The sequence below is a fragment of the Halichoeres trimaculatus genome, unplaced genomic scaffold (assembly GCF_033239565.1).
Source record: "Halichoeres trimaculatus isolate MK-OKI-2021-1 unplaced genomic scaffold, fHalTri1.1 fHalTri1_scaffold_6, whole genome shotgun sequence".
Lineage (NCBI taxonomy): Eukaryota > Metazoa > Chordata > Actinopteri > Labriformes > Labridae > Halichoeres > Halichoeres trimaculatus.
Genome location: NW_027437184.1, coordinates 33,668,652 through 33,739,954, shown reverse-complemented (window position 1 = coordinate 33,739,954; position 71,303 = coordinate 33,668,652). Strand labels below are relative to the sequence as shown.

The 71,303-nt window shown below is 39.2% G+C and overlaps 5 protein-coding genes across 5 annotated transcripts in view; 2 read left to right on the top strand and 3 right to left on the bottom strand.

Moving 5' to 3' along the window:
• The window catches only part of myo19 (myosin XIX), a 20,357-nt gene extending 13,067 nt beyond the window's left edge, over nt 1-7,290 (top strand). The window contains exons 20-24 of the mRNA XM_074672937.1: nt 2,424-2,587; nt 2,739-2,868; nt 3,132-3,217; nt 5,217-5,540; nt 5,641-7,290. Coding sequence (XP_074529038.1) covers nt 2,424-2,587; nt 2,739-2,868; nt 3,132-3,217; nt 5,217-5,540; nt 5,641-5,754 — 818 coding nt within the window. The 3' untranslated portion in view covers nt 5,755-7,290. The remainder of the gene's footprint in view (nt 1-2,423; nt 2,588-2,738; nt 2,869-3,131; nt 3,218-5,216; nt 5,541-5,640) is intronic.
• An 84-nt stretch (nt 7,291-7,374) lies between these two features.
• On the bottom strand, nt 7,375-9,903 carry znhit3 (zinc finger, HIT-type containing 3). Its single transcript, XM_074671498.1, has 5 exons — nt 9,731-9,903; nt 8,473-8,504; nt 8,318-8,383; nt 7,835-7,912; nt 7,375-7,693 (listed from the first exon to the last, which is right to left on the bottom strand). Exons 1-5 carry the CDS (start codon nt 9,796-9,798, stop codon nt 7,494-7,496), a joined length of 444 nt encoding a protein of 147 aa, XP_074527599.1. The 5' UTR covers nt 9,799-9,903; the 3' UTR covers nt 7,375-7,493.
• A 3,078-nt stretch (nt 9,904-12,981) lies between these two features.
• vkorc1l1 (vitamin K epoxide reductase complex, subunit 1-like 1) lies at nt 12,982-25,447 on the top strand. The gene is made up of 3 exons (XM_074672304.1): nt 12,982-13,248; nt 18,624-18,733; nt 24,335-25,447. Exons 1-3 carry the CDS (start codon nt 13,058-13,060, stop codon nt 24,559-24,561), a joined length of 528 nt encoding a protein of 175 aa, XP_074528405.1. The 5' UTR covers nt 12,982-13,057; the 3' UTR covers nt 24,562-25,447.
• Nucleotides 25,448-36,604: 11,157 nt separating this feature from the next.
• Nucleotides 36,605-63,387, bottom strand: gusb (glucuronidase, beta). The gene is made up of 12 exons (XM_074673071.1): nt 63,099-63,387; nt 61,832-62,017; nt 61,537-61,718; nt 59,320-59,462; nt 55,159-55,346; nt 54,592-54,744; nt 50,045-50,223; nt 47,068-47,214; nt 42,245-42,329; nt 41,483-41,659; nt 41,213-41,348; nt 36,605-37,325 (listed from the first exon to the last, which is right to left on the bottom strand). The coding sequence occupies exons 1-12, from the start codon at nt 63,312-63,314 to the stop codon at nt 37,174-37,176; spliced, it is 1,944 nt and encodes a 647-aa protein (XP_074529172.1). The 5' UTR covers nt 63,315-63,387; the 3' UTR covers nt 36,605-37,173.
• A 3,238-nt stretch (nt 63,388-66,625) lies between these two features.
• Nucleotides 66,626-69,031, bottom strand: atp2b4 (ATPase plasma membrane Ca2+ transporting 4). The gene is given in 6 exon segments (XM_074671524.1): nt 66,626-66,783; nt 67,084-67,209; nt 67,662-67,919; nt 68,317-68,470; nt 68,473-68,516; nt 68,839-69,031. Coding segments are annotated over 6 exon segments (933 nt in total).
• Nucleotides 69,032-71,303: the final 2,272 nt, after the last annotated feature.

The window sequence follows — 71,303 nt, the reverse complement described above, 5'->3', positions numbered from 1 at the left end:
CAGAGAAAACAAAGTTGGGGGGTCGTACTGTTCTTAGCTGAAAATATCGAATTCAGAGTGTTGAAGGGAATATCTGTAGTAATTGACAACATATTAGAATGCATTACAGTTGAAATCCATACAAAGAAGAATTGTAATATTATTATTTGTTATATTTACAGAGCACCAAGTTCAAATCTGAACAGCTTCATCACATATGCTGGAGATCTTTTCTCAGAAATTGGGCAGAAAAAAGGTTTAATCTGTGGTATTACTAACATTGACTTACTAAACCCAAATAAACACAAGCTACAAGGAGAAACCAGGTGCAGCGGACCCATGAACATATTTAAGAAAAAAAAAAAATGTCAAAATGACCTTTAACGGATATGAAAATGATAACAGCTAAGTGTGTATCATCCAAAATTGTCAAGACTGAAGAATGCTGAAATGTAAATATGTGGGTTTGTTTGGTCTGTAAGACAGCAGGAAGGACAAAATGTTCCAAAACAATGACTGTGAATGAAGTGATGTTGTAAGACAAGTGATGGACATTAACGATCAAATATGGACACTAAAAGACAATCAAGAATTATGTCATACATCTGTAAATGGAATCAAAATTCATAATAATCTGATGATATGTGAAAAAGAGGAGACTAAATATTGAGGAAATGGGGACGTGACTAGATAAGCTCTGCTTCTCCCGTCTTCCCTTTCGGACATGTACAATGTGATCATCTATTGAAAATGTGTGATATTGTATAAGTGTGCTGACATGTCTAAAATAAATCAAAATCAAATCAAATAATCACAACTTTACTGACATTGACAGTTTCTACCAGCCTAACACAAGATATGCAAAAAGTATTTTTTTTAAGAAAATTAATAAAGAGGCCCCAGATGTCCTCAAATAAGCGGTTTGTCTTGTTGTAGATACAGTATCTCACAAAAGTGAGTACACCCTTCACATTTCTGCAGGTATTTAGTTATAACTTTTCATGGGTCAACACTGGAGAAATGACACTTTGACACAGTGAAAATTAGTCAATGTACAGCTTTTTATTGCTCCCTCGAAAAAACTCAAGACACGGCCTTTAAAGTGATACTCCAGGATGGAACAAGTTGGGTCCTATCACAAGGTTTAGGGCAGAAATTACCCCTACAGCAGTGATTTTGTGCAGCAGAAGCCCAGGGCGCACACACCAATCACCCCCTCCCTGCTTGTCAGACGGTTTCCTCTGCACTCAGAAGGGGCCATATTTTTTTTTTTATTTGTGTTTTGGGTCGAGTGAAATATGGCCCCGTCTGAGTGCAGAGGAAACCGGCAGAGGAGCAGGGAGGGGGTGTTTGGTGCGAGCGCTCTGGGCTTCTGCTGCACAAAAACACTGCTGTAGGGGTAATTTCTGCCCTAAACCTTGTGATAGGACCCAACTTGTTCCATCCCAGAATATCACTTTAATGTCTTAATCACTGGCAACATAAGTGAGTACACCCCTTGGTGAAAATACCCAAAGTGTCAATATTTTGTGTGGCCACCATTATTTTCCAGCACTGCCTTGATTCTCTTGTGCATGGAGTTCACCAGAGCTTCACAGGTTGCCACTAGAATCCTCTTCCAAGCCTCCATCCCGGAGCTGGCGCATATTCGAGACCTTACGCTCCTCCACCTTCTGTTTGACGATGCCCCAGAGATGTTGGGGGCAGGTAGTCTATGAGAGGGTAGTCTATGAGAGGTAGTCTATGAGAGGGTGTGAGAGCTGAAATACCAAATTTAACACACCTGTTCCCTATTCACACCTGAGACCCTATAACACTAATGAGTCACATGACACTGGGAAGAAAATGACTAACTGCTCAATTTGGGCATTTTTACTTAGGGGTGTACTCACTTTTTGTTGCCAGTGATTTAGACATTAACGGCTGTATCTTGGGTTGTTTGAAGGAGCAATAAAAAGCTGTACATTGACTAATTTCCATTGTGTCAAAGTGTCATTTCTCCAGTGTTGACCCATGAAAAGATAGAATTAAATATCTGCAGAAATGTGAGGGGTGTACTCACTTTTGAGATCCTGTATGTTATTTTTCCAAGCCAAGCAGAGACATTTTATTAAACCACCGTGTAATACTCAGTGTACCACAGCTTTTCCATGTTAATGCTATTGTTCTTTTAGCCTGCAACATACAGAGATCTAAAAAAGTCTGTTCTCTGAAGGTCACATTACGTCCTTTATGGTAGATACCATAAACTTAGCTTCTTTCTGACTTCATTCCAAAATTGTACAATTTTTTTGACATTTCTGTGTTTGAAGGTTTTGTTACATCACTGTGTGACATAACATCGACCGAGCTCTACTTGTCAAACCTCAGAGAGCTGAAGTCCTGCTCTACTCTCACTCATCCCTGCCATGTGTCTCTCTAATTGTATTTCCTCTTTGTCTTAGGTGTGGAGGCTGACAGCAACGCCATGCTCCGACAAGAGGTGGAGAAGCTCATACACGCAGTGTTACGACACAAAGTGCCCGAGCCCTCGCACGAGGATGAGAGTGAAAACCACACTTCATGGGTTCACTGTGGAAGGACAAAGGTTTTTCTCACCCAGATGATGGTCAGTCGATCATTCATGATAACGTTTGTCATATTTGTTAAAAAAAATATTCACACACAGTTTAGAGTGAGTGCAGAGCTCAGGGCGTAGTTTGCACACAGTGCCTGGAGTTTGATTTGATGCGTGCTCAGCGCTCGTTGTTTTCTTACAGCTCGATATTCTGGAGGCTCAGAGGAAGAAGATCATGTCCAAAAGTGCCTTCTCCATTCAGTGCTGCTGGCTGCGGTACCAGCGCCACAAAAGGCGTGCACGTCAACTGTCTGCTATTCTTATCCAAGCAGGTAAACTCTTAATTCCCTGGCATTGTTCTGATGAATGGAAACAGTAGAGACCATTGGCTTGAGTGTGTGTCTTCCCGTTGTGACCCGGCTGTCCTGTCAACAGGAAACAGCTCGTACTGTCAGGGCAGTGTCGCTCACACAGAAGCTCATCATTGAATTAAGTGTTGATGACGGATTGTCTTTGAATGAGATCTGCAGATTAAAGCTGCAGAGTGAATGATCTGGTTAGGTGTTGAAGGTTGAATGTGTTGTACCCCCTGCAGCGGTGCGGTCCTGGCTGGTGAGGAAACAGGTCAAGAGGTGGAACAGGGCAGCGGCCGTCATCCAGAGAGCCTGGAGGAGGAGGAGGGTGAGTTTGAGAGGAACATCCGGTGCAGAAAGTCTTCTAATTCACTACAGGAACTCTACAAGTAACCTGGAAAACATCAAGATTATTAATCTTCTGCTGTCATTTTAATGCCTCTACTGTGTCTGTGCTTTTTAAGGCCCTCCTTTGCAGGCATTTAGTGTCTGTTAACACAGAAAAGTACTGGTATCGAAGAATTCCCACTTAAAGCTATGGTTGTAGAGGTTACTGCTGGAAACCTGCTAAAGTTAACATGTAGACAAGACAACAAGCTGGAGAGGTGTAGTTTTGGTCACACATCTGTAGTCTGCTCCTTATCTCTGCTCTAAGCTTCGTTAGCTGCCATTTGAAGTTCAAGTAGCATCATGGCTAATGCAGATTGAGTTTCAACATGAAGGAGGAAATCTGTGGTTTTCACAACATCCATCATATTCAAAGTGTTATTTTGATTCTTTCCAGGGAACAGAGGTTAGAAATAGAGCTCAGCTTGACTCTTGTGAATTGTTTGTTCCCTGAGTTTTTTGTGTTTTGAGGTAAACATATGCTGTAACAAAAAAGGATAAACACTCAGTAAAGAGACAACCCCCATTATATTTTTCTAAAGAAATGAATCCACCACTGATAAGCTGCATGTCCTACTACATTGCATCTAATGCCCCCCTCAACAAGAGCCAGTACATCACAACGGTTATCAAGTGGGCACCTCCCTTTACTGGTGTGAAAGGAGGAGGCTCAGCAGTTAGCTCCAGTGATCAGGAACCACCCTGTCCATGTTAGCTTACACCCTCCAGCATATCCACACAACAACAGAGAAAAGAAAAACAGAGGAAAAGACAGGGGTCTGTCGAGAAGAGACAGAAAGAGGACAGAGACTGCAGGGCCAGGGTGAAAGCCTGTGGGAAACCAGCGTAGGATAAGGTTCATGCTTGAGCTATAAAACGTGTATACCTGGGCCAATCACTGCATCGGCCTGGTACAGCTGAACACAGTCATTATTTAGAAAACAAGCCCCTAAAAGTTCACGGTGCAGCTGCTGGCCTTGGCCACTTACATTAATAATGTTAATAATAATAATAATAATAATAATAAGAAGAAGAAGAAGAAGAAGAAGAACTTCATAGAGCACCTTAAAAAGCAGAAGTTTACAAAGTGCTTTGACAACAAAAAAAACATGCAGATAACAATGCACAGGAAAACAAAAAGCAGGACACAAGGCATAAAAGACCCCAGCAAAAGCAAAGGTCATAAGAACCCAGACAATACAAAAACCATGCAACATATAATGAGACCAATAAAAGCTAAAAACATATACTCTGTAAAAAAAAAAAAAGGTAATATAAGACAGTTAAAAAAAAGCAGGACAGCCAATATGAGAAGATGAAATTATAATGATGATAAAATAATGATATAATTGTAAAAATATTGATGCAAAGAGAAAATTAGAGTAACACACACTGACAAAAGATAAAACAATAAAAGGCTTGAAAGGCTACAATGAAAGGATTAAAAGCAAAATCAAGGTCAGTCATAGATTAGATAAAACTTGAATAAAATGAAGTAACTACATTAATGTTTTAACATAACAGAAGTAAAGAAAAAAGGATGGACTTAAAAGTGGTGGGAGATAAAAGATAAGAGAAATACTAGAAAGACAGAAAAGCCAAAATAAGATATAGATAGAAATGAAAGAGAGGGACACATTACCTTAAAAAGGACCCTGTGCTGCAGATTGCACCAGAGCAACAGAGGTGGAGAGAAATTGAGGTGTTTTGTGTTAAAGCCTGAAAAATGACATTAGAGTCAGAAAACCTCATGTCTGAAAAGAAATCACCCCAGCAGTCAACATTACATAAGTCTTACCACTGACTTATAACTTTCTTTAAATCATCAAGATAAGATAAGTGTCAGCTCTTGAAGAATCTGCAGTCAGACTCCAGCCTTTGTTTTGATGAAGGAGAAGAGGAAATCTGAGGGTTACGATAACTGTTTCCTCTTGTTGCAGGCTTTATTGAAGTCCCTGGCTGATGCCGAGCTGGACGATGCAGAGGACCTTGCAGAAGAGGAAGAGCAGATTTTGAACCCTGTTGTGGTGGAGAAAGGATCTGTGCAGTTCTCCCAAAGCACCAAACCCGTCACAGTGAGAGGATGGCCCCTGGGTCTGGCTTTGGCCTCGGCCCCGTCCGTCACTGTGTCTTTGACGGCCAGAGGCTTCCAGAAGATCATGTATGTGATGGCCTGCCTCAACCTGGGCTCCAGGAGAGGGGAGTATAAGGTGGAGACCAACCAGTACACTCAGGAGCTGGCCTCCATACGGGCTCAGCCAAGGGTGAGGCACCAGCCACAAACTCCTTCATAGACTCCTTCAGACCTCCATGAAGGTCTTTATGTGTGGGTATTTGAGTTTCTTTGTTTCTGCTTTCTCTCAGGGATCCATAAAGCTCCACTGCAAGAGATCTCCACTCCTCTACGCTGACAGGCAGCCAGACATGAAGAGTTACGTGACGGGGTTCAACGAGATCCTGCTGGAAAAGTCTTTGTGAGAGGTCCTCGTCTGCAGAACACAAACTGATGTTAAACTGATCTTATGAACACAGATGAGGGACGAGCCGGCTCAGAGGGGCCGTTTGTCACCTGTAACTCAACGCAGAGGGAACAAACAAGCTTTAACTGTAAAGAAAAACAGAAATGTATATTTCTCTGGGTGAAGAGTGGTGCAAAGTGTTGTACCCACGTATAATAGCACACTAACCAAACAGGACGTCAGGTAAGATGATGCAGTTTTGTGTTGAACCAAAAGTAATCCGTTGTGGCCTACATGCCAGAGATACTCAGGAAAATCCTCTAATTAAAAACGAGGCGGTAGACTTCCCAGATATACTGACCTGCCAGCTCTGAGATTAGGCAGATTAGATTGTCTAGCATCTGTAGAATATGTGCCATGTCTGGCACTCATCCAAAGTCAACAAGGAGTGGGTGGTGATACCTTTGGTGGCAGTGCAGGACCAGACAAACATAGGGTTCATGTCGCTCTTTGTCTTTAAGGTTTTAGTGACATGGCACAGCTTCTGCTTTCAGGTTTTCTCATTTTTGACAATCTGCATCCTCTGATTGTTGATCTGAGTCCTGAGCCTTGAACACGGTGCCTTCAAATCTACACTCAAATCACAACTAGGCTGATAGCATGTGTATTTATTATAGGGTGATTATTTAAAAAGGATTTCATAGATTTATTTACTGTGTGTATAAAAAAAGATGATTCAGGCATTAAGGTGACACCCAAAGATCACACCAGCTTCTTTTTGTACATTTGTTGTCGGGTGGGGGAATTACGTAAGTATTGCACATGTAAAGCACGTATTGCACATTAAAACCAAACACCTGCTCACTCACAAACACTCAGGACCTTTCTCCAACCAGACCCTCCTGAATCATGACCAAAGATTAGTCAAGTCCTGAAAATGATTTAACTGTAGAATTATGTTTAGAAACAAATGTCACTGATTAATGAAAAACTTAAGAACTTATCTTCCATTAATACCAAATCCATATTAATGAATTCTGTCAGTGTGATAACTGCAGTGTTCAGTGACGAATAATCATCACATCTCATGTTATCTGCTGAAAAGATGAACCCAGGTGTTTTCTTTCTGCTGCTCTTTGTTTGTTAAAAAGGGTCGATATAATGTATGAACTAATGTTTGACTGAACCACTATGTTGGGTAAAATCTGCTGCTCTCCAAAGCATCAATGCAAGTCTGTACCAAATGTGTCAGAACAAAGACTCTGACGTGTCAGAAAACAAGCATGCTGTCATAATCATCGGGTCATTTTATAGGTAAGTTATTCACGTGTCAAAACCCATACAAACATCTTCATACAAACATCCTCTGCCTGCTTTTATCTGCTCTTTAGATCCTTCTTTAACTTTTTACTGCTTTAGTTTCACTAACACGTCATTATGAAAGGTTAATGTATCAAACCTGTTAACGTTGTTTTTGTGGTACCAAGGGATCAAAGTAAAGAAACTTGAATTATGTTGATATTTAAATCACTGTTTTGTTAAAATAAATATCTTTTTACTGCAGTGGTTTGGTTTCACTCAGAAAGGTACACAGTGTGAAAAAACTCAACATTTATTAAAACACTTCAAACATTGTGTGGCATAACAAGGTGCAGAAAAGGAACAAGTTCTCAAAAAATGTCATTATATACACAGACTACCTGGGTTAGCTCAGTCCAAATGTTTGGCTGCAAAGGTTAAATGTTCTGAAACATCATCTTATAAGTCAAACGTGTCACTGCAGGAGACTGATGCCTCATCATCTACAATTTTTAAACACTGATCTGAAAACTCAACAAACAGAGGCTCCTGCATGGCGGCCTTCATAGCATCAGGTTTGCTGTCTGCGCTGTCGATGGAGCGTAACAACTGTCTCAGGTGAGGGTTGCAAAGAAGATCTCTGAGTTCTTTGGACTGGCCTGTGGAGGAACAAAATGACTCTGAGTTACGGTTTTCCAAAGGGGCTTGGTAAATCTAGTTGTTACATTAAAGTGTAAGTTGAGAACACATTTGAAAGTAATGCCAAATAAGTACTGACACAGAAGAGGTTGTAACGTTACCTAATTGCTGGAGTCTCTGCAAAGGCACTTTGTCAATGATGTCGTCTTCATGCAGGAGATCCTCGACAGTCCACGGCTCTACAGAGACAGGGATGCACAAAAGGCTTTTAAAAACAGGGCATCATGGTTTAAGGTTGGTATTATTTCATTCAGGCGCCTATTTCATTAACCATGACTCAACGTGGTCACAGCACAACTACATAAAAAACATTTTCACATTTATACTTCTTCAAAAATTTCTGACTATTTTTTAAGTTAAGCTTAAATCAGACAGTTAAATGTAATGATTGGAGAAGATGTCTGGATTTACATGTTACAGTAATAGTATATTGTATGAGACTAGCATACAATATTTCTAACAGTTATCTCCGTTGATGAATACAGTGAGGTTATGGTACTTTTAATTTCAGCTCTTGTTGGCTGATGTAGACACACTTAAAATAATACAATACATAAATGTGTAACATTCATAAAATGAAATACCTGTGTTTAAGACGGCCTTAGCTTCAGGAGTAACAGGTGCTGGCTTCTCAGCAGGAAGACAGGTGTCTAAAACATGAATAACACAGATCTATGATGTGATTGCTGACTGTTTAAAGGGGAAGAGAGCATTTCCACTGTGCAACCAATGTATTTACCTTTATGCCTCTTGTAACAGTCAAGAGAACAGCTGTAAGAACAAAAAGACATCAGGTTAAAAGGTGAATTATCTGACATACATAAAAAACAAGATGTGCTCACTGGCTCATACAACAGGTGTAAGAAAAAAACTGATTTGAATTTTAATTACTCATTGTCATGAACTTGTCTGGAGTGTTGTCTTGTGTTTTGTTTACAATGACACACACACTCTAGCATTGATCACTGCTTTGGCTCTCATGGGTTTCCATCCCAAGTGGTGTTTGTGTTGTTTATGTGTTGCTTTAAGAGTGTGAATGAAGATAATGGCATGATTTCACATAAGTTAACAACCCTTTGTGATGAACGGAACAGACTTACATCCAACAAAATACATAACGTTATAAATGATCAATTATAACAAAAAAACACAAGATGTTAGCTGGTAAACCCAATGACACAGTGAGGCTTAAAAGTGTGAATAAACTCCCTGTCAGAGCAGTGGTTCCTGTGGAGCTGTTTTCTGACTTCCAAAGAGTGTCCAAATGTCCTCATGTGACGAGAATGAAACAGCCCAACATCTGCTTGTTGACAGCTTGGTTTAAAAATCATAACCAATGAGAAATGGGTCATATATGGACTCTTTCAGGAAACATTTGCAGACACAAAATGAAGCTTTGTTCTTATCACGAATGTAAAGAACACAAACATCTGAAAAACCAACGGTCTGTGATCACAAGTTTAAAATATATATATATTCACAATGAACCAAGGAGGAGGAAAACTTTGACTTTAGTTAAGTCCTCTGTCCTCGGGGATTTTAAACCTCTAATTTATTCATATCTCACTGTGCTGTTTGTTCATCTGTGTTTTGATAAATTTACAGTGCTGTTGTAAAGTAGTATTGTTTTTATGACCCGAAGTGTTCAATTATTACGTTTGGGGGGCAAAAATAAACATTTAATTTCAAAATTCGGTGAAATTAATAGCATTTGGTCTCATAATTTATGAAAATTCTGGCATTTCTAGCTTAATGTCACATAGCTGCATTGAAAGGTATTTTGGACTGGCCGTTATTTAAACCCGTTTTTAAAGGGAAAGTGATACAAACTCAGTACAACGCAAAATTTTCACCTCAAAAAATTCTAAAAAATAATTACAAATGGTTAATAACGTTATTATTCTGAGGAGGGAAAATAAATCTTAGCCAAACATCTTAAAAGCTAACTATGTAGCCAGAGCTTTCAAGCATTCAGACCGTAGGATAAAGGGACTTACTATCTTATCTTACAGGCTGGACATCTGTACTTTGGTGTCTGCTCACTGCAAACACTGCAAATCTGCATCTTTACAGGTAGAAACCTGAACCACAAAACCGAAAAGTTCTCTCAGTTCGCTAACAGCTCACACATGTGGAGACACCATGGGAGGAAAGAAAACAATGACGTCAGTTCCTCCTTCTTCTTCGCTATTGTTTATTAATTTTGAGTGATTGGCGCAATACTACCACCTACTGGGCGGGGCTGTGAAGCGAAAGATAAGGCAGTAAAGAAACATTACATGTATAATTATTATAAATAAAGATAAATTACTGCATAAAGAAGACAACTATGACAAAAATAAGACATGTCCCACTGCTTCTTAATGTTTACAGTAAGAGCGTTTTATGTTTGGGTCCTTGCCTTCTCAAACAGGTCATACAGCTCTCACTGCACAATACAAGTGATGACATGTTCCGTCTCTGCTTTATTCAGACTGATAATGACACTGACATATATTTTATGTTATCAAATCAAAACAAGTTGCACAACCTAACATAGGAGAGTAATAGAAAGTTCCCTGTGTAACTTCAGTGCAAAATGTTTTTTTGGGGGGGTTTTGTTTAATCAAGTAACTTTGTTCAATTAACTGAACTTAAGCTGTAAGAGCAGAGTCTTTTTGACTTGCCACTGCTTTGTGATTTAGATTTAATTAGTTTATTAATCAAAGAGGACCCAGAAAACTTAAAGTAAATCTAAGATGCCAAAAAAAGAAGTGTACACATGACATTCTTGATGTTTGTGTGAATTGCCAATTGAAAGCCAACTGTAATGGGTCATTCTGCTTACAGAAACCAAGATTGCTTGCCAGATTACCAAATAAAATGCCAAACACTGTGTTTATGATCATCTTCATGCATTAGGTAGAAAACAATCCAGGATATTTCAGATAAAACCATTTTTATTGAGTCAATATACAATACAATATATAGCACCCACAGACTTAACTACATAGTCATTTTTATATTTTTAAAGCATACACCACTGACCTAAAAAGCTCAGCACTAATTATATCTGCACAGCTGTAATTTAAGAGTGTCAGGTCTTGTTACAGGGTGGAGATTGGAATGAAGAGCCGCTCGTGATGCTCGTGACATATTACTGGACAGGTTCCTGCTGTCACAGCACTCGATTCACTAGGTCAGGGAAGGCAGAGACACATGGCCACAGTCAACACCGGGAATTCCACTTAAAAACAAATCTGTGGAGAAATAAGGAGAAAGAGTTAATCCAAAAATGAAAACATCAACACCCTACTCAGCTTTGTGCTTACTCTTAAAAGAATCGCCATTTTAAAGAAAAATTTGTCTAATTTCATTTGAGGCCCATGCTGACACATTCTTGCTGGTTGTCAGACCAAATCAATCAAAGAAAAAAACATAAACTTTGCAGTGTCACAAAATTAGGGCAAAGAAAGAAATGCTGATATTTCAAAGAAAAACACAAAAGTACACCAACTGAGAAAAATATTTTTAAATAGTCACAAATGTTATATTCTTTTGCTTAAATTGTGTAACTATAAGTAAATAATTTGTCCCCCAAAAACATCTACGTTTTTTGCGTGTGCAGGTGCATAAGGGTATAGTGTCATCATTTATATATTTATTTAAAGCTGAGAACAGGCAGTCTGGGACGCCTTGAACGAGAACTGCTTGTTCCACTCAGCTCTTTCCATCACGGTTACCTCATAGGTGGGAAAAGCACACAAGGAATTTCAGGCTTTGATTTCACTGATCCTGTCAAAAGCAGGCGTTGTTCTCTTCACATATTTGGATTTTAGTGTTTAACTTGTCTGCATGACTTATACATGCAAATCTTCAAGCAGGGGGGTTCTGTTTTTCTATCCCTAAAGGCAACTTTTTTTTTATAAAAACTGGTTTTTCATCGCAGACACAACACCATATACGCTTTGAAGACACGTCGTTACCTGTAAACATTGAGTTAAGCCATCATGAAGACGAGCTCTTGGTTCTTCTGCGTTTCATTTCGCTGTTGTGAAATTTTTCTGCTATCTTCCTCTCATGTCCAGCAGGGCAATGGCGGTTTGTGTTCAGCTCGATCTCTTTCTTGCTTCTCCCTTTACCGCAGGCATGACACGAGTATTCACGTAGATTGTAGTAGTCATATTGATCGTAATATGCCTCCTCGAAGGAAAAAAATCTTTCCATGTCTGTCGCCATTGAGACGGAGGAAGATAAGATGCAGATGCAGATAGTTCTATCAACAAGACGAGTGCTGGAGCAAGTAAACAGATGATGTCACCCTCTGCTGATTTATACCCGGAGTCACGTGACTGTGCTCTGCTGCTCGGATTTAAGTGTTTAAATATTTTTCACCGAATGCTTTATTTGGAAATAGCACTCTGTTATTTAGTTGAATTACAGTTGAGATTGAGTCTTCAGTAATTCAAATTTAATCAAAAAATATTTTGTTTTCGTATGTTGTAAATTTGTGTTTTGGGCTCGAGTCACAAAAAACAAGCCTAAATATCAAATAAAACTCGAGGATTGAAATCTACAAAGAAACTGATGATCTGCTTAATCTAACATGCATGCATGTTATATATATATAAAATGCATGCATTTTATATATATATATATATATATATATATATATATATATATATATATATATATATATATATATATATATATATACACACACACACACACACACACACACACACACACACACATATATATATATATATATATAATGCATGCATATTTTAATTGCCTGAACTCATTCCACTTTTATCTTTTGGTTTTATGGTGCACTCTGTTCACTGCGTTATTGATAACGGGTGCAATTTTTTTTTTTTATTTACCTCTTATTTTTGTTAGACATACCCTGAATGTATTATTATTATTGTTGTTGTAATAATAATGAATAATAATAATAATCTTAATAACAGTGAAGTCAAGGTTGAAAGTTGCACCAAAATAGCTAGCGACTCAAAATGACTTGTGAGTGAAGAATAATGTCCATCCACAATCTCTGAATTACTAAACAATTTACATAAAACGTCAAAGTAAATAATGTCTGCGGAAGTATATCAGGGTAGGGTGAGTAAAAACACTTGTTGATTTATTTTATAAGGGAATAAGTCGTAGTGAATCGATTAAACGTTTGAATTTTGGTCCTTGGTTTTGTTTTGTTCCTGGGTACAAAGCGTTCCGCCCCTGAAGATAACTGACGTCATGACGCAGTCTCCACGTCGCAGTGGGTCTCTCCGTTGAGTTCGCTGCGCGGAGTGAATGCGTGTCTCCAGCTAGGCCAGAGAGTGATGGCGGCGCCCGTCCTGAGAGTGTCCACCCCTCGGTGGGAAAGAATAGCTCGGCTCCTCGTCTGCCTGTTGGGCATACTGCTGTCTCTATACGCCTTTCATGTGGAGAGGGAAAAGGCCCGGGACCCGGGTTATAAGGCTATATGCGACGTCAGCAGCTCCATCAGCTGTTCCAGAGTGTTCAGCTCAAGGTAATTTGAATTCAGCAAAGAGCGCTCAATGAAGCTGCTGCCGCTGCCGCTGCCGCTGCTGCTGCTATTGTGACAATCTGGGAAGGGCTGCGCGCTTCAAACTGTCAAATACACCCAGCCAATGTATGCCGGCTACCGTCTCCTGCTAATGCTAACTGCTAGCTGTTAATGCTGGTGTGGTGTGGGCTAGCTTTGTGTTAGCTGTGTGAAATAAGTTAACTTCATGTTTATCTCTAAAGAAGAAAAACATTAGCTCATTGATGCTAGCAGAGCTAACCGTGAGCTAACGCAGCCTGCTTGTTTCTCTCATACTTCTGTTAGCTCTCTGTAGACAGTATCCTGCATGGTTAAATCATCAGCCGATCAGTTTGACTTTCTGCTCATGCTTGGAAGTGTTTAACATATGTTAGACCAACTTCTGCTCCAAAGTTGTGCTTAGCTCGCTATCATACGTTACTGTTGCATGTGTGGTTGCTACATGACTCCATTCATTCAGAACTATGATTTTCTTTGTAAACTGGCTCACTGTTGATCATTTTGGATATCCTGACACCTTAAGCTGCTACCCAGTGCTCATTGTTAGCTGTCACACTCCTGTCATTAGCTGTCATGCTAATGTCACCAGGCAGTCCAGCTGGCTAAAGGCAAGCTACCAAAAGGGACAGAGCGCACAGCTGCTCCAGAGGTCAGTGTGGGGGACTGGAACACTGTAGGCCACCTGAAAGATTCAATGCTGTCACAGTCACACATTGTTAGCAGAGAGATCTCTTCTATAGCTGCTGTCAGGGGGTTTTCTTAGCTTCATGTACACTTTGAAACATACTTGTGCTTCCAGAAGAGCGCTGGGTGCAGAACTCACCCCACAACTACCTGTACTACCCAGTGCCTCAAGTCTTAAAACTCCAAAAGCCTAAAGATGGATGAGCAACTAGAGCTGGAATATTACAGGAGTTATCTTGTAGGTACCTCCTGTCACCAGTGATTGGTTAAGTAAGGCCCATGACACCTGAAAGAGGCTTGACATTCAGCTCCGGCCATCCATCATATTCATCAGCAGAAACCCCAATTAACTTGACCAAGTCAGTATTGTTACGTTTAACTACCCAGGCCTCTCTACATGCAAGCTCCAGGTAGTGACACTGCCTACACTACCCTCAGCCACTCCTAACCTTTCAAACCCAGCAACAACAGGAAGAGTCAGCAGTAAGATGTCAGAACGAAGACATGGAAGGCAGAGCCAGGCTGTGCTCTGCAAATGTGAAAACAGCAGTCTGAAACAGCAACATCTTACATTTCACAGTTCTTTATAAAACCAACAAGTTGTCATACCAGATTACTTAGGTAATCGAGCTACTAAGAGGTCAACCCCACCTATTGAATCTGGCTGAATGAGACTCTTTGTAGGTCCTGAACAAACATCCACAGCATATCTGGAATGCAACCTGTCTGTGGGTTAGTACATGTTTGTAAGATGAGTGGATGAATTCTCAGAGTTAGTGACGGTTAAGCTTTTGTCAGTTAATAGAAGCACAGAAACAGTTAATGATCTGCGGATTCTGTTGTAATCTTAGAGTAATGTTTGTTTCCAGCTGTCAGATCTTTATTACCGTGGAGATGATGGAGAAATATGAGGATGCAGAGTGTTTTTGTTTCATATGCTTTTCTTTTGCTGCACATATTTCACCTTAAGTTATTTCTGTCGTACAGTGGTTCTCGATTAACATATTTTCCTGATCCTGGTCTCTTTCTATCAGCATGTGATAACACAGAGTTTTCAGGTGGACTGTGGTCCCCTTCAGTTCTCAGCAAAGGTCCTTCAGGCCACAATCGGTCATGTGGTTGTGGTGACTAAGAAGAAATAAAAGACTTATTGAACAAGCCTCTTATTGCCATACTGCTGCAGTGAAGCCTCAAGTGAGCCATACAAATGTGGAAATGATGACAGAGTTAATCTTATTCTAACTAAGAAAAGAAACAAATGAAAGAAAAATAAAGTAACCCTGCCTCTGCCATTGTGCTGGATAACTTTCCTTTCAAGGGAATTTGTGTGCACGTCTACTATCTAATCTTTCTGAGAGATGAATTCTCTGAAATCTATTAAGACAGGAGAAAACAGGAGTCAGATGATCCTCAGTTAGAATCCAAACACATTTTACAGCAAGACCAATACAAAAAACTGAAGGAAGACCTGATGCTGGAGCTCAGTTTGAAAAAGAGCTGCAGCTAGGCATGTCACAATAATCAATAAATCGATTAACTGAACAATAAATAAAAACTTCCTCGGTAAGTTTGCCAGCCTCGATCAACTGACACGTGCATGCATGTTTGTTTTCCTCCTCTCTTTTGACCAAAGAGGTTGAATGAGAAGATGGCTCACTACGTCTATCTTCCCTAACATCGGGGTGCATAGGTTCTATCGCGGATTTAGCGGATTTATAGCGGAGTGAGCATCTGTCAAAAATGCGATCTTTGGGGTGAAGATGGGGCTGCTCGCGCGTACACACGGAGAGAGCTGAAGCGAGCGTCCTGAGGGGTAAGGAGGAAACACACGCTAATATGAGTGATGGCACAAAAGATACGCTTCATAAGCCGCCTGCCACAGTCCCAGTGTGGGAATATTTTGTTTTTTATCAGAATGAACAAAGTGTGAGCTCATGAACACCAACGAGCTGATATGTCGCATTTGTTTGAAAACAGTGGCGACGAAGAAGAAGGGGAGGTGCAGCGGAGCCTTGTTCTTTGACAATCCGCTCTTACTGAGGCTTTTGGTCGGCAAAGTAAATAGAAATAAAAGCGCCAAATGGTGGGCGCTCAAAGACAGCTACATTGCCAAAGAAATGCAGCCCTTCAATACGGGTGAAAGCCAGAAATGTTCAAAATGTTTGACAGACAGTACGGATTGACTGGGAAAAAGTACATGTTACAAACATTCAGGAACTGTATAAACTCCCTTTCATTTAGGCTATAGTTTTTATTGTTGTTATTTTTTTGGAGTTTCGTTTTTTCTTTAGAGACAGGGTCTATGTTTTGTTTTTTTTTAATAGTATTTATTATTTTAATTGACATGTATTTTTTTCTAAAAGAGAGTCCATTTCATTTTCATTGTATTTTTTCTCTTTCTTGTTTGTTAAATTTATTATTTTTTTTTGTTTAATTTATTTTATTTAAAAGATCCTGACCTTTTAATTACAATTAAATACTCTTAAGAAATTGAAGTTTCTTGATTTGATATGGTGTACTCACTTGATTATCCCATTTATCATCAATGAAAAAAATGGAAAAAAAATCAAAATGATATTGACAATAATATTTTGGAAAATTATCGTCTAGCAAAATTTGTTATCGTGACAGGCCTAGCTGCAGCTACTTTGTCAGATCCAGTAGATTGTTGTACAAAGCTGAATGACACCATGTCTGCATGTACGTTTGCATTCTTCATCAAAGTTAGGAGGTCTCTTAAAGGTGCTGGGTCACTGAGAATATGTTCACACCGACCTTGAGGAAACCACCTGAACCCCCCGTCAAAGTTTGTCCAGTCTGAAGCTGCCAGGTGTATTTTCTTGAAACTAAAACTTCCACATGACACTTAAATTTAACAAAATAACTGCAGCTCAAAACAACTAGAAAAAAAAAGCGTTAGAGAGTTTGACACTGCTCAAAATGTTTCATACCTTTTTACTTGGTGTTAAAAAAAATATAAAGTTGGGATGAGAGAATATTTGACGTCCTCCAGCTCTTAAGGAGCACTTCTAACCTGACAAACTCACTAGAGGAGTTGCCTGTCGACTGTAACAAACATTGAACTACTCAGTTTTTTTTCAGTGCGATTGCCAACACAGTGAGATACAGAAATGCTTTGTTCTGCAGGATTTGTTTTCTCCTCCTTTAAACCCAGATTAGCTGAATCAATGAATTGATCAGGTGGAAAAAAACTTCATTTATGACTCAGACATTATCAAAGGTCACTCGTACTTTTTCTTGCTGCTTTGTGACATTTTTGGACTAAATTGCTGATTCAGTAAATAATGGTAATAACCACTATTATTTATTAATATTTCTTTAAGGTTTGCTGCAGGTAGGGCTGAACAATTTATCCAGTTGAAACTGAAATTGCAGTGTTATAGCATCCAGTTTTCAAATCTTTAAGACTGCAATAAAAAAAATTTTAAGAAAAAATGAATAAAAAGTTTCATGTCCACAAACCTGGAGCGAATAGAGTAACTTGTATTTGTTCTTCCTTAAAACCAGCAGAAGTCAACATGCTGGTTTTTCTTGCAAAAATATTACGTCTACAAGACTTGAAGTTAAATCGCTCAGTAGATATTCTGCTGTAATTGTAATAGTTAAATAAAGATATGCTCTTTGTATCAATTCATGCATCAGTTTAGGACTGCAGCTATCAAATATTTTAGTATTTGAGTATTCTACTGAAAATCCCATCGATTAATCGAGTAATCGGATAAAATACATTTTTGTTTAGTTAAAGAGCAGTTATTTTTCAAATGAAAATTTTTTCTCTTTAAGAAATAGAATTTTCTGATACAGCATGTCAATAAGAGCACTTGCTTTGGTAGCTCCAAAATTTGTAAACACACTTAGATACATTTTTTGTGCCTTGTACATCTCATTAAATGATACCTGCTGCGTAGAATGACCAATTAGTCTCCAAACTCCAGAAAAGAAGCTATATTTGTTGCTAGTTGCTATTTTGTATAAGAGTTAGCTTGAGGGGTCTGAAAACTCTCTTAATATGGCCTCAGCTCTATTTGAAATACCACTCTTTGATCTTTTTTAAAATTAAACGATTCCTCAAGGCGGAGAAAATTACTCGAGTATTTTTGTTGTAATCGAGTACCTCGAATCATTCGAGGAATCGTTTCAGCTCTACATCAGTTCATCTCATTTCATCATAACATGCAGGCCTGGCCTATAGGAAAGAGTTGTTTATATGTTGACAGTATCCTTTGTCGAGTTGGTCATACTATAGAATGATTTATTGCTTGTGTTTGGTGAATAATCTGGAAGATAAACGTCTCCCGAATTGCAGGCTAAATTGCATCGCAATATTGCTCCTAAAAAATCACAAATAGCTTTTCCAGAAATGTTCAGCCCTAGTTGCAGGTGCAGTTCACTGAGTGGTTAAACTAACTGTCAACGATCTGCTTCCTTTAAGCTCAGTTTAGCAAAACAAACTGGAAGTAGCTGGTCCTTCAGGTTCTTTGCTGGCAAATACAAAGTAGATCTGTTTTTATTTCTGTGCAGTTATTAGTCAGACTAAGTTTTCTCTTTTTTGGCCTCTGGCTGTGATCCAGTCTGATTTATTTCTGTTGCTAATGAGCTGAAGTTTCCTCTCTGCTGGTGTTTCTGTGCTCCAGGTGGGGTCGAGGGTTCGGACTCCTGGGCTCGATTTTTGGAAATGACAGCGCGCTGAACCAACCCAACAGTGTCTACGGGATTGTCTTTTATGCCTTTCAGCTCCTACTGGGTAAGAAGCTTCATTTTTAATTCTCAGTCATCTTCCAGCGTTGAATATTCAGGTGACCCTCTCCTCAGACTGGTAACCAGTGCTGACTCAGCACTTTGTCATCACAGCTGTATTCATAAAGCTGACTCACACGACACAGATATCGTGTTTAGGAGCCGTTTATAATCATGACGTTAAAAAGAGACAGGGTTTAAAAGCTCATCTTACTGAACTACAATCAATATGTGTGGTTGTTGTACCTGTCCATTGATTTTCTGCTCAGACTGATGAGATAAACATGTCGGAGTTGTAACTGAGAAAACCATCATCACATGTGTTTGACAGAGGGAGGCGTCACTCCTATTAAAACTGTGTCTAATTCAGTCTTCATAAAGAGGTTAAATGGTTCTCCATCTGTGTGACTTGTTTTAACTTGAAGCCTTTTCTCCCCTCCGGCTCCTCGTCACTCTCTGCTCCTTCCAGCGCGTTGCTGGTGTTGCTGACTCAGTCATGCTGGTTTGACATGTTTTCCTGCAGAGTGGCCCACAGGCCTGCTTGGCCACCTGGCGCTGTCACAGAACAAGAGGTCCTTTTAGGCACAGCAGTTACCACTCATTTGACTAACACAATAGCTGCCCAGTTAAGCCAAACTGCTACAGCGGGTCAAGATTTCCATATTAAAGGCAACGCCACTCAGCGCCAGAACTTTTATTATTCTCACAGCGCTTGACAGTCTGATATTTGTGAGTGGGCAGAGGTCCAGAATTTGCATAGCAAAGGCTTTGGTCTGTAATTAGTGTCAGTGTTCAGCATGAGACTACTGTCAGAAACACCACAGCATCAGAAGGTTCTGGAAACACCAAAACTTCAGCTCTGCTTCTGTTTAATGACAAGGATGCAGCAAGTCTCCGCTCGACGCAGCATCCACACTCCAGCACAAGCTTCTGATTGCATAATTTCTGGTCTGTGTTTAACAAGCTTCCATATATTACTGTGTGGACTGGCTCTGTTTGTGAGTCCACACACACTTAGAGTAAATATCCAATCACTTTGTGTTTAAATTGGAGGAAGCTGGCAGTACTGGTGTCATATTTCACAAATTACTTTATCATGGCGAGCGATGAGGTGAGGCAGCAATATGAGGGCGCACTCCTGTCTCTAAATTTTTACAAGCGTTGCTCCTTAAATGGAAACACTTCCAACATTACCGCACATCTGCAGCGCCATCAGATTTCCCCGTCTGAGAGCAGGAGAACAGAGCAGGTAACACCAACATCCACAGGGCAGCAGCCCCTCTGTGGTTCCTCCCATCACACTGACCTCACAGGTTCAGAGACACATAATCACAACAGAGCAGAGAGGGTGATCAGGGCACAGGATTTACTGCTGTTTACAGTGATAGGAGATGTGGATTTTCCTCACCCTTTGAAAACTCTGCAAAGTACTGTCTTGCACATTTTTCGGCACAGAGGTAATTTTTGACCTGATATGAAACAACACATAGAAGTATTTAAAACAAATGGACTAAAGCACAGAGCCTTGATCTCAATACAGGACAACAGAGAGTGACCTCACTGTGACAGTTCACCAAGTGTCAGATCAGAGAATAAAGAACGCTGATCTTACAAGAAGTCATACAAGCACTTGTTTGGCTGAATGGACAAATGTAGTTAACACCTTTACGTAAGAAAGGCAAAACATGACATGTCAGTTTGTTTCACATAATACAAAAGACCAGGAATATGTTTTAACGAAGGGTTTTTTGCTTAAAAGTAAAAAAGAGAAAGTAGGAATGCACAGATTCAAACCTGATCTCTGGTATCAGTTCCCGTTTACATGACAACGTTTCATCTGAAAACGCTAAAACACAGTGAAAAAAACTGCATTTACACTGAAACGCAGAGGGACTGATAACACTGTAGTAAGCATGCCAGGCCTGTAGTTGGCGCTATAACTGTCTTGTCCAGAGGCCGCTTCAGGGAGATCTCCACTGAAGTAGAGTTGAGCCGATCTTCTGGTGTATTGGTGAATACTAAGAGCAGAAGTGGAGCAACAGATGCTCATTTTGTATAAAGACAGTCAGCAGATTCAACTGATTGAGCAGCACAAGCACAACATGGTAGTTCGCGCTGTTGTATACGCTCACGCAAAGCGGAGTGTGATGTCAGCGTTTCCACTGAAAATGCTGGCTTACTGTTCACACGGCAACGGTGTTTCCGAAAAATCCCACTCTGGAGGCCGTTTTCAAAAGTTTGCGTTTTAAGTCGGCTTAAACGCCGTTTCTGTGTAAACGCGAGGCTGAAACACAACAAAACTTTTGCATTTCACCCTAAAACTGTTGTCGTGTAAACTTGCCCTCAGTCTGATACAGATTTAAAGAGTTCGATCAGATATCAGTAAAAATAGGGATAGGTACCTTTCACATATGAAACGATACGGTACCAATGCCCGGTACCTTGCAATCGGTACCGGCACTCAACGTTACCAATTTTTGGTACTTTTTTTGTGATTATTTGGTAAAAAATATATGTTTGTTTGATAGTATTTTTTTTTTTCAATTAGACATATTTATTCTTTAATATATAACCTTGTAATGCTGTTTTCATGTCTAGCATGGAAAATTGTCTACTCTTCCACTCCCTCATACTCACAAAGATACATTTGGGTACTAGATATGGTACCTTTTGATTTTTCGTGTATCGGTACCCGGTACTTTTGACAGATTTCGGTCGATACCTATAAAAGTACCTAATTCTGTACCCATCCCTAGTACTCAATGGTACCAATTTTTGGTACTTTTGTGTGTTAATGTGATAATAAGTGATTAAATGATTATTATCATGATTTATGATAATAAATTTTCCTCTGTTCAATAAAAGCTCAAAGGTTTTTAATTGGACATATTTATTTCTCAATATGTAAAAACCCTCACAGTCACAAGGATGTGTTTAGGTACCTAAACATGGTACCTTTTGATTTTATGTGAATCTTTACTCAGTACTACAGGCGGAATTCAGTCTGTACCTGTAAAAGCACCATACCTGGTGACAAAGCCCTAATCCACTGGGTAAATCTCTTCGACTCAGTTCTTTACTCTGTGCTCATCAGCATCAGTTGGTCTGAAGTTATTTTTCTTGTTTCACCAACATCTTTGTAGACAGTTTGAACTAGTTTACTTCATTTATCCTCTGCTGAGGTTTACAGTTTAACTCTAATTCATGTTAGTGTTGGAGATTACTCACCACACATTTATAATCCCATAAACTGCCACTTATCGGCCAGGCATGGCATTGCAGGCTTCAGAGGCAATCGTTTTCAGTTTGGCCTCTTCGTATGGACAGAGATATTTCTGTGGTGTGGACGGAGATTTTCTTTTTAAACGAGGACAAAGATATCCGATCAAAAAAATATCCATATACGTGCGGTTCAGGCCTAAAACTATTTGTGTGAGGGATGCACCAATATGACTTTTTGAAACCCGATACCAAAACTGATACCTGGCAGGTTAGCAAAATGTGAAAACCATAGGAGAAGAACGTTATGAGCATGTGCGGTCAAACACAGTGACTTGTTGGTAGGCGCTTGATGTCATCGCGTCAACACCAGCTCCGTTTAACACCGCTACACGGATCCACTCAACCGGATATTTTTTTTATTTCTTCACTTTTTTTATCAGTTTTTAAAAATCTCCGTTTATGTGGGTGAAATCGCCGCGTTTGTGTGGTTGAGAGGCCCAATAGGACAGAAAATGTGCATTTAGGAATATATCCATATATGTGTGGTTCAGGCCTTAGTTTCACACCTTAACAGCTCATGTCAAAACTATGTCCAATAAAAAAAAGTAAATCTTGAACTATGGGCTGGCTTTGTTGCATCCCTGATAACGACCAGTTTCATTAAAAAACAAACACCAGGGTGGATTATGTAGTTATCAAAGTATCATAGTAGCTCTAATGATAAATGTGTTCAGCGTGTGACAGGTTGGGTAAAAATGTGGATAAAGTGTTCAGTAAAGAAGATTTCACAGCGATCACTCTGAGCCGTCACAGCCCTCAGACACTCTGCTTCTCTCTGCATGCCTGAAGAGTCATCAATCTGTGCGACTCAAAAATGTGCTGACAACAGAAACTGGCAGCAGGAATTCTCTCTTTCTGAAGGGCTGATGGTGCCGAGAAAACTTTTATAATCAGGCCTGAGAGCTGTCCATAAATGAAACTGTTGTTCAGAGAAAGTGTGCAGAGAGTTAAACAGACTTTAGGACACTTTTTTCCTTAACTGCTGGTCGACTGTAAACTGGATGTGGAAATGTGGGCTACACCAAGGTTATAATAGTTTGGGATTTGTCATTATAGTTTAGTATTAGTTAGTTTTGACATTGTTTTTCCCATTACAATTTAGTTTTAATTAGTTTTAGAGCAGGCATTCTAGTTTTTATTTAGTTTTGATTTTTGCAACAAGGCTTAGTTTTAGTTTAGTTTTAGTTTTTTCATACCCTATTAACCAGGTGCAGGTTTCTAAAAGGTCAGAGTAAATATTTTGTAATAGTGTTTATTTTCAAGTTCAACATAGTGCTCACTGCTCAGTCAATGCTGATACTGAACTGTTGGCTGCTGCCTTCAACACAAGAAAATGATATAAACTTAATGTAAAAAAAATAAACATAAACTATATAGAAATAATTTTAACATAAATTACATAAAGTAATATAAACATAAGTAATATAAACCAATATAATATGACCTTTAATAATTAGAAACTTGGACTCTGTAACCATAAAGTCAGACTCACATGAAATTAAACTATTACAGATGCTCTGATTCATTGCTCCACTATGTTTCGTCGCAGCACAGCGCACAGCCAGTCAGTGCAGTAAACAAGCACGGCCCAGTATGTCGCTATGATGGTGCTGTACGGCACTGACAACTGACGAAAACTGTCTAAAATTGGTTGGGAAAATGTGTCGGATTAATTTAAATCCTAAAGGCTATTAATATTGTCAAAAACTTTAACTAAGGGAATTTTGTCTATAATTTTAGTTAGTTTCAGTTAGTTTTGTGAACACAAGATACAGTTTTAGTTTACTTATCGTTTTTGTTTTCTTTTCTAGTTTTTATTAGTTTGACTTAACTGCAATGTATTTAAAATTTTAATTTTTGTTTTAGTTTTGTTTTAGTTTACAATTATAACCTTGGGCTACACCAGAGTCCCTGAAAAGTTAGCTGTGCTGATTAAAATGCTGTTACCCCCTTAGATATTTCAATACTCCCACTGTCGTTTGAAACAAAAATATAAATTTTCTTCCTCTGTGAAAAACTTCTTGTGAACTCTCCCCTCACACAGACACGTAGATCTCAGAAATCACACACAGGTTTGTCTTCCTGAGCTCATTAAGGGTAAATAAATGTCATAAGCAGAAAAATAAGCAAACAAAGTCTTGAACCGTGTGACCACACCTCATGTGACAACAGCGCTGTCATCACAGGGAGGCTGGGAACACAAATGCAGAACTGTGCGAGCGTTAAAGAGTTGACTCATCAGGTTGTTGCTGTGTCAAAGTTGTTTGTCTTCTGCTCTCTCTGGTGTTTGCTCTGAGTTTCAGTAAGTTTCTGTTTCTCGCCGTAGGGATGACTGTCAGTGCAATGGCCGCCCTCATTCTCATGACGACATCCATCTTGTCGGTGGTGGGCTCGCTCTACCTGGGCTACATCCTCTACTTTGTCCTCAAGGACTTCTGCATCATCTGCATCACCACATACGCTCTGAACTTCATTCTCTTTATCCTCAACTACAAGCGACTGGTTTACTTGAACGAGGCCTGGAAGCAGCAGCTGCAGGCCAAGCAGGACTAAGCTGTCGGAGAGCGGCAAGAAAATACGATTAATAAACAACAACAACGACGACAACAACAAGTAAAAAAAAGAAATGTGACCTCTGAACATTTGACTTGCCACCAGGAGACCTTGCTTCCAAAACAATGTTTATTCTGCTGTGTGTTCAAAAAATGAAGAAATTTAACTTAAATGTTGGGCCTGACATCTCAATGTTGCAAAACACGGAAGGATTCGTAAGTGAAAGATTTTCTTTTTATTTCTTTTTCCTTGTTTAACATTGTACTCACTTTAGGAGGGTGTGTGTGTGTGATCCTGTGTGTGAATGTGAGTGCGCATGTGTGTGTGTGTGTGTGTGTTTGGGGGAAACGCATTAAAACGAGCAAGCAGAGGCAGAATCTACAATCCAGAGCGATGGAGGACAGCTCTGTTTTGAACAAAAGGATCGCAGAACGGATGAAAAGCGAGACTTTAAAGGGGTTTACTTGAAATGGTTAGAGAGGTCCTATTACTGCACAGCGGATCTGCACTAAAACAGACGAATAAGGGTCCGAAATTTGGATAAACACTCATTAGGTCATCGTATGCTTTGCAGATGAGGGTCTTTGGCGAGGGCGGGCAGCGGGCGGGTTGGGAGCAAAGGATTAACATTTATACAGGATAGTTTCTTTCATGTTTACACTTTGTAGTTTTTTTTTGTTTTGTTTTGAAGAGGACCACTAAGAGTAAACACACGACAATGTGAGATATTGTGCGTAGATCAGTCCAATTTTTGTTTTGCAATTCTGTAAATAGCTGCTGAGCAATATTCCAGGCTAGATTGTGACTTAGTGTTGACACAAACAAAACCTTAAAAGGAAAAAACAAACAAAAAAATCAACAAGCGCCCGTAACACAGGAGAAAACATGAGGCGAATCTGGAGCAAAACGTGATCAAGGTCTTGGTTGGGTGGACGAGTCCGACGCAGAGCTCGTCCGGTACACCTGGTCAGGCATGCGGTTCAGAGTCATGTGGATTTCTTTGTTGTAAGTGGTTACTGTTTCATCTGAAGCCACCGACACGAGTCTTTTCAGCAGAACGACAAGTTCTCCTCACGAGTTAGCATCAAGGCACCCTCACTCTCCTTTCTTTTCTTGTTATTGTGTGAAAAGCATTCCTGACCACCTCTGAAGTGGGATCCATACAGACTTATGTGCCTAAAGGAGTGTTAAGGTGAATTACCTTTCTGTTTCCTTTCTTTTTTTTTTTACCGTAGGGGGTAACGTCATGTTAACACCACTTTCTGCTCGTTGTTTTATTGTCACAGGTCCGAGGCTTTATTTTTATGATCACAGTTTTGTAAATTAAGATACCAGTGAAGTGTTTTCTCCCTCCCTTATCGAGTCTCTTGAGGTAGCAAAGGCTGCTACACTGTGATTGTCTGCTAAAGGGTAGAGCGGCCTGGTGGCAGAAGCATCTCTTCTCTGGCTGTTTCAGTTGCTCTTCATGTTTCTGTTCACTGTGCAGCCTGTATACATTTGATGTCAATTGAACAGTAACGGTGATCTTGTAAAGCTGAGTTGCTGTTCATTTGCAGGACGTGAACAAAACGTAGAGAATGTTTTACTTTGTTAACAGACGCCTGACAAAGTGTGAGAAGATACAACAGTATGCAAAGCCATATGTGGGGTCTGTGGGGTTTGAACCCTGAGCGTCACGGGCTTTTCATCCAGCACGCTGTGGTTTGTAAACAGACGCGGTGCTGAGAAATCCACCGTGATCCGCTTCAGTCCAGCACCAGATGACAAAGTAGACCCATTGTGTCTTTTCCACCCTGAGTCCACAGTTTGAAGTGTCCTGGTGGACGCTCGGTACACTGCTCTGTCCTGGCTTTAACACGTTAGCCATCAGACAATCTTTCACCGTCAGAGTCGTGAAGCAGTTTGAACTGTGGCGTGATCGATCTGTGATGTTGAACCAGCTTGTTAATAGTTTCCATCACAGCTAGTCTCCATCTCCCTTCATGTCATACAGCATTCCCCTCTTATTTCTTCAAGTATTGATGTTGGCAACTACCAGGAAAGTGGGTCAAATACTTCCTGTCAAACCATGAAGTCATCTGCTCTGAATGAAAATGGAAGTTAAGGTGATACTGTTTGTTTTTTTTTTCTTTCCAGAATGTTGTTGAAGACTTTTTAACCCTTTACTGTTTCTCAAACAGGCTGTGACATCAGCGTTACCATTCCCCAAAGCACAACATGTATTTATATGACTTTATCATTCCTGACTGACACTTTATGTTCATTTAATTTAAGACAACTTCAGAGAGCTGAAGCACTTAATCAATCACAGTGAAGATCAGTGACAATGAAACATGTTCACAGTCTCCTTAAAAGGTCAAAGATGGCAGCGGCCATATTGGAAATGCAAAACAGAACAACAAACACAGTTCAGACTCTAGAAACCATGCAAGTAGTCTCAGTGATGTCACACACTGATATCCTAAGAGGTGTTCCAAGAGGTGTTGGAAATCCTGACTGAACGTTTCCTCTGACTGATCTAGAAACAAAGAGATGGATCTAGATTGGGTCTTGAGCCTCTTAGCGAACCATTCAAACACATCCCTAGATACGTGAATGTTTGCAGAACTTTAAATTTTATGATGATCAGACAAGTTTTTAAAAAATTCATGTAGGAACAGCTCAAGCAATGAATTTGGACCAGAATTGTAGTTCGTACCTCCCGGGCTGAGATATGTGCCAAGAAAGACTAAATCTGAATCACATGATTCACATGATTTGAAATTGAATTTAACATTGTGAATTTAATTTTCTCTGAAACATCCAATTTTCTGTGTTTCTAAAATTCAATATTCAGTTTCAGTTTGCACAATTCAGAGTCTTGAATTAAATTTCAGTTCAGTCAGACACACTTCCCTTAGGACGAGTAATCGACTCCAGATTCACAGAACTCCTGTTTACGTCTGTGAAAATACCTTTATGGTCGTGCTCAGTTAAGGAGTTAAAGGAGTTTTTGTGTGAACTGAAATTGAGTAGTTGAGATGTAATGTTTAAATTGGCAAAAAATACAATTTCAAAGCAAATAAATTCAACTTCAAATCATGTTTTTCAAATTCAGTTTTTTGATGCGAATATTCAAAATAAAAATTTTAAACTTGTGTCAGCAAATTCAGTTTCTAGTAGCACATATCTCAGCTAAGAACCTGACGTAAACCGGTAAATTCTGCTTTATGAGCATTTTAACATAAGTGTTAATGCAGGTGTTTTGACTTTTGAAGCCTCCAGTGGACGTTTGAGGAACTGCAGTTTTTTTGAACCTCCACATTGGCACAGCTGGTGGTTGTTGCTTATTCAAATCAACCTGAGATTATTTTCTGTTTCAGACTTGTAGTTTATGAAGCAGCAGACACTAAATTAAATTGTATAAGTTGACAGCAGTTATTCAACCGGACAAAAGACAGCACGACAGTTCCTCGTACAGAAATCTTATATAGGCAAATTTCTACAGATCATTCCTGATTGGGTTAAACCTCCAGGAAGTCCACTAAATGGAAAATGTTTGGCTTTCATCTCAAAACCTTTCCCATGATTTTCAAATTAAAAGTTTCGCAAAGTTCCCACAGCACCGCTTTCAGCCTTTACACCTCACCCTTTATGTGAAACATTCTAATCGTTGAGAATTTTTTTTTATTTTGCACAGACAGGAACAGGAGCAGCTCTGATCAGGAAGAAGAAGAAGTCATTTTAAAGCTGTGTTCTGCTTTGGAGAGTGGTTGGCAGGTTGATGTGGCGTTGATGTAATCTGGTGAAACATGCTAGCACTGTACGGTCCTCCTTAGAGTAAGTTATTTTAGAAGTCACCTGTAGGATCTTCATGGTACGGTATCGTCTCACTGGGCGTCACAGCGAACCTTTTCTTTCTTTGTCTTTCTGTGAAAGTCTCTCCTTTGGATCCACCTCCACTAATCTTTGTTTTAAAGAGGTCAAACTGTTAAACGAGTTACTGTGACAACATCCATGAGTCCTGACAGACGTACAGTAGAGCGCCTGTTACTGCACTTCTGGTTCCAGTCAGAGCCAATCACACGAGTTGTGTTCAGTTACTTCAAAGATAAACTGTGTATGGTTTTAAAATGGGTCAAAAGTTTGAAAAGTTTGGCTGTTAAAGGATGAAAATGTGATGTGAAATGTCAAAAAGAAGGTCAAATTGATCAACACTGCATCCTCATCAATGTTCATTTAGGCCCGGAGGTATAACTGCCATGTTAGTTGCATCACCAATGCCAACAAAAGTGCCTTCTGTTTGATCACTAGGCCTTGAGCCAAAGACGAGCAACAGTATTAGCCTTGAACACGAAGAATGGTAACTGTAACAGGCAAGCTGTAATCTGATCAGAATTGGTAATCCCCAAAGATTGATTTCCAGTTTCAGTGCAACTATCCATTCACAAATTGCCAGACAAATTGCCCTGTCAAAGGAAAGGCTGCTCCCTTTCTCCTCCCTGATCTCACTCTGAGTCTCATCTCTCTCCTTCTCTTGTCTAGCTAGGACATGTTTGTTAGCTAAGAGTACACTCTGTTCAAACTACATGATTGTAATGTTCTTTTTCATTTTGCCCTTTAGCTGTATAGACTGTTAACATTCTGGGTTAATTTTAGTTTAAAATACGTCGAGGGGGGCGGAGGGCTAGGAATCCATGTGTCAGCATTAAATGTTAATTACATTTCTTTGTGGAGGAAAACTCACCGGGTTTGCTTCTGTATTGCCAAATATGTTTTAAAATGCTGTATTTTCTTACATGGAAAAGTGTTACAAGAGTGGTAGGAGGGTGCAAAAAAACCTGTTCAAATCCAGCTTACTTTAAGGGAAAACTGTGGAAACGGTTGACATGAGAACATTTTTAATTGTCATTGTCATGTGGAAATGATCTACCATTAAAACATTCCCTCTGAAACAGCGTGGCACTTCACCTTATTTCACTGAGTCAAACTGTAACAAGCTGAAAAACACAAACTCAGCTTTAGCTGGATGTCAGACAGACCAAACTATAGATCTGTTTCTTCAAGACCTGAAAAAACATATTTGAGAATTTAGTTTGTTTTCTTCTGAAACCAGCGTCAGAGAGTTAATATCAGAACAGCTTTCCTCACATCATCTTCTTTGAGGTCTTGAGGGGACTAGAGGTATCCCAGTTGTCATTGGATCTCCAGACAGGTCTCCAGCCTATCACAAGGCTAACATCTAGAAACAGGCTGAATCTCAGTGTCCCCCTAAACCCTGAGTCCGGAGCCCTTACGGACTTAACGATCACCTGGAAAGTGTCTGAGTGCATCAGTCTGCAAGGGCTCAAAATGGTCCAACTCTGATCAAGTCAGCACTTTGACACTTCTCATACAACCTGCATATCAGTAGTTCTCCTGAGCAGCAGTTTGAACTGATACTGAACAAGCATTAGTTTGAAATGATTGACATTTTACCGATGCGCTCCTAAGTCACAACAGTTTATCATCCAAACTGAAAAAAAATAAATATAGAAATCTGACTGTTCATGAAACTGCATGTAAATATTTGGGCAGATTAAGGCTGTTTTACACAAATATTCTTAAAGACAGGCAGACTTTTATTAATGAACCATCAACATTGGTTTTATTTCTATGATTCTTATTTGCAGTCTCTCATTTTTTAATTGTTACGCCTTTTGTTTAACCTGCCGTGTTTGTGGGCTTCCCCTGGGAACCCTGCGTTTCTATGGTTTCATGTCACATTGCAATGAACTGTGGGTAATCCCCTCACAGTAAGTCTGCAACCATGCTGACCTATAAATTCAGAGCGTCAGTGCGTGAACCCTCACACACTTTGCGATTCGAATGTTGGATTTTGCGGGGATGCGCCTCAAAGTCAGTGAGTTTAAGTGTGGACATTGAGATTGGACCACACACAACCCTTGCCACACTCACACACACAACTACAGCAGTTTGAAGTGACCAGTCAACCTGAAGAGCATGTTTTTGGATTGTGGGGGAAAGCTGGAGAGAACCCACACATGCACGAGGAGATCACAGAGTCTCCATATGGAAAAGCACATGCTCAATCAGTGAACTGAACCAGGAACCTTCTCTCTGTGAGTCAGCAGCACTAACCATTGCACCAACTTTTTTTTTCAAGCTCGAAAAACACTAGTTATGTACTAACAGGTCAGAATTAGTAAAGAAAGCTTTTGACCACAGGGGGCGCCATTACCAACACTAACTTTAAGTTTCTGACTGGAGCTTTAAGATCCCATTTATAATTTTTACTTAAAAAAAAAATGTCTCATAAAAGGCTTATATGTTTGTATAAATGTTCACCAAGAGTTCAGACAAACTTTGAAACATATTTTTTCTAAATGAGGTCTGGATATTGTCCACTAGGTCGTTGTATTTTTGAAAGCATGTAGTGTAAGTGGTCTTTGAGTGTCCACTTTGAACAGTAGCATTAAGGAGTCAATCTGATACTTCTGGCTTTACTCCACTGGTCTCAGATTTTTAACATGACTCCATTAGTCCCTCAATGGAGTGAATCTGTGTCAGCAAGTACAGATCAATTAAGTTCTTTCTACAAACCTGTCTGTTAAAGTGGATATGAGTGGATATGCTTCAGGTTATGGTCTGTTTTAGTTTTACAGAAGAACAGCATTCAGTAAATGGATGCTGCAGTTATTGAATGTTTAACTTTAATAAAGTTTGGATATTTGAGACCAGATGTGAAACAGAGAGAAATGTAGGAAGCAATCTTAAAGATTTAGACTTCATTCTCTGTCTCATGTGAGATAAGAAGATCAGCTGTTTGACCTCTGGCTGATGGACCAGATCTGAGTGTTTGTCTGATTTTAATGTGAACGCAGGTTTTCCTATGGTTCCTGAAGTTCCACCACCTGTAGTTATTATCTTTTGTTTGCTCAGTCATACAGTTGTGTACATAAAGCTCAGCTAAGACTAAAAAAAAAAATCAGCTGATCTCCCTCCTGAGAGCGGAGAGCTTGTACAAAGGCTTCCATCTGTAAAATAAGCCATTATACTCACCTAACTCTGAAAAGGAAAATGACTGAACAGACTTTTTCCTCACAAAAATCTGTTTAAGTTTGAGTCTCTGGTTTAACAAAAATGGATTATGTAATCCAGAGACAGGATTTCAGTTCTGGGTGGGCCAAACAAATTTTGTCTGGGCCTTTAACTACAAAGTTAGTAGATCACAATTTAAATTGTTAAAACTACTGCTACTATGCATGGCTTTAAGTGGACTTGGTTGCCTTTTTTGCTCCTTTAATATTTGATTGCATTTTTATAACATTTTTGTGCATCAGACGTGTTTACCTGTGATCTCCATAGCACTTACCAAAGAGGAGCACTCTAATGCAACAGTGGGCTGCACTGCTACAGCTCTCCATTTACTATAGGCTGGAAGAGAAGCAACATTAACCACCAAAAATCTACAGTCTTTTCTAAAATCAAGTCCTGCGGTATAGCATGAAGCTGAATATTTCATGACTCTGTTTCCAACAGCTGTAAAGAATTGCCAAACTCGTATCATTTTATAAAGACAGGGCATCAAACAATAAAACGAATGTGGAGCGATGAAATTTCACAGTGTTCCTTTAAAATTGACTTTTAAAAAATGGGCCCACCCATAATGCTGCCCTCTGGTATAATCCACATAATGCAACTGGAAAACACCAAAAGTGATGCTTTTCTGATATGTTCCAACTTTGCTTCAGAGCAACAGAAATCAAAAACCACGACTATTTCCACCAAACTAAAAGCACAACTCTAAAGAAATAACATTATCAGTAATCAAAGTCTGTCTTTTTGTTCTGTTACCACTAAACATCTCGAAAATAATCTGTTACTCTGAGTTCTCATTTTTTGTTAAAGGGACTTTGAAGATCTGTTTGAATTGGACTACAGCGACACCTTTTGGCCTGGAGTCCCATGCATCTCTTGATAAGTCATGTGTTTTGAAAAAGGAGTGGAGATCAGATCTTTTTAAAACTACTTTTCTTTTTTCATGATGACTTTTTAGTGGATACAATGCCATGAGGGAAGGTATTTATTATGTAGCCTTGTTGAAACCCAATTTGTCAGTTTGTACCGTAGTTTAGTGGCCGTCTTTGAAGAGCGACTGGCAGCCCAATGCTCTAAGACAGGGTTCTCCAACTCCTACCCTGGAGGGCTGAGAGGCTGCAGGTTTTCTTTCTAACCAAAAACTCCACCAGCTGATTTCACTGATTATTCCCTGTTCTCTGCTTGAATGTGAGATAATCAGTGAAATCAGCTGGTGGAGTTTTTGGTTGGAAAGAAAACCTGCAGCTTCTCAGCCCTCCAGAGTAGGAGTTGGAGAACCCTGCTCTAAGACATGTCTGTAATGTGTAAAATTAGTGAATCCTGGTTATGTCCTGCCAGTCATCTACTCAACTCAACTCAACTTTATTTATAAAGCACTTTAAAACAACCTCAGCTTAAACAGAGTGCTTTACATAAAATTAGAGCAGGAATAAATGAGTAAATAAAACAAAATAATCATTAAAACAAAGGTGCACATAGTAGAATAATTGTTACATTGTTGTAAAAATAATTTAAAACGATGAAACAATGAGTAAAAACTAAAACAAACCATAAAAAACACTAAAACATGAGCAGAGTCTCAAGCTGGGTTGAAAGCCAAAGAATAAAAATGGGTTTTAATACTTTTTTTAAAAGCGGACAGTGAGGGGGCTTGTCTTACGTGGAGGGGGAGCTCGTTCCGCAATTTGGGTGCGACTGAAAAAGCTCTGTCCCCTCTGAGCTTTTATTTTGACCTCAGAATAGAGCCCAGGGGCAGTAAATACAAAGAGAAAAGATGGGGACCTAAAATTGACCCCTGTGGAACCCCATACGGCAGAGGGGCAGGGCTACCAATCAGAGCTAACGTAACCTCACTCCTCATTTTATTGATAGACTCTCAAGTTTGAACAGACCACTGCAGGATAACTGCTGACTGTAGGTTGGAACGAACATTATCACTCACAGTTTAGCTCCTGTGTTAGCCTTTAGCTAGTGTTTTAGCCTTTAGCTTGTGCCCTATCTCTCTCCTGTTTATCTTTCTTCTGCTTTTCTGTCCTTTTTCTGTCTGACAGTTAGGCTCCAGTGTCTATGAGACATGGAGTAAATCAATCCTGTCCTGCTCAACACGATCAGGAAGCTAAGAAGTAGCATTTCGAAACAATCTGTAACCTGTATATTATCTCGAATAATCTCATTTTTAAGAGTGGATTATGATCAGGCATATATCTATCTAAGGTACCTGAGATTAACAACTGAAAAACAACTGTTATGTGAAAACACTTATTAACACATAATATATCATCAAGAGATTAACCCAACATGAAGACAAGATCCCATCCTAACCCCCCATGAGTAGAGACCTTTGCAGACCTTGTTCCCTGTTCCAGACAGTCCCAATCCTAAAGTCCATTAGCACACTACTGATATCTGAAAAAAACAAACTTGTAATAGATGTTAAAGGAATCAGTGAAATATCTACACATGTATATCTTCCGACAGTATTATCTTAGTATTTCTGAAACCTGAACACCTTAAAGAGAATTAATTCACAGTGTTGGAAGATTCAAAAGGCCTCATCTCAATAACTGATGCAGTTACAGATTCAATAATAACACTGATCTCATGTCTGCTCCAGGATATTAAAATATCTGAGAACAGGTTCAGTATTTCCCCAGTCACTGGAGGAGCATCGTCTTCATCTTTATTTCGGTCTGAGAAATTGTGTCGACTGACGCTTGGCTCTGTCTGATTCACAGATCAGTATGAGTGCTGGCACAGATTCAGCTTTAATGTCTCAATGGAGACATGTAGAGAGCTTCGTGTTTAATGACACATTAGTGTCTACGTGTGCAAACATTATTTATTATCTTTAGTTGACGTCAAGGCGCTGCAGTGGTTACTGCTGTGTCCTGACAGTAAAAAGGTTCCTGCTTCAGGGACATTTCCTGAACATGTGTCTTTCTGTGGGAGTTTGTATGTCCTGAGCAAACAAAAGATAAACGACTACAGGTGGTGAGACTTCAGGAACCAGAGGAAAACTGCACAAAGCTTTAAAATAAGACAAACACTCAAAACTGATCCACGGCGGATGGATGGCAGCAGATTCATATCAAGAATTTCCACATACATGGCTCCATTCATTGCTCCATCAATTATATGAAGTTTGCAAATACCATGAGATGAGACACAACCCCATGCCATGATGCTTCCACCTCCAAACTTCACTGTTGGTGCAGTGTTTTTTGGCTGATGTGCAGTGCCGTTTCTCCTCCAAACATGGTATGTAGTATGACAGCCCAAAAGTTCAGTTTTGGTCTCATCTGGCCAGACAACATTCTCCCAGTATTCTACAGGCTTGTCAAGATGCTGTTTAGCAAACTTTAAACCAGCTTCAACATGCCTTGTCTTGGGGAATGGAGTCTCGCGGGCTGAGCGTCCATAGAGGCCATGGCAGTGGAGTGCATTGCGTATTGTTTTCTCTGTAACAATTGTACCTGCTGCCTCCAAGTCTCTCTGGAGCACTTTCAGGGTGGTCCTTGGCTCGTTGAACACTCTTCTGACTATCTGTCTGACTCCCTGGTCAGAAATCTTCAAGGAGCTCCTGTGCGTGACCTGTTGATGGTAAGGTGGTGCTTCTTCCACTTGCAAATAACGGCTCCAACAGTGCTGACTGGAACATTCAGGTGTTTTGATATAAGTCTGTAACCAGTTCCATTCTGATGCTGAGCAACAATCAGGTTGTGAATGTCTTCAGAGAGCTCTTTCCCTTTACCCATCATGAGGTGTGTCATATTTAACTGCTTGGTGAAAAACAACCTTTTTTATAGAACCATCAATTTGCTCTAGCCCAGCTGATGTTGGTTTGCACTGATTGGAAGTTCAAGTAATAATTACTGACAGATTTCAGGTGGTATGGTGCATTTCCTTGCCAAAGTATACAGCCTTTCCATGGTGTGTTCAGTACTTTTTTCCTGTGTTATTGTACTTAATTCCACATAATCATTATTTATGGACCTGAACTTTGTGATTTATTTTCATGGGTGGATTATTTGAGTTAATACCAATGTCTGGTGAAAATTTTGTTTGAATTGCAGCTTTGGAAATAAGTGTAGTGAGAAAAAAAGTTAAGGCGTTCATACTTGTTTTCCCCACTGTATATACACATATGGTGAAAACGGACCTATCTCACAATGATAAAGAATCCTTTAAAAAAGTCCTGGATCCAGACGGTGATCCAGATCACCTCCAAAATTCAATCACTTCTTCCTTATCCTATTTTGAACATTTCATGAAAATTTCATCAAGATTTGTTTATTAGATTTTTGGGGCATGCTGTTCACAGACAAATAGACAAACTCCCAAAAACATAACTTCTTTGATGGAGGTAAGAATGTTTTTTTTCAATCATTTTCATGCTTATATTTCTTGAAATGCACTGATCTGATCTTGGTGTTGTGTATCTACATGATAGAGACTTAAAAATTTTAATTGATATCGTGATAAAAGGCAGATCTATTCAACCTCATATGAAACAGACTGATAAATGAACACTGGTATCAGATCAGTGTCAGTACTGGCCTGATACTAAAGTATAAGTATCAGAATGGGGACTTAAAAAGTTTTACTGGTTTATCCTCACTTTACTTCACATCTGTAATCATCTTGCTGCAGTAGCTTCAGTGAGTATAACATGAACCTTTCTCCTCCTGGTGTAACTCTCAGATCAGTCCTGTGAGCAGAGCCCAGACTGGCTTAGAGATAGTGGTGAGCCCGTGGTGAATCCTGGTCCTGTTAATAAACACTTTAACTCTGTAAGTGTTTAAAGCATCAGAGTAACTCAGGGAACAATCAGAGAGGCTGCTGAGAGCTGAAGAGCTCCACAGATCGATGAGAAACATTGAAATGTAGAAATAAATACAGCGTGCATGAAGAGTTCTTCTTAGGTCTTTATTTAATAAACATTGATTCATCAAACAAGACTTTTTCTGTTGATTTAAACATACAAAAATAAAATACACTCTTGATTGGTTTCAGCCTTTTTAGTCACGTTGTAAGTGTTTTGTTCGTTTGCCCTTAAAAAAAACAGCACATATAGGAGAGAAGCTCGGATAAAACACTGTAATAATATCTTTTTAAACCCAGAAAGGGAAAGAAGAGGGGACAGGAAGGAGACTCCTCTGATCGGTTATAGTGTCTCTGACATCACTCTGCTCTTCTACCCCGTGTGCTCAGCTGACACGAGGAAGGTCAGGGCTGAGTGAGAAGTGTTTCAAAAAACATCTGACTCATGTATGAAAGCAAAACCCCCACAAAATAAAACGTCCCACGCCCACCAAGTGTGTCCCGACACACAGATGTCACAAATATAACTTTTCTTATCAAATATAAACAGCACCACAGAACCATGAAGACAGAGCAGAGTTTGAGCTAGTGTGGGTTTAGTTCATGTAGCAGATAATGTGTGGCTAATGGTCCAGTCCGTGGTCCTTGGTACATCCTGTTTACCATAAGGCATAGAGTTTACGTGGGACAGAGTCTGTTCTGGTCCAGGTGTCAGAGAGGACAGGGGTACTTGGTCCAGAGAGGTAACCGTCCCGTTTCATTGGCCAGTCTCCAGTATCTCTCCTTCAGGATGAACGCAGCGGATTTGGGCTGCCGCTGTCTGCTGAAGATGCCCTTCTTGTTCCCCACCACACGGGTGATCCCTGCAGGGACAAGACGGACCAACAGGAGCTCAGAAACTCTCAGACTTTAATAACTGAGAGGTTTGTCAAAGATGTGCTCTAATTTCTTTATTTGAATTCAACTTTATCAATCTTTGCTGAACAACTCGTCCTTTTAAAAACTTATCCTTGTGTTGACTGCGTTCTAAAAATGTTAACTAGAGCCTGACTGATACGGGATTTTTGGGGCCAATGCCGATACCGATACTGGTGGCAAAAAAAGCTGATATCCGATATATCGACCGATATCCTATATAATGGCTGATATATGTAATAAATTTATTGATATACACAGGATATATATACTGTATATAACCACAAATCATTATAATACCCATATGATTCAAGACAGTAGCATTAAATTGAATACTAGGAACTAATTATATATACACCATTAAATCAAAACAAGGAACTTTAATTATAAAACTGTCAACATAAGAACTGTAGTGTTAACCAATGATAAATAAGAACAAGCCGTAAACACAATAATAAATAAATAAGTCAAACTTTAAACACAGTAAGTAGAAAAAATATTAAAAATGTAAACTCACAATGAGCAACTTACACGACGTTAAAACGCCGTATCATAGTCTTACATAAGATAATGGTGGACGTGTGAATTAACAGTAGCATTTATCTCTGTTTATCTCTCAAAAAAGCAACTAACATAGTGTTAAAACTAGGTTCTATAGTCTTACATTGGATAATGGTGGAGTGACAGAATCTCCGCAGAGCACATTTTTTTATAATCGGCTACATTTTGGCCGATGTTGATTAATCGGTGACAGGCATAATCCCCCTAACCCCCTAACCCTAACCCTAACCCTAACTCAACTGATTAATCGGTCAAGCTCTAATGTTAACCAGTGAAACCTGATCACTGATACCCCTCAGAGGTTTACATTTAATGTTTAGTTTGCAGTGACCTCAGAAGGCCCAGGTTTCAGCTGCTGAAACTGTTTTGGGTGTGTTGTGTACAGAACAGTTAATGTACAATAAGTTTACGTCCTGCTGACGTGCTCTCATAATGAACTTCACACAGGAAGGAGGAGGGGCTGCTGGTCTGAGTGTCAGTGACTCAGACAGAGGTGGAGTTATAAAGATCATTTCAATGTACGGACACTCAGCACAGCAGCTCCTCCTGAGTGATTTTTTTTATTACCCGTGACTCATGTTGGTCTAACAGGGACAACCTGACGTTGTTCACCTCATCCTACAGATCCTCAGAAATGACTCCAGCACATTTCACATCTGCCTGTGGCATTGTGGGGAGACTCCTCCTCTTTACACAGGGGTCTGCTCACCCTGTCAGGATTCTGAATTACATAATCAGCTGTTTGCTACACATCGGGGTAAAGTCCAACCAGGAGCCAATCACAGCCAATGTTAATGTCCATACAACACAAAGCTTCCACCTCAAAATGTGTCGTTTCTTCAGCGTGCGAGCAAAACCAGAGTCTATCCAGTGAGGTCTCACTGAACCACATGTAGAGTGTGGGTAGGCTACATGTTAAAAGCTAAAGCTCTGAACATTCTGTGAAAACTCAACAACTCCTACAGCTGACGTCTTTCAATGAATGTGTTATCATGATGTGGAAATGAACATGAACATCCAGAGTTTAACAGGTAAAAAAATAATGAATGATGAATATCTAAAAGAGAGTGATATTACAATGTCAAAATGATGAAAAAGTCAAAATAATTATATGATCTGACAATTAATAAGATAATCTGACATAATTACAAAACATTCAGTCAAAATTTTGAGATAAAAAGTCAGTTATGAAATAATCTGAAATAATTATCAGATTTATGGTCAAAATTTTGAGATAAAAAGTCAGTTATGAAATAATCTGAAATAATTATCAGATTTATGGTCAAAATTTTTAGATTAAAAGTCAGTTATGAAATAATCTGAAATAATTATCAGATTTATGGTCAAAATTTTGAGATAAAAAGTCAGTTATGAAATAATCTGAAATAATTATCAGATTTATGGTCAAAATTTTGAGATTAAAAGTCACAGCTATAAAATAATCTGACATAATTATAAAACATAAAGTCAGAATTATAGGTTAAAAATTCCCAGATATGAAAAAATCGGATATAATTATAAGATTCAAGGTCAAAATTTTGGGATTAAAAATCAAAGCTATGAAATAACCTGACGTAATTATAAGATATAAAGTCACAACTGTGAGATTAAAAGTCACAATTATGAAAAAATCTGATGTAATTATAAGACTCAAGGTCAAAATTTTGAGATTAAAAGTCACAGTTCTGAAATAATCTGGCATAATTGTAAACTTCAAGGTCAAAATTATGAGATTCAAAATCACAGATATGAAATATTCTGACATAAAATAAAATATAAGGTCAGAAATGGGAGATAAAACCTTAAAATAATAAACTTAAATATGACATAAATAAAACAATCTAAGTTTAATCAAAACTATGACATAATCCTACAAAATTATGAGACAAAAAAAATCAAAATTCTGGGATAATAAAAAGTGAATTATGATCTCATTTGACATGAGCCCTTAAAAATTATGACTTTTTTCCCGCATGTTTTCATTTTTCATTACAACAGGTCCCCGTTTTTTGTACCTGGAGGACCTGAGCTTCCATAGGTATTTTTGAATAAAACATTAATAAATTGTTTCAATAATAAAATGTGAAAATATTTGATTTAAAATATAGATTTTATCAACAATTTTCGGGGGTTAATAAACTGTCGTAAGGAGCCACAGAGTCACGTTTTTTTCATTAAATTAGATGTGACACACTGAAAATGTTTGAACACTGTTGCTGTACATTATCATTTACTACAAGTTTGAACAAGCTGCATATGACGGTGAATAGCCACCGTTTTTGTTGTTATTGTTTTTTAACTACCTGTTTTAGCTCCATCACTCCTGTGTTTGTGTGTGTGTGTGTGTGTGTTACTGTCCATTTCATCAGGTCAGCTCCTCTCCATCATGCTCACTAACGCTCCTGTAGTATCTGATCAGACTGCTGCTTTAATGTTCATCATCTGTACTCAGAGCTCCTAAGTTTGCGTGTTTCTTGTCATTAGAGTCTCAGAGAAGTTATCAGTGATCACAGAGTGATTCTGACGGCGTTTAATCTGTAGTGCGTAGTGTCACATTTCTCCTGTTCTCAGCCTCCCTCTGCTGTGAATGAGTTGTAGGGTGGACAGCTCAGGATTTACCCAGACTCTCTTTAATCTGGTTGTGTATCCAGGGTTTAAACGATGCACGCTGACTGCTGTGATTCCAGGAAGCCACAACTGGATTTAACCCAAACCTCATCAGAAAATGCCTGAATTGGTCCCAGTCCAGAGCCTGTGGATCTGTTTGGAACTACGGTGAAGAATAAAACTGACCCCAGTCTGACCAATCAGACGTCACATATGACCATGAATAATATAACACTAAGGAACAAGGAAAGAAGAGGGGAGCTCAGTTTAAAGAGTTAAACTGAGTCCAGAGAAACAAGGTCTAAAGATACACGGACATGACTCAACCTGATGGCACACCCAAACACCAAACCCTCTCACGCCTCCGTTTGGAGGTGTGGCTCGGGTTTTAGAGCTGGTTTGGGAACATGCACGGTTTGTTTCCAGCTGAGAGAGGTAATTATTTACAGGGTCACAGCCTCAGAGAGCATCAGAGCGTCCTCCTGAAGTCTGCTCTGAGCATCACTTGTTTAATAGAGCAGGAGAAAGTTTTTCATTTGCCTAAAAACTGCTCCGCCTCAGAGCGTTTTCATAACCTTGTAATAAACTGCAGTCACAGAGGAAAATAACGGCAGTGCCGGCTCTGACGAAAGTGTTACATAAACCTTTTTTCAGTCCTGTGCCGTACCTTGTGCAGTCAAGAAGTCTGCAAAGTTCCAGATGAGTTCACCGATGACGTACTGCTTCCTCTTCTGGTCGAACACGTTGTGGTAGCTCTGCAGGACCATCTTCTGGTACTCCTCTGTAAACATCACGGGCGGGTCCTGGAGGAGGAAAGACAGACTTCTTACTCCCAGCATTCTTTGGAGAGTGCTTTGATCTCTGAGGCTTTAGTGTCAGATGTAAAACAACTATCGTATATCTGATTCTCTGTGTGTGTGTGTGTGTGTATCCTCACAGAATGGAGCCCAGGCACTGCGTCTGCTCCGTACTCGCTCTGAATGATGGGCTTCTTGTACTTTCTGTACCAGTTCTCAAACTGAGTGTTGAGCTGGAAGGGGATGACCTCCAAGTGTCCCGCATCATGATACCAGGAGAAGTAGCTGTTCACACAGATCACATCCACAAACGGAGCCTGGAGACGAGTTAAAACGATTTAAAAAAAAAAAAAAGAAAGAGTAAATTTGTTCCTTTGAGACAAAATGCAGAGAGTTTATGATCTCAGGTGTTGTAGGACTGCTCACACACACAGTCTTTGCCCTCAGGTAAACAGTGTTTAAAACCTGTGTCTGACCAAACCTGAAGTGTTTACAAACTAGCTGCTGCAGGTAATCAGCACCTTTAAACTCTAACGGCACCCTGAAACCTCCTCCTCCTCCTCCTCCTTTTCCTCACAGGATAGGAATGTGAAATATTCTGCAGCGTGTCAGACGCTCAGTTTGATGTTGGGTCAACAAAAGCAAAAGAACATCAAGAGATAAGAAAGAAACACATCTGACATTCAGGGGGAGAACTTCAAAACCTGACGTCCCCTCTCACATTTCACACGTATCAGGAAAAAAGTTTCTAAAAATTCTAACTTTCACTCCCTGAATTTAAAACTGAGTGCATGTTTATTTATTTATTTATTCTTAAAACAAGGGATGATGATTCAACAGCTGAAACCTCATCAGCAGCTTTAGGTGTAGGTCCATTTGAAGAGTGTGCAGTTTGATCTCACCCCTTTGTCTCTGGAGTAGTCACTGTCTGTGATATAGGTGACCGGTCTGGTCGGGTCCAGAGCTTTGGTGTGTTTTATCACAGTCCTGTTAGAAAAACAAACAAAAAGTACCATCACTACCAACTTCACCAAAGCTTCTGTAACAACAGTTTGGTGGAGAACAGGCAAGTCTAGAGTCAGGACTGGGGTCCATGTTCATACCACCCCAAGCTTTCAAATGAATCCTGTCCTAAATGATGTGAACATTCACATTGGACATGTACAGATCAATCTGTGTCGTTTTCCTTAATTTTTGGGGTGATCAGTGATCAGGGATCGGTGAGCGGTCCATCCTTACATCCATCCATCAAAACTGATTTTATAAACCTCCTGGAAGGTCTGACAGCCTTTGTTGTTTTTTGCTCTAAGAGCTAAAACTTGGGACACTTTATTGGTTGTCTAAGTTAAAACAAAGATTTTATTGTTTCACAGGTATTGTTCAATGGTTTTCAATAAAATAAGATTGGAACATTGAAGGTATATGCTGTCAGTTATGAAAAAAAAAAATCTGTATCGGCAGGTCAGGCTTTTTAAAGATCGGTGGTGGGTGCGCCCCTAATTTACATTTTCTGTCATATGTACAAACCAAACTGAAGCCTACCTGTAAGGTCTCACTTAAATACATCTGGACTGTACGCAGGCTACTTGTCTAAAACTAAAGCTGTGAACATTCTGCAGAAACTCAATGAATGGATTCATCACAATGTGAAAATGTGAAAGTTGAAAAAACACATCAGAGGACACAAAACCAGATTAAAGAGATGAAATGAAGCAGAAAAGGCAAAAACTGGTGCAGTGAAATACCCTAGTTCAGAATGCAGGATCAGAAGTGTTGGGGTCTAAAAACGTCGTTTCAGGTCAGAATGGTCTGAATATGAAAAAAAATCCTGATCAAATCCAGATCCTGATCCTGCTATAAAAACATCTTGACATATTTTCTCCATATCGCCCCGTAATGGGATCAGAGACACCTGAGGGACAGGTGAGCTTTGACTTCATCAGTCTGTGATGATGGAACAAGGAGGTTTGAGCACTGAGGGACAGATTTTTACAGAAATCACAAAAAGAGTTTACAAATGGAGCAGGGGAGCCCAAATTCTTTTCAGTGAAGGGCCAAAAACAGATCAGGGTGGAGGCTCGCGGGCCAAAACTAAACATTCATGTTGCAGTGCATGATATTAAATATGCCTATAGCACAACTGTGCAAAATAAATACTCATACAAGTCATTTGTCTTGCAAATTGCACATTCTGATGTCTACTCAGTGCACTACTTTTTATACTTTTTAACTGAAATTGTGTATATGTCCTTATTCTACTTCAAAGTTGTTTCTTTTAATATTGTTATTATTATTTTCTCTACTTCTTAAGTTCTATTTTTTCTACTTTTTTAATTTTTAGTATTTCTCTGTGTTTTTCTATTCACAACAATTGTTCCAAGAGAGTGCAGCTTTAACCGAAGTCAAATTCCTTGTATTCTGGAAATACATGGCGAATAAAGCTCATTCTGATTCTGATTCTGATTTTGAAAATGAAAACACTTTTCTTGACTGTATTTCGCACCATGAAATTACCGATCATCCATATGACACAAATACTACGTCTACATATTCAAAGACATTCAGTGCAATTTAACCTGAGCAACGTGGGACACAGCATGCTCCTATGAAACCAAAATAGAGCCTTTTCCATCCTTTTAAAATAGGGAATAGTGATAAAACTGGACACCTGCTTCAGATTTTTTCCCCTATAAATGAATACTGTATTTGCATTAATTTACGAAGATTACACTCTTTAAAACAGCTACTGTCTGCCTACATATTAGGAACACTGCTGTGGGATCAATTTCTTTAAAAAATGTACTCATGTTGCTTTCACTGTTCATAAATATATCAGCCAGAGCTGCTGGATCTTTGGCCATTTTCACCAAATCACTAGTGTCTCTCTTTAAAAAAAGATTGGACGCCCCGGCTACAGGCAGACCGCTTATTAAATTCCAGCTTCAGCTGTTCTGTTTCCTCACAGAGCAAAAGGTTGATACAGTAATCTATCTAAGAGCAGCAGATGGAGACAGTTTCAGTGAAACAAGCACACGTCCTTTGTTCCCCAGACATCGTCTGACTCTTTGGCTCAAAGTAGTTCAGTAGGTTGAGTGTTTTCTGCCTCATTTCTCTTTCAGAGGGACAGCAACTCCTACAGCGCTCCACAGATCACAGGAAAGGGAGCAGCTTGGACAACAAATGAACTAGGAACGGAGAACAACTGGAACATCTGCAGTTTTTAACGAGGCTAATTCTGGAGGTCCAGTTTTTTCCCACTCTTCTTCTTCTTCTATCAGATTAATTTCAAACTCTACAGGAAGATGCTGCAATCATCGAGAAAAAAAACCCTCAGTTTTTTTCCAATTAATTAGATCATCTTCCAGTTATCTTAAAAGTTTGTGTATAAAAAGTCACAATCTGCTCTGCTTTTTTCAGACAATTTCTGATCATCAAACATTAATGACACCATGATCCTTAAAGTTCTGTCCTTAACACTTACTTAAAGTTTACTCCTCATGCCTCAAACAAAAACACGACTGGATTAAAGAGACGGAACAGTTATAACATGTTAGCTTCCTTTAGTGTCTTAAAGGTACCAGCATCTGGTTAGTTCAGAAAAATATGGCAGGCTTATTCTATCAAAAAGCCTGCCATGTTTTTTATTTCACTATCATAAAATCGATCTATAAGAAGTACTTTTTTCCCTAATTAAATGTAATGTGCTTCCATAAAAGTCCACCTTTGACCAGGGGTAAACCCTAAAAACTGGAACCTCAAGATAAAAATTGTGAAAAATATGTTTTACTAAAACTGTCACTTAAAGACTATAATTACTTGTAAAATGATAAAAGTCCCTATAAACTGCGTATAACACCTTCTGTTTGAAACAAGATAAACATAAAATCCTCCTCCTCACTGTCTGTAATGTCTCGGAGAAATAGTGGCCTAAGTTCATCTCCTCTGGCAGATTCATTTCCTGGTTTTGGTTCGGTGTGGCCAAAAATCTTCAAGGAAGTTTTAAAATCAAACCTAAAAATGATCCAGGGCTGTCACTGCCCTCTCTTCAACCGTTGGATTAATTACTGCTCTCAGCTCGAGAAAGTGTAACGTTGAGATGATCCAAAGACACACCTCACCTCACCCTGGTACTCTGTGGTAAAAGGAGATCTTTGATGTACTTCCTTTACTGAAAATTAACCACCAGTCATTCCTGAAAGTCTGGAAACTACTCACAGATTAACTTCCTGTTGAGAATTTTAATCTATTGCTAAAAAGGCTGTAATTACCTGACCTGTAAATCTTCAGATCTGATCAGGCTCCAGACCCTCTCACAGGCAATAAAACATGTCAATAAATGAGTGGATATTATTATTATTAGTTTTAAAATTCTAATTTGTTTACACTTTTCTTATTCTCTGTGTGCAATTTGTAGTATTTATTTTTCTTTTTGTCATCCCACTGTAGATTTTTATTGTCCATATTTAATTCAAGTGCAACTGTAATGGGGAAAAAAAGAGGATTTTAACTGTTAGGCTTGACAAAATCAAATCCATAACTGAAAAATTGAAGACATGATTTAACCCACTTACCCTCAGCCTACTTCCCAATAACCAGGCAGAGTTAGAATGGGTCATAATAATAATAATAATAATAATAATATGCTAGGTGCCGTGTTGGTTGTGGCTACCTGTTGCAGCAACTCTGTCTTCTTTGTCTGTTTCTTGTGCAGAGTTTTTGTCTCTTTTTTGTAATCTCTGCATTTGGAGTGGGTCTTTTGTTGGTCATGAGCACCAAACTGGTTTTGTCTTCAGTGATATTTTCACTATTTTTGCCCCTGTGTTTGTCTGGAGATCCTACATGTAACCATGGCTGCATTGTTTACATGTGAAATCAGCTGTTAGCAGCCTGTAGCATGTCAATGCTAACAAGTGTAAGGCTTGATATTTCCCCACACAGTGAGAAGGAGGAGGTGAGGATGACGTGCTGGTTCTCAGGTGTGAGCTAAGAAGTGACGACATGGACCTGTCCTTCCATCCATTGTTATTGGGAACATAAGATCTATCTCCAATAAGATGGACGAGCTAGCTGTGCTAACCCAGCAACAGAGGGAATACCAGAGGGCAGAGTAGCATCATGCTATTCACAGGCATGGCTAACGGGGTAACATCAGACACCAACGCCACATTGGAAGAGCTTCACCTGCTGTGAGCAGACAGGATCCAGGAGACAGAGACTGAACAGACTGCTGAAGAAGCTCGGTCCTGGACCCTGTGGAGGTGGAGACTGGCTGAACTGGACAATGATGGACAAGCTGTCAGCATCTATTTTCTTATGGAGCTTTTTGCACTTTCTATACTCTTTCTTACTTTTGTTTTTCTGATTGCTGCTGTGACTCCTCCTGAATTTCCCCTAGGGGCTAAATAAAGTTTCTATTCTATTCTATTCTATTCTATTCTATTCTATTCTATTCTATTCTATTCTATTCTATTCTATTCTATTCTATTCTAATAATAATAATAATAATAATAATAAAATTGATAATAATAAAAACAGAAGTAAAAATATCTACATACAGCAAAGTGCAAATGAGCAGAAAGTGGCCTCAGACCGTAAAAGGAGAGCAGCCTGACTTGAAATAACAAAAAGGAAAACTCACGGTGCAGGAAAACGTTCTGGTATGATGAGTCAGTTTGTGAGTGAATAAATATTTTGGTGCAGAAATAGACTTAAAACCAGAACTCACTTGAAATAGTTTTCTGCAGGAGACATCTCAGAGGCCGGCTCATTGGCCACAGACCACATGACCACAGAGGGATGGTTCTTGTCCCGCCGGACGAGCTCGTCCATGACAAACAGGTGATGGGCCAGAGAGGCGTTTCCATAGCTGCGACTGTGAAGAAAGAAAAGACAAGAGTGTAAACTGGGCTGACAGCTCATGGAAAACACACCACACACACTTAAGATGAGAGGATGAAAACACGTCATCATCATCACCTGACACAAAAGGAGACTATGTGCTGCTCTTTGTGGAGGAAAAACAGAAGAAAGCTTGATTTCTGTCAAAGGAGCCCTGAAGGATGGAGTCATTACCTCTGCCAAGGAGGTTTTGTTTTAGGGAGTTTGTCTGTCTGTCTGTGAACAATATAACTCAAAAAGTAACAAACGTATCTTAATGAAATTTTCAGAGTTAAAATTGGGATAAGAAAGGAGTGATTACATTTTGGAGGTGATCTGGATCACTGTCTGGATCCAGGACTTTTTTTAAAGGATTCTATGTCATTGTGTGATAGGGCTGTTTTCACCATATGTGTATATAACTCCACCATAAATTGTTGGATTGCTTTGCAAAACAATACAAGTCAAGGTCACCATCATTTCTGACAGATGTAAAAGTACGATCCAGATCCTGGCAATATTCTGGATACTAGGATCCAGAATATGAAATCTGAACTGGGTCATCATAATTTTCAACACTGCCAGGAAACAAATTATCGTCCAAACCTGCAACTAACAGCAAATTGTAGCAGACAGTCTGCTGAAAGGGAGTATAACATTATAGTAGGACTAAAGTGTTATGCTTGGTGGAGGTCTGCGCTCTCTGAGTGCGCTTCTAGTTTTTACAGAAGTGGTCATAAAATGACACTCACATACTTTACATTTTCCTTTCTGTTAAAAGATAAACCGACTACTGGAATCAAAGCTTTCCTGACAAGATAAGCTGAAGCTAACAGGAAGCTCCAGCAGCCTGAAACAATCTAGTCTCATGGTACCCCTCAGACAGTGGCGGCTGCTGGTCAGTCAGAAGGGGAAGCTCATTTTTTCTGGCCCACATCGTAAATTTGTTTATTTCAACGAAAATTCTACCCTCCGTGTCAGCTTGTTAGCAGATGGAGCTGCTACGTGAGACTACGACAGGCTGTAAGTGTGAGTGACAGGGGGAGAAGCTCCACAGCTGTAGCTGTAGCTGCTTATTGGTGAAAAGAGAGAGAATCTTTAAGCTCAACGCTCGTCATTTTTAAGAAAGATAAACTCACTGTGGATTGATAAAACCTCTGGATTAGTTCAGAACAACTGAATGTAAAACTGAGAAGATGCTCCGGTTGAGGGTTATACTTCAAGATCACTGACTGGCTCATTTCACTGTCAATCAAAAAGGGATTCGGCCTCAGACAGATCATCCAATCATCATGCAGAAGCCCAGCGTCCAGGCCAGTCCACTGCCTCATAGACCCTCAGAGACGCTGAGCGTCCGAGGGCGGGACAAAGCCCAGCGTTTATCCAATGACCGTCCAGTTTCCACAGTGGAACAACCCACTCCACGCTTTCCCGCTGAAGTCAGAAGACGCTCAGCGTCTGACTGTGTTAAAGCGCTGAGACGCTGCAGGGATGAATGAGAAGGAGGTGGAGCCAGTTACCTGTGATAGGAGCTGATTCTGAACTAAAGATGAAGGAACTCTAGCGCAGATTTTGTCAATGAAATCTACACACAGCAGAACATATCACCACTTTTTTTAAGGGGACATTTTAGGGGAAGTTGAGCTTCCCTTGCAGTCTTAGAGCAATCGCCACTGAACTCAGACTCTGAGAGGATCGTAAATGAGATTAACATACGTTCTCTTTTAGACAACTTAAAATGTGAACTTTTCCTTGAAACATTCCCATAACAAAATGACTAAATAAAAAACAGCAAGCTAGCTCTACAAGAAGCTTAGCTCATGAGCACCAATCATCTTTATTTTTGATTTGATTTATTTGATAAACATGAAGTTTAGCTGGGTCTGAGGTAAAATAAGTTTCATAAGTAGATGAAACTTAAACATATCAAAGTTTTAGGACAAATAAGTCCGTTGACCAACATGCTAACACACAGACTGAAATCACTGTTTATGAGGAAATAGTCTGTATTATTTTGTATTTGTGTTGTAAGAGACACAAAGAGGATAGAGAGTAAAGACACTTTCCCTGAGTTGTTTTTGATTAAATTATATCAGCTCCTACTTTTGACTCTCTACATGTGAGTGTTAGCAATTAACTGAAGCTAAAAATAATCCAACCCTAAGCTGTAATGATCTTAATTCTCCTCATCAGTCGTGTTAATGGTCAAAGTGATGATACACATACAGTTTCTATTAATTATTCAAAGTGTGCACTTACATTTTATTTTTTTATTCATAGTGAAATATATTTAGCACCTACGGAAGAGGATTAGAGAAACTGAAAAAATTCCTTTTCAGGTCAGGTCATTGGAAATCGTTTATTTCTGACACCTTATTAAAATTCTGACAGTAGGGTCAAAATCCAGAGAAAGAAGTCTGAAATTAAAAAAAAAAAAAAATTCAGATATTTTGTCCTCTGTCTGGTCTGGTCTTCACTTTCTCCCCTCCACGTGCATGTTTTGCTCTGGGATTAATTCTGCTTTAGTCTTTATATTCAGGGTTTATTTTCAGTGCTCAGCTGCGTACGTGCACCCTTTGTTCTGCAGACCGTGAGCAGACCTCAGTTCCTCAGAGTCAGCAGGGCGTGGCTGCTCTGTAGGTCAGCACAGATCTTTGAACATCATTTTCAATCATGCTGCCACAGACTAACACAGCAGCAACTTTCTGAAGTTTGTGTTTCTTAATGTTGATGACCATCACAGACGAGTGTTCAGACTCTCTGCTGATCCCTCTGAGCCGCTGAAGCAGCCTCAGGTCACACAGATCAAAGAGCGGCTGACTCACATGTCTTTGATGCCCACCCCCGGGCACTCGTCGATCACCACGATGCCGTGACGGTCACACATCTGGAGGATCTCCTCGGCGTACGGGTAGTGGCTGGTGCGGAACGAGTTGGCCCCCAACCACTTCAATAAGTTGAAGTCTTTGACGATGAGCGGCCAGTCGAAACCTTTCCCTCGAATCTGCGACACAGAGTAAACACAGGAAGGAAGCCTTGGATTATCACACTGGATCTACTTTTCCACCAAATTTCCTGTCTCGAGCTCTGAGCTCCTGTAAACTCCGGCTGCAGCTCTGCAGAGATTATTACAGAGACGAAGCTTCTTTAAACAGGTTAGATTTAAAACCAGGAACAGCAGCGGATAAACGGAGATATGGCTGCTTTTCAGGAGCAAAGATACCTTCAAGAAAAATCTGAAAAATCTCCCTTTCTCAGGATTTTATGTTAAAATTTAAAAGTGTTACCTTAAATAACCCTCCGTTATCTAATGTAAGAGAAAAGACTGAAAACAACAACAGAAAAAAAAGAATTATACTCAGTTTGAAGCAAAATGTGCTCTTTTTGTGTTCTAATACAAAGAAACTACAAGTGAAAAAGTGTGATTTATTTGCACCAAATTTATTTCAATAAACTTAACACAAGACTGTGTGGTCTAAACTCAAAGACTAAAATTGCATGTTGTTCTTAAATAAATGTAAAAATATGACACTATCACTGGGATGCAGAGTTCATTTGGAAGAATCACATCTGACTGTTAATCATTACCAAAAATTAAATCACATTCTCTGGAAATGTCTGAAATCTATTCTTTCAGAGCGATGTTCACTCAGCTCTTTGTGAAGTGTTGGATTATGTAATCCCTGGTCTTGTTTTTTACCGTTGGACATACAGAAGAACTCTGCAGGATGTTTGAAGGAGACCAAACTGATCAAAATCCTCCTCATGACCAGAAAGAAGCTAGGAACCAGCTCAAGACTGAATCACCATGTTACGTGTGATGGAGAAACTCACATATAAGTTGACGTAAGTAAAAGACTGAGGAAAGGGTTAATGAATAAAACAAAGAAAGAGGAAGAGTTCTCCATCTCACAGGCTGTTTTCTAAGTTCTTCATAAACCAACAGGACCCTTTTTTTCAACTGGATTAAATTTAAGTTCTCAAAGAAGCTTGAATAATTGTTAAATTTAAATTTATTGACTTCATTCTTTATTACATCATTTTTAGTAGAATTTGGTCACATTTCTAACCCTGACATCTCAAGCTGTGCACTGTTTTCTAAAGCCATTATTATACAGGATAAGTGAAGCCTGTAAAACTATGACTGTTGTGTGTGTTGGTGATATGGCCTAAAAATAAAATCTCTGTTAAAAAAAAAATAGATTTATGATTTTTTGTCGATTTTTTTTACCACCTTTAAAAGAAAGAGTAAGTACAAATAAAAGAGAACTCAAAACCATTTTTCTTTTCAAAATCTTAATAAAAATAACTTCTATTTGACTCTTGGAATTGAAGTTTCAGCTTTTCTTCTGTTTCAACAACTTCACTTTGTAGTTTTAAAGGAGGCAGACGTATTTACTATCACACTGAAAGCTGCACCATTTTGTACATTTTGAATTTAAAAATATTGATCATGTACAGTACTGTTTCAGTGCACTACAGCACTGTTCAGTTATATTCTGCTTTGAAATAATTCAAACAAAAAAACACTTTATTTCTGTTTAGTTTTATTTTTTGCTAACGCTGTAGCCTGTTAATCCTGTAATTTAATACAAACAAATAAATAAAAATAAATACTATTTATTCAAGTGTGGGCTACACAAAACTCACGCCTCCCTGAATAAGTCGGTGCCCTGGTCGGGGCACCCCAGTCTAAAAAGTCTGGTCCACCCCTGCTTGTCAGCGCGCACTTTGATGCTGGTTCGTTATGTTACTCTGCTCGTCAGCAGATGGATTTATGAGAAAGAAGGGTTCAGTTGGTGGAATAGAGGGAGTTACAGAGAAAGACAGAACTCAGCTTTCCCCAGGTAAAAGTCAAACAACTTCTCAGTCATGTCTGTCCGAGCAGCGCGTCAATCGCTGTCCCGTCTCCCTCCCCACAGTCTGTTTTCACAAATAATGATCTGTCCATATCACCAAAAAGAGGGGATTTTATTCGGTAGAGTGGGGATGTTCTGAGAAAAACTAATGTATATTTCTTTACTTTCTAAATCTCAAAATGATCAGAGTCTTAACTTTAAAAAGCAGCAGATTTTACGTGTGTCAGTCACATCATTAATAATCTGCAGGTGAAAGTAAAAGGGCCCCAGCTTCATCAACGGTTCAGTCAAAGATCTAATCAAACTCCTAAAAAATGACAGAAAGAAAACAGAGTATTAAAGGAAAGGGGTTTGAACGTTTACTGAAGAGAGGTCTAGTTCATGCTTGGGCTGATGATACGGACCATAAGGAACATGTGTCCGTTAGGGCTGGACAATTAATCAGATTTTAATCGTGATTTCAATTTTGCCATCTGACAATCATAAAAACAATATAATCGAAGAAAAACAATTATTATGCCACACAGTGTAGATGTATGCAAGTTCCTGTGCTTCATAGCTCTTGTGTGTTCCATGTGCAGCCACAGCGAGTGTGTACACACTCACACTAAGTCACACACTGTGACTTATGTGTATCAATAATACTGAATGTGCCACTTGCTGGTTCTTTAAAGTTGTGTTTAAATCAGTACTGAAGTTTTTGAATAAATGAATAATTTTGTATATTAATTGTGATTTCAATATCACTTAAAATAATCGGGATTCTTATTTTTACCATAATCGCCCAGCCCTAGTGTCCGTCAAGGTGCTGGGTGTCAAAGACGCACAAGAACATTTTTATGACATTCTAGTTTCTGTTGTTTCATTGGTGAACTGTTAAATCACTCCACACACACACAGTCAGGGCTTGCTGTATAAAAGGTGCGCAATATTGGGGGAGAAAAATTCAAATTTTTCACTTTTTAAATCGTCCACAAACAAAAATTCGAATTGATCGATATAATCGATTTATCGCCCAGGCCTAGGTGACATTCACAATATGCTTGCTGGAGGTCTGTGCTCTCTGAGTGCTTTTCTAGTTGTATTTGTGTCTGTTGTAACTGTGGCACTTTTTGAAAAGACCTGTTTACTTTAAATAAGCCTCTTTTTGGTTGAACAAAGGTTAAATTGAAAAAAGAACAAAAAAGTAAATAAAACACAGAAAATTAAAACACAACATGTGGTAATTATAAAATATCCTCTAGGACCAGTATTAAACAGACCTTAATGAAATGTACAGTTATTCTTTAACCTCCTGACTACCAGGAAAAAAATATTGTCCAATCACAAAGATTTTAAGATTCCCCAATCTTTGTGAGGTCATTAGAATACTAAAAACTTTTTTTTTGGAAAAAAAAGCTTTTATTTTTCAGATATTATGTGTCTACTACAGAGGACATCGGAACGCCAAACATGTGAAACTGAACCTTGGTGGCAAACATTTAGTGCCAAAGAAAATAGCAAAAAGTGGATGTAAGAGCGAGTTTAACTGTCCATTTTCCTTTTTGTTTTGCTTTTTTGGTTTAATACTTCAAAAAGCAGTTCCTCTTCTTGGAAACACAAAGGAAAACCTTGCACTTTGTGAACATTAAATATGTTTTGCCCTTGAAGCCGGATCTGCGACATCTTGCTGCATATGTTTTTGTCTCCATTTCTGGAAGATGGATGGCATGTTGGTGTTGTACTCCGCAATCGTAAGGGGCCTTGACACCTGGACAAACCTTCTGTCTTTCTTGGACCTTTTTTTACAAAACAAACTGAAGGTGTACTTTGGATTCTTGCTCCACAGTTGACACCAACTGGACTTAGTTGTGGACCGTTCTGTCATCTGACATCTGCTTTCTCTGCCTGAGCTTCATCCTCAGAGCTCTCTGAATCATCTTCCTCTGCCTCTGCATCTTCATCTTCTTCATCAGACAACTCAATATCTGAGTTTCTATCAACAACTGCAGTAAAATTCACTCTGCTTCTGAGAATGAGCCCCTTTCTTGCCATTTGAAAAAAAAAAAAACAGAACAAAATGAAGTAAATAACTACCAATGTCCACTACAGAGGACAAATTTTAAACACTTAATTACAATGCTAAAATACAGTAAAAATTATTCAGACAATGTTCAAATGTGCTAAGAGTCCCATATAAAATATGCCACCAAAATTTCAAGCCAAAATTTTCTTATTAAAAAGTTTTATACACTTACTTTTCCTCTTCCCATAAAATGCACTTGCACTGATGGATGCCATTTTCCTTAATGAAAAAGAGAAAGGTACCAAAGCCCCGCCCTTTAACATTTGGTATCATTGAAAAGCCCCAAATGTCCTCTGTAGATGGCATGAGGAGTTTTTTCAGTAGTGTGAAGTAATTAGAAGATATTCAGGTTTAGAAATGTCCTCCACAGAGGACAAATTTGAACTACTGGTAGTCAGGAGGTTATTTCTGCAGTCTAAGCTCAACACTGCCCTCAACTGGTACTCACGTCTGCGTCCTCATGCTTGTTGACTCCATGGAAGTAGAAAGGCTTGTTGTTGATGAGGAACTGGGTGCTGGTGACGCTGACTGTGCGGATGCCGACTGGTAGAGCGTAAACGTCCTCAGATGTTGTTCCTTTATCAGAAGCTAAAACATGGACCTGACCAAAAATGAACAAAAGTCATGAAGTGTGTCTTATGTCTCAGCTCAAATAGTTAAACAGAGGAAGTGATGCTGAATACTTGATGACTGCAGAATGTGAAGGGCTTCATTCTTACTACAGAACAATACATGAGACACTTTAGGCAGGAAACATGAGGTAAAAGGCAGCTATGGCTGTAATCCCTCACATCTTCTTAATTTAAAAGAAAGATCTTAGATTTTTAATGCTTTAAACTTTAGATTTTCCAAAACTTTCACTACAAACAAGCAGAAATTGGACAATGCTATGCATATTTTACATTGATGTGATTTTTTATAACACTGATACTAGATAGTTAACTGGTGTGGTAAAGCAATACGGTCGAACTGCTCACACAGGTGAGAGCTGCGCAGGTCGTACATGCCGTCTTACCTCCAGAGAATACAGATAAGCTGGGTTTTCATGCATCAAGTAGGGCCACCACAGCTTGACATCGGGGACTTTGAGCACTCCAGATGGCTCGCTGGACGAGGCCACGCAGTGACCACCTTTGTCCATCAGAGTGACCTTCAGGGTGGCAGCGGAGGCTCCTTTCATCGACACTTTATAATTCACCAAACCTGCAACGAAACAACAAAATGAGGAGTAAAACAGAGATTAGAGGAATCTGTTCTTACACAAAAAAGAACAACATGCAGAAAAATACCAACAAGGCTGTTTTCATACATGTGAGGAGAGTTAACATATAAATGAAAGAGATTTGTTAAACATTAGGACCCAATAATCAGTTCGGATATCACCAAGACAAAACACCAAATGATAAAACTGATAAATTTTATTGTTTTGGGAAGTGTACACAACATGTTTATACTTAATGCCAGCAGGATGAGCAGGTGGCATCCAAGGAGACAAACTGTGTTTATGACAGGGCAGGTTTAACAGGATTTCAGCTGCTCAACAGGTTAGAATTTCCTTTGTTGTATATTTTATGAGCAATTTGAGTTTTGGCCTGAACACAAAGAAGTATGTTTGGTTCAAAGCCAACACAGCTGATGATCTGGCTCATACCATCCCTACTGTGAAACATGGCCGTGGGAACATAATGCTATGGGGCTGTTTCTCTTCCTCTGGTCCTGGTGAGCTTGTCCCTGTACAAGAGACTACGGATAGTTTGAAATACATTGACATCCTGGAGAAGAACCTCTTCAAGTCTGCAAAAAGCCTGAACCTTGAGAGGAGGTTCATCTTTCAGCAGGATAATGTTGGTAGGCGCTGCCCTGTTGGCTATGGCTGCCTTTTGCAGCAGCTCTCTCTTCTTTGTCCGTTTCTTGTAATTTTTCGTCTCTTTTTCGTCATCTTTGTATTTGGAGTGGATCATTACTTTGTAGGATTCATTGTTGGTCATTGACACCAAACTTTTTGTGGCTTCAGTCATATTTTTACTACTTTTCTCCTGTGTTTGTCTGGAGATCCTACATGCAACCATGGCTGCATTGTTTAAAGGTGAAATCAGCTGTTAGCAGCCTGTAGCATATCAATGCTAGCTGTTGTAAGGCCTGATGTCTTCCCACAAGGTGAGGAGAAGGAGGTGAGGATGACGTGCTGGTTCTCAGGTGTGAGTTAAGAAGTGACGACATGGACCTGTCCTTCCATCCATCGTTATTGGGAACGTAAGATCTAGCTCCAATAAGATGGACAAGCTAGCCATGCTAACCCAGCAACAACCCTGCTGCCAAAGGAGCTGCAACCAAGTAATGACTTAGTGTGAATACTTTTGTAACAGTGAAATACAGACTTGTACAATCTATGTGTAGTAACAAAAACAGTGATAGATTGTTGTGTTTGTGCTATTTCCTTTCATGCAAACAAGTGAAACACATTTTGTTTTTGTTCTATGCAGAGAAATTGAGTTTTGGTCATGGGTATGAATACTTTTGCAACCCACTGTACCTCCGGGAAGGTCTGACAGCCAGCCATTGCTGCTTTTTGCTCTGGGACCTAAAACTCAGGACACTTTATCAGTTGTTTAAGTTAAAACATAAAGATTTTATCTATATGATTTTCAATAATATAAGATTGGAACATTGAAGGTATATGCTGTCAGTTATTAAAAATAAAAAATAAATTGGTATCAGCCAAAATCGTGATCGGCAGGTCAGGCTTTTTAAAGATTGGTGATCGGCCAGAAAATTGTGATTGTGTGACCCGTAATTTGTCGAGGACGTCTATGTTTTTCATCCTGTGTGAATCCTCTATGTCTGTAATTTGTAAAAGTAAAAGTCAAAATTCCAGGGCAGTTATTTACGGGCTATGCTTATCAAGGGTAGGACTCAAGAATGGTTACCTTGCATCGTAGCTTTTAAGTTTTTAAATAATTACGTTTATTCTGACTATCAAGAAGTTTTCCATGCACACTGTTAGAATAAAGATGGATGTGGTTGTTTTCTTCTTTAATCAGACAAAGGTACGATGTTCACATGATGTTAGAGTCTTTAAAATGCCAGATTTGTTGAAGGAGATATCAAAGGGTTGGAAACTTTTCTGTGCTGGAGCTTTGCCTTTCTTCGCTGAAGTTTATTCCTTTTGTGCAGTTTCTTGAGTGCATAGTTTGCCAAACAGTCTGAGAGGTTTTGGTCCAGATATAATGGGACCAAAGCTGGAAATGCCACAGCGGCAAAAAAGTTGCTAAGATGCAGCTTTTGTCGACCAAGATATGGACTAAAAACTGTGGAAGCAAAGAAGAAATGATCCACAAAACTGTAGAATAATTTCTAAGCGCTGCTGTATTAAGAGGGCTTTCTATGAAGCATGTAAACTGGTTAATCTAAAAAAATAGTAGATGTTCAAATAGGTTGGATGCTAGAAACATACACGACACTTGAGTAATGAAGAGTGGAGGAAGTTCATTTTATTTGAGCGTCTGTTAGTGAAATGTTTAACGCTCCCACAGAAAGAATGCATGGTGGTATTTGAGTTCTGAGTGGTTGAAGGTATGTCTGCAGAAGTTTTTATTACTTGTTATCAAACACAACATTCAAACTGGGCTCCTCCTCCTTGGCTCAGTGCCAGCTGCAGCACACACCCAAAGCCTCCGACCGTGACTACGTGAACACACTCACTATCGCTGTAACCACCTGTAGCATTGCGTTTCTATGCGGAAGAGTCTCAAGAGCCGAGCACCTGACTTAGCATGTTAGCACAAGCCACTCACGGGTGTTTGACAGATACCGTATTTTTCGCACTATAAGGCGCACCTAAAAGCCTTCAGTTTTCTCAAAAGCCGACAGTGCGCCTTATAATCCGATGCGCCTTATATATGGATCGATATTGATTAATCATGGCTACTGTAGTCAGGGGGCGTCGCCGGAGTAACAGCTGTAAGCAGTAAGAACCTGTAAAGAGGAATTCTGCTAAGTGCTAACATTAGCTCACAGGCTGGCCTGGGCTTCTTCTCTTGTTTATTGTTAGAGCAATACAGCGCCCCCCAAAGGTCTGGCATTTGAACTGATCTCTGGAAATGGTTTTTGTGGACGGCAGAAACGGCTTCGTCTTTACAGCGCACTTTTATTGAAAACAGAACAGAAAATAGTAGGATAGGAAAATGTGCGGCTCCGTGCGGATGTAGTCTGTGTTTGACTGACTTATCGGACTGTTTTGGTGACATTCCCTTTAGCGCAGCTCTATCTAGTGGATGCATAACGCAACCCCAGCCACTACTGTAGCTTCTATTCTATGCGCCTTATAATGCGGTGTGCCCTATCTATGAAAACAGTTTTCAAATAGGCCATTCATTGAAGGTTCGCCTTATACTCCAAAGCGCCTTTTAGTACGGAAAATACAGTACCTGGTTAGCACAAAGCTAACTCATGTCGCTCTTCTCCAAGTTCCTGAAAGGGAGTAAAAGTCAAGCCAAGCTTCACTCTCGTTTAGAAAAAAAGTTTTGTTTCACTTTGGTTGTTTTTCTTTCTTTATGTCATGGCCGCTATTGTAGCTGCTCTGATTAGCTTCTTCTACTCGCTAACCAACACACAAAGTCACTTGCACACTGGGTGCTCTGTGATTGGCTGGCTGTAAGCTGTAGAGAGAGGTGCTGCCACTAACTCATGGTAGGTCTGTGCAACGTTTTCAATCAGCTTACACTAACATATATAACATTGAGATGTTGCACTGAGTTTTTACCTTTGGCATTTTACAACTTTTCCAAACCTTGACACCACTATCCCAACTTATTTAACACATGTTTCAGACACTGAAATCAAGAAGATTAATTTTACATTTTTACATAAATATTCAAATAATTTATATCAGTTTAATTTAATTTTATTGTATTATCTTTTCTCAATCTTTTTCAGCCTTCATTCACAGAAGACAGGACAGAGGACAGAAAAAGGGGTGAAGGAGTGGTGTCACAGGCTGGATCTAAAGTGGGGCCAAGCTTGAGGGCTAACTTCATGGCACACACCCTAAATCTTCTTTTCAAACCCCCGATTTACTGTTTTTGTGCTACTTTCACTTAATTATTGACTTTTTTGCAATTAAATATTCTGTTTTTTTATTTCATGTGGTTTTAAAAAGTAGTGTTCAGATGTTTACCCGTGTTATCAGAGAAGTCCGTCACCACGGTGATGTCATCGATGTAGGCCTTCGGTGTGGTGTACAGTAACACAGGGCGATGGATGCCAGCGTAGTTGAAGAAGTCAAAGGGGGTGTGCTGCACAAAAAACCCTTTAGGATACCTGGTGAGGAAAAAAGATTTGTTTTCAACTTCAAACTCATAAAACAGGCTAATGTGCAGATTTTAAAAACACCTTCATTATAAAGTAGAGACGGGGAGACAAGACTGGATCACGATCAGAAACGTCTGGAGAAAACTGGATAAAATGAGCAGATTTTCATTCAACAGGGAAAGATGAAGATAAAGGAGAAGTTGTTGAAATAAAATATGTCACTTCAAGAGTCACTGAAGATATAAAAGACAACTGAAGTGACCGTCAGGGCTAAAGGACGACCCGGTTTTCGTCTTTCTGTTGTTCCTTTTACTGCTGTTTAACTTGCTCTCTGTGCAGACATCATCTGCATGAATCATTTGATATCTATTTAAGGACTCGTGAGTGCTTTGTCAGACATTACTTGACCAACTAGATAATCCTGCTTGTCGCAAAACCAAACCTAGATTCTAGTTCCTGTGAGTTAGCTTTGTTAATAATGTGATGTTGAAATGTTGTGGGATTTTTGTTGCTTGCACTTTTTCTCTAGTTTCTATGTTCTACGTTAAAGACAGATTTTCTATCCTTCAAATCTTTCTTACCAGTAGCTTTCAAAGTTGTATTCTCATGAACATTCAAACTGACAGCTGAAGAAGAGTCAGACGGAAGCTGAATTCCTTTCTAACTGCTGTTGCTTCTCTTTAAATGCAGCTGAAGAAAGCAGCTCAGGGTTACTTGAGGTGTGAAGTGTGACACAACAGATGTGTCGTTACAGCTGTGGTCAATCAGTCAGGTTAGAAAAGACTTTAAAATGACTGTACAGGTATCAGAAAGCTTTGAAGTGAAAGTGTTTGAATTAGTAGTCTGCCATGTTTTCACTTCAAAAGTTTCAGAGGAATGTAGGCCTGTCACGCTAATCAATAAATCGATTAACCGAACGATAAATAAAAATGTCCTCGGTAAGTTTGCCAGCCTCGATAAACTGACACGTGCATGCATGTTTGTTCCCTCCTCTCTTTCCACCAAAGAGGCTGAATGAGAAGATCGAAGATGGCTCACTACGTCTATCTTTCCTAACATGGATTTAGCGGATTTATAGCGGAGTGAGCATCTGTCAAAAATGTGATCTTTGGGGTGAAGACGAGGCTGCTCGCGCGTACACATGGAGAGAGCTGAAGCGAGCGTCCTGAGGGGTAAGGAGGAAACACACGCTAATATGAGTGATGGCATGAAAGATACGGTTCTTAAGCTGCCTGCCACAGTCCCAGTGTGGGAATATTTTGTTTTTTATCAGAATGAACAAAGTGTGAGCTCATGAACACCAACGAGCTGATGTATTGCATTTGTTTGAAAATAGTGGCGACGAAGAAGAAGAAGGGGAGGTGCAGCGGAGCCTTGTTCTTTGACAATCCGCTCTTACTGAGGCTTTTGGTCTGCAAAGTAAATAGAAATAAAAGCGCCAAATGGTGGGTGCTCAAAGACAGCTACATTACCAAAGAAATGCAGCCCTTCAATACGGTTGAAAGCCAGAAATGTTTCAAATGTTTGACAGACAGTACGGATTGACTGGGGAAAAGTACATGTACAAGTCAGGAACTGTTTAAACTCCTTTTTATTTAGACTGTAATTTTTATTGGTTTTTTTTGGGGAGTTTTGTTTTTTCTTTAGAGACAGGGTCCATGTTTTATGTTTTTGATTAGTATTAATTATTTTCATTGACATGTATTTTTTTCTAAAAGAAATTCCATTTCATTTTCATTGTATTTTTTTTTCTCTTTCTTGTTTGTTAAATTTATTATATTTTTTGTTTAATTTATTTTATTTAAAAGATCCTGACCTTTTAATTTCAGTTAAATACTCTTAAGTAATTAAAGTTTCTTGCTTTTGATATGGTGTACTCACTTTATTATCCCATTTATCATAATTACATCAATGAAAAAATGGAAAAAAATCAAAATAATATTGACAATAATATCGTTTATCGGCAATAATATTTTGGAAAATTATCGTCTGGCAAAATTTGTTATCGTGATAGGCCTAGAGGAAAAGAATTCTGTGAACGCGTGATGTAAAGAAGTCAGTGTTGTAATGAAACACAGCTCACCTGGAGGGGTCGTTAAAGTGCTGGATGGTTCCTGGAGGGAGCGTTTCCAGAGTCAGCGTGTTGTTAACAGCAATGGTGATCCTGCACGACTTTGACGGGTCAGCACGAAGCAAACTACTGATCTCAGCCTCAAAAGGAAGATGACCTCCTTTGTGCTCCATCACTTTCACCCCGTTCACCCACTGTGAGAAAATCATTTCAAATCAGCTTGATCAGATCTTTATCAACATGTTCGTAAGCAGAAAGAGGAACTTGTTTCAAAACTGCCTATTCTTAAGCACAGACTAAGACTCACCACCACTGAGTAATAGTGAGCACTTCCCACTCTCAGAACAATTCTCGTTCCTTCGTCCTCGATCCAGCGTGTGGGCACCACCGCCTCTCGCTCATACCACACCCAGCCAATGAAATCCCTCACAGCAGGGTCCTGTGTGATGTCGTTGTAGCTGGCGGGCACCGGCATGTCGATCACTGGACCCGTCTGAGGAAAATCAAACACCAGTTTGTAAATCACTGATTTCTGTCAGGGGTGCAGCTTAACACAGAGGTGAGTTTGTTGTGTCTGGAACAATGATAATCAACCCTTTACAGAGCAGCATGAGACAGAGTTGTACATTTTGATGTAACAAAGAAAAAAAGCCCCTTGTGTTAATGAGCAAAGTCCACTTTCAGAGCATCTGATAAAAGATAACAAAGCAGACTTTGCTTTATGAAAATGGGTCAAACACAAAAATAAATGAAGGGAACACTGCATTAGTTTGTTTGTTTGAGTTTGGGCTCATTTTGGTGACACCTACACGAGACCTGAGCTTTTGGTAGCTCCCCCTTCCTTTAAGGGATCAATGGAACCTTATAGGTGCTAAACCTAAACTTGATCTTTGAACAGGAAGTAGTTTCTGCCTTCCAAAAGAAACAACATTTTGTTTAAATATTTTTTTTGATATGTTTGTAGGTATTTTCACCAGGGACTCCAAAATGTTTAATCTGCATATGAAGACAAGGGGTCTCAGGGAAGCTAGTTAATATCTTTGGTGTGCTGCAGCACTTTTATTATGCTACCCAAAACTGTAAATACAGCTGTATTATAACTTCAACCCACCGAGTATTTCAAGAGTTATATCACCAATTATATAGATTACTAACTTTATTTCCCTTTTAACTAAGAAGGAGTACTGTTTTGACTTTGCTGTTTTATTCACATCAATATTTATCGTTAAAGGCTCCTTCCATGAACTTTAATACTGACTCTTGTTCTATTAATAAGTCACAAGTTTTATCTGAGAAAGTATTTATCTAAAACTCCTAAAGTATTTGTGTTTACAGCGTGTTAGTTTGATACTTAGCTGCAAGTTTCTGCAGATTTGAGTGTACTTTGCGGTTTTTTGGTATGCTAAGTAGTGCACTCTAATGTGATTTTGACGACTAAAAACTCTAATGAAGTTATTAGCTACTGCCTAATAGTTTAAGTTGATTATTGAAAAGCACACTGTGACTGAACTTTAGCTCTATATTTGACAGAAACAAACACAGAGAGAGCTGCAAGTAGCCTCTCTCCTGCTCACCTCTGCCAGTCGTCTCTTGTACCATGCCTCATCAAAGCCCTGACTCCGGTTCGGGGACCTGTCCGCCCTGAAGTCCCACAGCCCGCTCAGCTCCTTCACCTCTCGGGAGGAGGTCTCCCGGGGGAACAGCATGCCAGAGTCTAACGAAGAACCCCCATCAGTCACCAAAAACAGCCACAATACCCGGAGCAGCCACGGCCTCCACAGTGCAGCCATCCTGCCCTGGACTACAGTCTCGGAAATTCTCTCAACGTTTTAAGCTGCTGCCTCAGTCACATGACTTGCCCTGCGTCACGTGATGCGGAACCAACCCGGTGTTGATCTGACATTGCTCTGATTTCGCGGTTAAAATAAGAGGAAACAGCAACGTTTTAAAAACTTTTACTTCTTTAAATAAAAAAAATGACCTTAATCATTTAATTATATCAAAAGAGAAATAATAATTTCTCTACATTGTAATTTTATTTTTCAGAAATTTTAAGTTTTTTTTTTTTTTGCTTTAAACTTTATCATAAATGTACAAAACAAACCATGAGTGCATTTTGACATATCAACAGATAATGTACAATAAAGATAAAGCATTTTTTAAATGTACATGGGTTAATCTGTCAGACAAAAAAAATAACAAATACTTCTTAAAAATCCGTAGGAAAGAGACTAGTCATATTTCTAGGCATTCACCCAAAAATAAAAATAAATTCTCCTGTTTTTGCTTGATTGTATCTCATAAAAGAGGATTTTTATTTATTTTGAATTTATTTTGTAAAAGAGATTCTATTTTGTAAATACAGGAAATATTCATTTCCTGTTCGTATTACATACTCTCTTGTAAAAACAGAAAATATGTATTTTTAATTAATCTGAAAAGTATAGGAATTCCTGAAAATCTTCTTCTTCATCTACATCATACTGGCATAACAAGGTTTAAGAGTAAGAGTATAAGATAAACATAAAACATTTATTTTTCAATCAAAACGAATGTTCCCAGGCCAGTGGTTAATGAGTTGGGGCCAGTAAACTTGTTTTTTTCCCACCAATTTACCTTGGTGTCAACCCCTGAATTAATATATAACAACCATGATAATTCCTTGACAAAAAATTGTGAAGTCAAAATCTATAATCGTTGCACCCCTACTCCCAAACACACAATGTCTCATTCATACATTCTCGTACTCTAACATTAATAACCCAAACACATACACCTGTCATCACCATCACCAAACTGAGTGTAAGGTTCGACAGTCACTTTACCTTTGACACCCACATTAAACATATCCACAAGAGACATCATCGTTTTACCACCTAAGGAACATTGTGAAACTTCACCCTTTACTCAGTCTTTGAGATGCCAAAAAACCTGTCCATGTCTTTGTCCCCTCAAGGCTGGACTGCTGCGACGCACTCCTCATTGGGACTCCTATCAAGAGCCTCCAAAAACTTCAATACATCAAAACAGCGCCTGATAAGAGTGCAGAAGCATGAGCATATCACATATCTTCTTCACCCCCTCCACTGGCTTCTGATCTCATTCAGTAATAAATACATACCTAGACATCAAAGTGTCTCAAGACGTCTTAAGACCAATTCATAACCAAATTCAAGACGTCTCAAGACATTTGTGTACATCAAGATGTCTTAAAACGTCTTTAGACAAAAATATGAAGACGTCACTCATGTCTTAAGACATGACATGGGGTTCACCCAGACAGGTTTATGTGTCTTAAAGACATTGAGTGTCTTAAGACATCTTAAGAAATATTTCCTTTGTCTTAAGACATTCATGTTTTAAGATGGCTTCAGATATGGTATGTAAATCTTTTTTAATGTTACTGGAGTGTTAATGTCAATTATGTATTTTTTCAAGCTTCAACTTCAATTATTTTTAATTGCCTTGAGAGCCCTGTGTAATTGTATTAGGGTAAAACACAACTGAATGAACACGTTAAAAATGTGAAATATTTCTTCTTATGAAGAAAGATGTGGTAAAGTACTGTGATTTTTCATGTAACAAATATTTTCAACAGAAAGTGAACATAAACAGGAGGTGAAGATAAGTTTATAAAAGTGTTTAATTAAATAAATGTTGAATTAAATGAATTTCACAAACAAAGTGTGACAAATTAAACAATTTAAGTACACAATATACATTAATAATTTCATTCAATTAATTTAATTTAATGTATATCTTAATATCTAAAATATGCAATGTAATATATTTTTTATCATTTTATCCAAAAAATAAACATAGAAGTAAAATTAAACTGATGAATTATTGAATAAGAGTACATTTAAACACACTACACAATACACAAAGAAAATTACACTAGGCACTTTCCTTTTCCTGAACTGCCTTGATCGATTTTGCCACAGGATCTTTGCCCTCTTTGAGGGCCTTGGGCCATGCCTGCATATATGTTTAAACATCTATGAGGTTATCTGTGTGCCACCAGAAACTGAATTTGAGCTAAAATATTGAATTTGAAAAGAATGATGTGAAATGAAATTCAATGTTTTAAAATTGATTTTTTAAAATTTGAAATTGTATTTTACCAATGAAAATTCAACTCTTTTTATCCTTTAAATTCAAAAACACAGAAAAACTCAACTTTTTTTACACTTTAAATAAAAAAATACAGCATATAATTTCAATTCACAAAAGGCAGATTCAGTTCACAATTCAATTTCAATTCAGAGCGGCAGGACCATTGTGTCATTTTGTCTTTTAAATGAGCCTTTCAAAGACTAATTTCTCTCACTCATGACATAGTTAAGTTTTTCTATTCTGGTGACTCAGGTTTTAAAAGTGCTTAAGTGACAACTTAAATACTGTGCAGAGACTCCGGGCCACAAGGTGGCGAGGGAGTGCAATCAAAACAGGTCCTCCTCACAGCATCTTTAATGCCACGGCCACACCAAACGCGAACACGCAGGTTTAATACCACCATTCGCGTGAATAAATTCGCGTATAAATTGGTCTTTGAGGCCAGCACAGTTGTGCTCAATTTGGAATAATTTGACCCTTAAAAAAAGCTTTTTAGCACATGGGGCAACAATCTCTGCAGAGAATGAACCAGGCTTTCTGTTGGTGTCCCTGAGGCTTTAAGTTTAGCACCTTTCACCCCAGCCTGTTCTGTTTCCAGTCTCTGTAGAGTACACACGTTGTATCTATTTTTTTAATTTATCCTCAATTTTTTCTATAAGTTTATTTTTTGTAACTATTTATGTATATACTTATTTTTATATTACATTTGTTTGTGTTTTTTAGTTGATTTCCTTGTTTCCTTATATTTTATATATATAAATGCATGTAAAAAAATCGAACCCAGCAATATTTTGTCTTCTCTTTCCTACACAAACATATCTCTGGTTTCATACATTTCTTGCACACACAGAACATTGTGTGCTGTATTCTGTCGGCCTCAGCTGTGTAGAAAACTTTAATATAAACGTAACAACATTAAATTCATGTTGCAGGACATTTGCTCAGTAGTACAGTGTAGGTGGCTCTTAAAAGAGCCGTTTGCACACTAGACGTTCTGCCACGGGACCGCTCCCTCTGCAGAAAAGTAGGCTGCGAAGGTCTCCCGAACCCTGATGGCTTCCCTGGCGGAGTTGTTCGCAGCCTCTCTTCCTAGACCTGGCAGGGGCTCCACATCACCATCTGGGAGACCTCTGATCGCAGATGCTGAGGTGGACTTTTGGATGAAGTTGTGCAGGACACAGGTGGCCAGGAAACTGCAAAAAACTGAAGCTCAGTCCCGTTAAGCAAATTAAATGGAACTGACATGTTGTACAAAAAAAACAGCATAATGATACTCACATTGAACTACTCCTCAGAATACAAGTGTGCAGGTGTGAAAACAAAAGAGATATTGAAATCTACCTGAGAATTTACTTAAGAAATTGTTTGTAAGAGCTGAAAGTTATAGATCAGGTCATTAAAGACTTAACAGATAATTTAGATGAATAATACTGATAGAGGCACCTGACAGCAACATGGGGTCTTTGTCCAGAGTCTTCTTGACATGATCTGACTCTCCAGTCAGAGAGCTCTCATCAATCTTCAGATCGTTGTCCTGAATCAACACACCGTCAGCAGGAAGGAGGTCACCTGGAACACAAACACTTCAATGAGTGCAGGCCATCACCAGGCCATGTTACATCACCAACACAACACCTGTGGGTCACATTAAAGCTAGAGGAAATCCAAACAAAAACAGTGATTTTATCTTCATCATCATTTCTGAATTTCAGGAAATAGTGGTGATCAAGGTTTCTTTCAGGGTTACTGATACCACTTTCCAGTTGTATGGTGACAACTCAGTTCTTAAATTCCAAAACTCAGCAGCCTGGTGCCTGGGCCTGAGGTTTTACTATCATGTTGGCACTGGAACGATATTAGGATGAATTAGTAATTAACTATTTTTAGCAACAGGTTAAATATCATAGTTACAGGATTATTAAATAGACCGGAGGTGCTTCCTCAAAGGCACGACACTTGTGCTGTGACTTTGGAACAATTGTGAGCACTTGGATGAATAAGCAGATGCTCTGGGTCTTTACCATATTTAACATGAGCGATGTCTCCCACCACTATCTCAGCCACGTTGAGCTGGATCACCTGCCCGCCTCTGACCACCGTGAACTTCTGCTCCTTCTCAATACGGCTCTGAAGGCCACGGAACTGCCTCTCTTTGCTTTAGTCATTAAAGGCCGTCACCAGGACCACACACACCACTGACAGCAGGATGGCAGCCCCCTCGATCCACCCGGCCTCTGCTTCACCCTCCTCGTGCACACCTCCAGCGGCACTGCCACAATCTGAATGAGGATGAAACAGAATACAGTTTAAGTTTCAGTGACAGTGTCAATGTTTGTTGAGATTTTCTTTGCAGCAGATCAACATTTATCCCCTGTATTCATCAAGCTTAATGTTACAGCCATCTTGTGTTTAAGGGACAGATATTACCGGTAGTTGGTCCAACTCAGACACAAACTTCGATCTCCCAATTCAATAGCAAACAAACAGAGAAAAGCACACAAATTTTGTGACCTGATCAAATGATTGCTCTGCCAATGCATCATCACCATAAATGATCCTCTCCAAAGCAAGACGCTAGCATAAAATCAAGTCAATGGCCCAGGTACACAAAGAGTTAATTCTTCAAGGTTTGAATTCAAAAAGCAGAGCAACCCTTAAGTGTGAAGATAAACTTACTCTGTATGTTACCATCTGGTGGACTGTAAAAAGAAAGGCCCAATGAAACTATGGCTGCCAAAACCAGGATGATCAGTGTCACATCCTGCAGGGCCTCCCAGACTAACTGCAGAAAGGTTTTTGGCTGTTTAGGAGGTATGAGGTTCTCCTCATACCTCCTTTTTTTCTTCGGTCGATGTCTTCTGAGCTTCCTTTCAAACCTGAAAAAAAAGGAGACATAATACAAAGCATTGAAACATGTCCTCTGATCAATCCAACTTTTTTTCAATCCAACATACATAATGGATGACTCACACCACAATACATGCATAAAACTATAAGGAGAAAATCCAACATTGACAGTCAGCAGTTATCTAACATTACAACAGTTACCTCAATGTAATGACCCTTAAGTGTCCCCATTGAAAATACAATGTCCAGCTCCTTTTAGAGTGAAAAAAAAAAATCTTTCATCCCAGGCCTGATCTTGTTGTGATACATCTCTTTTGACATATTGTCCAGCACTATCCTGAACATATCTACTATCAACTGGTGACGTCCTCAATCTTGCACAGAGTCCATTAACATCTCCATAAAGCTCTTGGATCTTGGTCACAGCTGGTCCCCTGTGCTCCATGAGTAGGCGAAGCTCCTGTAGTGAGCACCTGAACTCTGCCCCATGGGAGGCCTCACCACGTCGGCCATGTTTGGCCCCTCGGGAAGAGTGGCTGGCCATGTCTCCTTTTCAGGGACTTTTGTAGGGGCCTTCCAAATAAACACAGGCTCAGTTGGTACTCTGTGACTGCAGGGGGAGAAAAACAATTAATTAGAGAGATACTGCGGGACTGCCATTTCATACTGTAGTCAACTTATTACACAAAGGACCCTCATTCACTTTAAAGTCAAAACTGGCAACAGGTAATCGATGTATTCAAATCGATGTGTTGTTTACACTCCAAAGTTCATTTTAATCATAAAGGAAAGTTTTTGCACACCAGTATTTTAGATGATACTGTTTATAACAATATACAGTTTAAAGGGCTACTCCGGTTTTTTGACACCTGGACCTTATTTATAGGTGTGTGCATGCTCATATACTCACTAAGAAAAACATCGTGCAGCTCTGAGTCCTTCAGAAGTTATTTAGATCCAACCGATTTTAGCCGCACTTAGCGGGGTCCACGACAAGGGAGCTTCAGCGCGAGACATAATCTTTGCAAAATCGCTAATTTCGGCTATATTTTTTCATCCATTGCCAGTGGTATCATAAAGTCAGCTCGTCTACCGTCTTCAGCTGAGCCAGAGCTGACCTGGTAAACAAGCGTTTGACGGTTGTCCTTACCGGTTTGAGCCTGAGTACACGGGCGAGGAGCTCCATGAAAGAAAGATGCAGAGGGAGAGAGACGAAGAGCTGGCTTGGGAACAACAAACAGGAGCACGTCCACGAAGTTTGTTTACCAGGTCAGCTCTGGGTCAGGTGACCTACCTGAAGACGGTAGACGAGCTGACTTTATGATAACACTGGCGATGGATGAAAAAATACAGCCGAAATTAGCGATTTTGCAGAGATTATGTCTCGCGCTGAAGCTCCCTTGCCGTGGCCCCCGCTAAGTGCGGCTAGAATCGGTTGGATCTTAATAACTTCTGAAGGACTCAGAGCAGCACGATGTTTGTCTGAGTGAGTAAATGAGCATGCACACACCTATAAACAAGGTCCAGGTGTCAAAAAAATGGAGTTGCCCTTTAAGAACTCTGTGTGATGTTAAAAAAAGAACAGGGATTTCTTCTCTTTCCAAACTCTGTTCATCTTACACAGGGTATATGCTAAAATCCTGAGGTTGATTTCAATAGTCAATGAAAAAGTTTTAAGACTTTATCGCAACTTTCAGGTGTTGTTGGCATCCACTTTTTAAAAGTTGTAGTTTACATTTTTACAGGAATTATGTAAGCTAAGGAGGAATAAAGCTTGAAAGAACAAATGAAACTAAAGGCAGGTTTATCGACACGCCCACAACAAGAAACAGGAGTTATTCAAGGACAACTTGCTGAAGAAAATGAGAAATTATTAAATCATTTTTTAAAACTGAGGACATGTGCCAGAGATTATGTGACTTGATTGTTTAATTTTACTGAATGAAACTAGAAATGACGTTAATTTATAGCTGGTGTTTATACCGCTCACAATCCTTATTGTTGTATTTTATTGTAACTAGAGTCTTTTTGTTTGTTTTTTTTATTTTATCAGGGTATATGCTGAAATCCTGAGGTTAAATTCAACATCTTTTTAAGACTTTTTAGAAAACCTTTCAAAAAGTCTTAAGACCTCATCGCGACTTTTAGCTGTTGTTAGCAACAGATCTTTGACAGTTGTAGTTTTCATTTTAACATGAATTATGTAAACTAAGAAGGAATAAAGCTTTAAAGAATAAATGAAACCAAAGGCAGGTTAATTGACATTCCCATTCCCACAAAAAGTAACAGCAGTTATTTAAGGATAACTTGCAGAAAAAATAACAAGAATTTTATTTCATCATTGTCAACATTTAGGACATGTGCTTGAGATTGTGTTGTTTGCTTTCCATCAGGGCTACATACGGACGGCTATTAAACTACTGTACAAACTGAGTTTGTCACATTAGCCTACGGATATTTTGGGCTGCTAGCGCTACGTTTAGCCCGTGCCTCACAAAATTACAACTTTGCTTGTTGTCACGTCTCAAACAACAGGGCTACGTAACTGTATTTATAAATATCTTATTTCATTGCGTGTATCCAGTAAAAAGGTGATTTAAACAAAGAAAATTTGTTCCAAAACAACTGAGATCAGGGGGAGCTTTCTCTAAATCCTGAGGATCAAAGATCCCAGGTCATCAAAAGTCCAAAAAATTTTCTCAGGAGCCTTGAGAAACTCTTATGATCTAGAGTGAAATATTTTGAGTTGCTAAAGCTTTTTTAAGATCCTCACACTGGTCTGTGACGAGTGTGGTGAACAGAATGATCGTCCAATT

What these genes read in the sequence shown, in the direction of transcription:
- znhit3 (XM_074671498.1), bottom strand. Translation starts at nt 9,798, where the DNA reads ATGCAGATTTGCAGTGTTTGCAGTGAGCAGACACCAAAGTACAGATGT. An exon ending in CTGTTACAAGAGGCATAAAG is followed by an intron (nt 8,384 to 8,472) that starts GTAAATACATTG and finishes TTCATGTTTTAG; the next exon opens with ACACCTGTCTTCCTGCTGAG. An exon ending in GCAGAGACTCCAGCAATTAG is followed by an intron (nt 7,694 to 7,834) that starts GTAACGTTACAA and finishes GTTCCTCCACAG; the next exon opens with GCCAGTCCAAAGAACTCAGA.
- vkorc1l1 (XM_074672304.1), top strand. Translation starts at nt 13,058, where the DNA reads ATGGCGGCGCCCGTCCTGAGAGTGTCCACCCCTCGGTGGGAAAGAATA. An exon ending in TCCAGAGTGTTCAGCTCAAG is followed by an intron (nt 13,249 to 18,623) that starts GTAATTTGAATT and finishes TCTGTGCTCCAG; the next exon opens with GTGGGGTCGAGGGTTCGGAC. An exon ending in TGCCTTTCAGCTCCTACTGG is followed by an intron (nt 18,734 to 24,334) that starts GTAAGAAGCTTC and finishes TTCTCGCCGTAG; the next exon opens with GGATGACTGTCAGTGCAATG.
- gusb (XM_074673071.1), bottom strand. Translation starts at nt 63,314, where the DNA reads ATGGCTGCACTGTGGAGGCCGTGGCTGCTCCGGGTATTGTGGCTGTTT. An exon ending in CTTATCTGTATTCTCTGGAG is followed by an intron (nt 54,745 to 55,158) that starts GTAAGACGGCAT and finishes ATTTTTGGTCAG; the next exon opens with GTCCATGTTTTAGCTTCTGA. An exon ending in GGGGTGGGCATCAAAGACAT is followed by an intron (nt 47,215 to 50,044) that starts GTGAGTCAGCCG and finishes CTTTCTTCACAG; the next exon opens with TCGCAGCTATGGAAACGCCT.